Genomic DNA, 72089 nt, shown 5'->3' with positions numbered 1-72089 from the left:
CTTGCTTAGGACCGTGCAAATCTTTCGCTCGTTTTTTAACCCACTTCCCGTGATCCAATCGAGCTGACATTTTCCACACAGACTCGTTGTGTGTGACAATTAATTTTCGTGAAAAAAAATCAAAAATGTTACACTGTTTAAGGAAAACAAATTAAATATTTAATTACCAATTGCTTAATGGTGGCAGACAATCATCTGACCCATAAGTGCCAGCCATCTCAAGCCAGAGGACGAGAGGACTCTAGCCGCCACGCATATAAAGGATTTATAGTGAAAAACTTTGTTTTTACGGGTTTACTTGTTCAAGCACTTGAGCCGATAATCGTTCTAGCGTCGATTACGGAAGCGATCAACCTTGTGGAGACTTTAAAAGTAATAAGCAATTTCTTCTTGCATACATCGGTCTCTTCACATTCAAACAAATCACGTGTTTACGCAACCCAGAGGCCACGCGGCCTATGGGTTGCATTGCGGGTTGTTCTGCATGAATGTCAGACGTTTTGCTGCACGTGCAGGGAGCTTTTTCAGGAACTGGGCTACCCACACGGGTTTTTTTTTATCTTTCAATTATATAATAAATAGGCCATTATTAATCCACAGCCAGCATCTTGTTGACTACGTCCCCACGAAGCAATGTCACGTATGCACAGGCACCTCGGGCCTGCCTGCTGCCTGTCTCAATGTCATTTCGCCGGCAGACAGTTGCTGCAGCTCACACTAAGGACGTCAACGTCGTTTTTCTTCTAACTGTAAACTGTAGGGTAAGCTTAATGTCACTTGGCGCGTATTGTTGTCCTTTGAAAAGAAAACCGATAGCGGGGAGAGTTTGCATTGCACACCGAACTAAAAAAACAACGGAACGTTCTCAAGACAACTTCAAACGGGTTCTGAATATGCGGCCAGTTTCTCATTTCGGCTACGGGAGTCGAGGAAACGTGGCCACATCTCAAATTGGGGTTTTCTCGCCATTTACAGATTTAGACTGAGAGAAGTCCTGGCAGTGGGACACGAGCAAAATTGATACACACAAGATTACTACATACACAAAACTACTCAACATGTTTCAATAAAACTGACTTCAAATAATAATAATATATACAGTACAGTACCCCCTAAAACGGTGACATTTCGGGAGATTGCCGTTCTTTACAGAACGCGATGGCCCATTGCCTAAAACGTAACGTACTTTATATATGTCAAGGCCACGGTGTTATTGACCAATCTGTCGAGTCTTCTTTGCGTTTAAAGACGACAAACAGAGCGGGGTTCAAAAGCGCCAACAGGAGACAAACCTGGCTATTGTTTTTTTTGTTGAATGTGGGAGCCACCCCAAGCACGCCTTCCGCAGAGGAGCGTCAGTTACGTGTGTGGCGTGGTGTGTGTGGTGGTGTGTGTGTGGTGTGTGTGGTGGTAGTGGCAACATCCTGTTGCGCCGCATTCCAGATACCATCACCGGGAGGTTCGGGCAGGGTCTGAGACGACCAACTCGGGAGGGAGGCCGGGCCCAGAGCCAATCGACTCGGGGGGGAGGCGTTCAACACCTTTCGGCAGCATTACCTTCATCTCACCCACACTGCTGCTGCCAGATCCGTCATTCGATAGTCATGATCGTTGTTTATTGGGGTTTTTGTTGTTGTTGCACAACGCCTTTGTGCATTGCGGCATTGCGCAATATACGAAGGCGGTGGGCTCACGCGAGGTACGGATTGGAGGTAGCTGTTATGTCACAGCAAATTAAATGTTGACGTGCCCTTTGTCAAATACACTGATGGATGAAGGCCTCCTTCATATGCTGCAACATTTTTTCTTTTTGGGGGGGGGGGGGGGTGGGGGTTGTTTGACCATACTTCACCACGTTGGTCACTGAGGGGGGGAATCGCGGATATCACTCATCACTGCTGTAAACCGTAGCCGTGAGTCGAACTCGGGTTAACTGGGTTTAGAGTGCAGTGAGTGGCCAACCGTGCAGCCGCTCCACCTTGCAGGTAGCACAACCCTCTCCCATATGGGGTTAGAAAGTCAATACCAAGAGATTCCCGTCTGGAATGGTTGGCTCATTTTGTGCGTTCATAATAAAACTGAAGTGGCAGGAGAAATTCAATGAACTTAGAATGTAATTTATTCATCCAGGTGTAATATCGTTGAAGACTCTTGGACGCCGGGGTTGAGGCACACGTATTTATTCCGCAACAGTTGTCACAACCGCGGACATACAACACTGGAGGGGGTATCGGCCCCCTCACCCGGCTAGCTGGGAACACACTTGCTAGCTATCTCTGACCTACCTCCTAGTCCTCCACTAACGGGCTAGGGGAGGCTGTCTGGCCCGACACTGGTAAGTCGGGCTACGGTACCCGGAGTCCCAGAACACTATCTCTGGTTCTCGGGACCACGCCGCTGGCTAGGTCCTGCGCGGCTCTGATAAGGGCGGCGACCCAGGGGAGTCCAGGGCTCTAGCTAGACGATCTTCGGTCTTCACTGGTTTAGCTTTAACATTGTTTCCCGAGCTCTCCGGCTCATCCCATTTTATACCAAAACCCCCCGCTTAGGGGTGGGGCCCCGGGGGATCACGACTCCGGGTCAGCCCTCTAGGCTGCCCGGTGCGGACGTCGTTGAGAGCACCTCCCCGTGCACTCACGAAGCCCCGCCCACTGTGTTTGTTTCCCGTGTGATCCTATGTATACAGCCCCTCCGTAACACCCCTACATCACCCCCCCTGTACAGCTCGCAGCCGTCCCGGCTGCAACAAACGACAATAAAAGTTTATTTACCCCTCGACCCCGCGTGTGCCTCACAATTTTTTTCAACCATAACGAGAACGAGAACAACAACAAGAACCAGAAAAGCAAGAAGCGAAAATAACCCGACGCACCCCCCCCCCCCCCGAATAAATACGAATTCCGTAAAACCAACGTATATACAATTTGCAGGGAACCCCAGCACACACACACCACACAGTGAACACAACATACGTACAATCCAATGTGCCAGGAACACACCACCCACGCAGCACACAGTGAACATAACATGTGAAAAAACATTTTTCTTTTTGGGCATCACAAGAGTCTGCGCATTCTTGCGCGCGTCCTTGCAGCAGGCCCGTCACACGGGGCAACCCCGGATGGCGGGCCGTCAGGTGGCAACTGTCCATTTCCGAGTGAGTCTCTTCTCGATGTCACGAGACCCTCGGCATCCCCCGTAGGGGTTGTCGGGCGTGAGCTCGTCATTCCTGGTGCACCTGGGGGCGGGACAGCCGGCAACACGTCAGTCAAGAGCAGCGGAGACGGACCCTTTGAGTCGGTCGACCCCCCACATGTTTGGCCACGCGTGTGTGGAGTGGGACTTCGTACCGCAACGAAGGGTTTCAATCTGGAGGGGTGCACAAACCACCGGCGCTTCCCCCATTTGATGCGTACGCACTGAGGCCGCAAAACCTCAACCACCTCGACAGGGCCCCGCCACGGCCGCACCAGTTTAGAGGAGGTCGCGAGTGGTACCTGTGGACAGTGCAGCCATGCCTTGTCCCCCGGCTTCCACTGCAGCACGTGCGCGCGACCCAGTCTGAGCCGCTCATTATCTTTCTGACGGAGGTCGGAATTTTGCATGGCAGCATCCCGTGCCTCTGTTAATTTAGCAAGGATAAATTTAACATGGTCGGCCAATTTAGTTTTACCCTGCGGCGCGGGGATCTGCAGCTGGGCCCGAACAGGTGGGTCAGGTTCGCGGCCATACATGAGGAAGAAGGGAGAAAATCCCGTTACCGCATGGGGGGCCAATCTGTATGCTGCCAGGACCCCTTGAATTTGCAGGTCCCAATCGGTCTGTGAGTCTGAAACCTGCTGTGACAACATGGACGTGATGGTTCGGTGCAGACGCTCGACCATCCCGTCAGTTTGCGGGTGATAGGGAGAGGTACGAATTTTTTTCGTGCCCAGGAGCTCACAGACTTGTTGGAGCAGTTTGCCAGAAAAATGTTTGCCCTGGTCGGTCAGCAGCCGCTCCGGAGCACCTTTGTCCAGGACGTATCCCTGGACAAAGGCCTCCACGATGGCTGCTGCCGACTGGTTGGCCAGGGGCCAGGCCATAGGCCAGCGCGTAAAGTACTCCACCCCGGTCAACAAATATCTATTGCCCATGGGGGTGGCGGGGAATGGGCCCAGAATATCCAGCGCGACAAGTTTGTTGACTCTGGAGACTTTGATAGACTGCAAAGGCGGGTTAGACTCCCGTGCTGGTGGTTTCCGTTGCGCACACCGAGGGCATGACCCCAACAGATTTGCGACATCCCTTGTCATGCCCGGCCAAAAAAAATCAAGCTGGAGCAAGGCGAGGGTCTTTTGGGTCCCCAGGTGGAGGAGGCGCTCATGAGCGGCCCACACCACCTTACCCCGTAACCCAGAAGGGACCACCAGCCGGTGTCGATGGGATTTCCCGTCCCAATGCATCAGCAGACCCGTGACCATTTCCCATGCGTTGGCATCACCCCTCCCCCGCCCAGCATTCCTGACGCGACGACGCAACGCGAGGAGGGAGGATTCCTCCATCTGTAGGCGCCCCCATTCAGTGACAGGCAACCCCAACAGGGAATCTGATCCCTGTTGTGCGATCGAATTCGTCATTGACGCTGCGTCGTCGGCGGCCGCCAAGACCGGAACAGATATTTCACCCGGATGCCTGCAACGACCCGACCCCAGGAGGCATGCGCATTCGGGGGTGGTTGGCATGCACGACAGAGCGTCCGCATTGGTGTGGCGAACGCCCTTACGGTACGTGGTTTCAAAATCAAAGTCCTGGAGAACCTCCAACCATCGAGACAATTGTCCCGATGGTTGTTGAACTCGCAGGGCGTACTGTAGTGCCGCATGAACTGTACGGACGGTGAAACGCTGACCGTACAGATATGGGCAGTACTGTTGGATGAAATAGACAATTGCCAACAGTTCCCGACGGGTGACACAATATCTTTGCTCCGCTGGAGACAACACCCGACTACCGTACGCGAATACCCGTTCTACGCCGTCAACCACCTGGGAAAGCACGCCCCCAATACCCGTGTTGCTCGCATCGGTGTCGAGCACAAAGGGTTTAGAAAAATCGGGGTAAACCAAGGGAGGAGCTTTAACCAGAGCGTCCCGAAGGGATCGGAAAGCAGCCTCCTCCTCCTGTCCCCAATGAAAGCGGACCCCCTTTGACGTCAAAGCGTGTAGGGGCTTCGCAATTGTCGCAAAATCCGCGACAAAGCGTCGGTAATACGACGCGAATCCAATGAAACTCCTGACCTCTCCCACAGAGGTGGGAGTCGGCCAGGAGCTGACGCACTGCGTTTTGGCGTGATCGGTAGCAATACCTGAGCGTCCAACGATGTGTCCCAAATAACGCACAGATTCGCGTAACAGATGACATTTTTGGGGTTTAAATTTCAAATTAGCAGCCCGCATTTTGAGGAAAACTGCCCGCAACCTCTGGAGATGTTCGTCAAATGTTCTGCTAAAGACGATAACGTCATCCAAATAAATTAAGCACGAGTCCCATTCGCTGGAAAGTCGCCGGCGCCGAGTGGAGTCCCATCGGCAACCGGTTGAATTGGAAGAGGCCGTGCAGTGTACGGAATGCAGTTTTAGGCTTTGAATCATCGTCCAGAGGAAGCTGCCAGAATCCCGAAAGCAAATCCAATGTGGAGAAGAATCGCGCTCCCGCCAAGGCGTCCAGCGATTCGTCAATCCGTGGGAGCGGGTATGCGTCGGCAACAGAAATTTTGTTGAGGCGGCGAAAATCGACGCAAAACCGCAACGAGCCATCCTGTTTCTTAACCAGGACGATCGGCGCTCCCCACGGGCTGGTAGAGGGAGAAATGATGTCGGCGGTAAACATGTCATCAACAGCCGATTTGACATGGTCCTTTTCGGCGGGACTTAACCGAAAAGGATTTTGGCGTATTGGCGCGCTGTCACCTGTATCAATATGGTGACGCAGCAGATGGGTACAGCCCAAATCGAATTTGTTCTGACTGAAAACGTCGGAAAATTCACGCAGCAGTGTCCTAAGCTTTTGACGCTCTAAATCCGACAGGTCCGTCGATCCCGCACAAAGCGCCTCGAGCCACCCTTCATCGGTGTCCGAATGTGGTTGCGGCAGAGGGACAGTGCCTACGTGATTCGCGACAGGTTCCTCACAGGGCACCGGCGTTGCGTGAGCAAGCACGGTCCCTTGAGGAACCACCACCGTCTGCGACCCCACATTGAGGACCGCGATAAAAGGGTCCCCGTCCCCTTTGACGATGGTCTGGGCCGGAATTAAATGAGGTCCGCTAACCCCGGCCCTAGATGGCCCCAGCAGAATTCCCTGGTCCCCAATGCCTTTAGCGAAGGGCTGACGAAGTTTGAGAGGCACCAACATTTGTGCCCCCGGTGGTATGCGATCCGTTTTAACGACGAACGCCGGTACCGTCGCGAACGCCGTCCGACCCGCAGTGGGGGACGGCAGAAACGCCATGCGTCAACCCGACGGGAGCTCAATGCAGCCCTGGTCTATTAAAATACGAATCGGCATTTTGCCCAAGAAGTCCGTCCCCAGCAGGCACGGAACCGCCAGCGAGGAGGAAACAAAAATCGGGCCGGACAATTTGATATCACCGATACAAATTTGTGCTCGAATCTGTCCAATGATGCCAAGTGAGCCCCCGTTAGCGGCATAGAATGGGACGTTAACCGGCAGTAAAGGACGGCTCTGGACAGGGAGAATATTGTAAATTAGTTCCGAAATGATGGTCGCCGATGCTCCTGTATCGACCAGGATGCGCACCTCAACCCCGTCAATGTGCCCCACCACGGCTGACGACCCCGACGATGCAGCCACAACGCGATGGGCCAACACGGACCACTGCCTGGGTTCGATCTGAGTTCCCATAGTGGTGTGTGTTGGCGCGGCCGTGCGCAATGTCGGCCCTCCGTTCGTTGCGGTGTGCGAGTGTGTGACGGGTGTGTGCGTGGGCCAAACATGAGGGGTGCCGCGACTCGCCGGGTTATGTTGATGGAGCTTGGGAGGAGGGCCGGCGTCCTGTCGAGGCGTCGTCCCGCGCTGCCGAGGAGAGCGGCACCCCGAGGCGACATGGCCCCGGATGCCGCAGTTGTAACAGCGCGGGAGCGCAGGCAGCGATGACGGATGGTCGGAGCGGCTCGATCCATCCCGGCCCGCCCGTACTCCCGCCCTCTGCTGCAGTCGATGGTCGATGGTGAAAACTTCCTCCGCCGGGAGGGTGGCTGCAGCCACCGTACGCCCGGCCGCTGCCCTGCTGGCCTTCCGTCGCTGCGACAGTAGGTTGGAGTGGAGGAGCCGCGCAGCCTGGAGGGAACCCATTTCTGTGTCATCCTGTGCAACGACGGCGATGTCCAGGTCGTCCGCCAGCAGGAGGATCTTTTCCGTTACCATCGCGTCCACGCCTTCGTCGTCCATTCGTTGGAAGTCCGTCTTCGCCAGCGCCAGGAGACTCGTACGGTACGCCAGGGGCGACTCCTTTGCACCCCGCTGGCGATCATAAAAGAGCTGCCTGCATTCCGACGATGGTCCGTAGACCGCAGCCAGCAACTGCAGCGCCATCTGTAGCGTGGAGCGTTTGTCCTTCGGCGCCAATGTAAGAGCGGCGAGGGCGTCGCTGTCGAGGAGCGCCGGCAGCGCGCAGAGAGCCTCGGCATCTGTCCACTGCGCCATTTGCTGGTGTGCGAGGAAGCGCCGCTGGAAGCTGCCCCAGTTGCCCTCCTCGCCCACATACTCCTTGAGTGGAGGTAGCCGTTGGTGCAGCGCAGCGGCCGCCGTGGAAGCTCGCCCTCCGCTGTTCCCGTCACTCGGCTGGGCTTCGGCGCGAACGACGGATGGCATCGCCGGTCGCACCAGTGGTGACGCTCTGTCTGCTGGTGATGACGCGGCAGCCACTGTGCGGCCGATGTCGGACCCGAGGTTCAGGCCTGCCACGCCCTCAGCAGCTGCTGCGGCGATGGCGGGAGATTCGAAGTTGGGCTCCGTTGAAATGGCGGGAAGGCGCACCGGTCGTCGGCTGTCCTCGCCCCGTGGCGGTCCACCAGCCCCCAGCCGTGTGATGTATTCGAGCGTGGCAGCAGAAGCGTACAGCAGCTCCGCCAGTCTCGCGTGAGCCAGCCTCAGTCCTTCTGTTGACGGCTCCCCTTCATCCCGATGCTGCGGTAAGGATGCGTCCGGCCCCGGCTGCTCGATGCCTTCTTCAGCCGTCTCGGGCTCCACAATTTCAGCAGTGTCCTCCGCCTCCGGTACCCCGGCTCGAGCTGTCCGGCGCGTGTCCATGTTCGTGGTCGTTCACTTCTGTCACCAGATGTAATATCGTTGAAGACTCTTGGACGCCGGGGTTGAGGCACACGTATTTATTCCGCAACAGTTGTCACAACCGCGGACATACAACACTGGAGGGGGTATCGGCCCCCTCACCCGGCTAGCTGGGAACACACTTGCTAGCTATCTCTGACCTACCTCCTAGTCCTCCACTAACGGGCTAGGGGAGGCTGTCTGGCCCGACACTGGTAAGTCGGGCTACGGTACCCGGAGTCCCAGAGCACTAGCTCTGGTTCTCGGGACCACGCCGCTGGCTCGGTCCTGCGCGGCCCTGATAAGGGCGGCGACCCAGGGGAGTCCAGGGCTCTAGCTAGACGATCTTCGGTCTTCACTGGTTTAGCTTTAACATTGTTTCCCGAGCTCTCCGGCTCATCCCCTTTTATACCAAAACCCCCCGCTGAGGGGTGGGGCCCGGGGGATCACGACTCCGGGTCAGCCCCCCAGGCTGCCCGGTGCGGACGTCGTTGAGAGCACCTCCCCGTGCACTCACGAAGCCCCGCCCACTGTGTTTGTTTCCCGTGTGATCCTATGTATACAGCCCCTCCGTAACACCCCTACACAGGGAAGCCTCTCTGAGTCTCAACGCATATTGATGAGGATCCTTCCTTTGTACATTTGGCCCAATCAATTTTAAAGAAGTTAATCAACTTCATGTGCGCTGCTGTGGCGACAGTGGTGCGCAAGCACACACTTCTATATCTTTCTGGAAAACAGCCATATGGCTCAGTGGGCCTTACCTTGTAAAAATATAAACTAGTTTATTTTTTCGTGTTTAAAATTAACAACAAACCAAACTCAACGCTTTCCATGATGGACTATGAAGAAGGGCCATTGCTCAAAATGTCACCCCTCATGTATTTTTTTGTTCCGTTTAAGTCCACAGTGTTAGTTACACTTTTAAGAAGTGTTTTGCAATTTAATGTTGTCGTCACAGATCCACACACAGGCCAAGGACCCACTTCCTGCACTGACATCCACATCCACCACTCATATAGGTGCTGCTATAGAGTGGAATGGAAACTCATTAAACAAAAAAAACACAACGTGAATTTTTGTCGGTTATGAGCAAGGTCGCAGGATTATTTCGAATTCGCGAGAACCATATGCGGCACTTTCCCGTGTCAATTATCACCAACAGCTTTAACATGCTGTCTGCATTAGGGCGCAATAAACACATGGCATCGATCAACGCCACGGCTGAGTCATTGGACCAAGAGCGCTCGTGCTGCGTAAACTTTTCCAGGGCATTCAGTGCTGTGGTTTGACAGAAATTGCCAGCATTTACAGGAAATATCTATTTTGGTATACGGTATTTATAACTTGCATTGTGACCTTTCATATGAAGACGTTTCTTGCCAAAAGTGTTCCAATTGATGAATATTAAGAGTTATAGTTTTAGCTTTATGTGTGATATATTACACACTCTAATAATTCCCTTTGCCAAGAAGTTCTCACCGAGTCTCACGGCTCTTTCAGGAGGGTATCCAGATCCGGCAGGACGCTGCTGGCGAACGGAGCGGAACAAAGCAGCCGTCGCAGAATGAACGCCTCATTTGAGACCCAAACATCGCACCTCCTCCTGGCTTTCACATTCCTTCTCAAAGACGCCGGCGGGTGAACCGTCAACCGCGTCAGAACATCAACAGGGCGACGCGCGCCATCTCCTCCTTCACAAATGGAAAGTGGAAGACAAGCCACGGTCGTGCGATTGTGGTCACGCAATCCAAACTAGGCCTCGGCAAGGAAAGGTAATTTACCCTTTTTACCGGGTAAAAGGGTAAAGGTAAAAGTGTCGACATGCCAAGGGGTAAGGTAAAGGGTAGGGTAAAGGTAGCTCGGAAGAATTACCCGGTAGGGTAAAGGTAGCGCGAAGTATTACCCGGTAAATACGGTGCCTTTTTTACCGCTAAAAGCTCCGTGGCGCAGTCCGTGGCTTCCATTTAATAAGTAATATTTAAAACAACTTTTTTTAAACACGCTTTTATGAAATGTACTAGTAATGTCAAAACTCCACGACTCCAGAAATGGCCCCGAAGCTTGCCATAACGTAGTTGAGCGTGGACAATTAGACCCAACCTGAAACATAGCATGTAAAAAATAATGTTAAAAATATTTTTTTTTATGATAGAATATAGTGTTGTCATCAGTATGACATAAGTATACGAAGTTTGCAGTCGATACCACATTGGGAAGTGCGTTCAAATTTAGTTACAAGATTTTAGGATACAACAACGACAACAAGCGTGTAAAATTGGAATCATCGAGAGTATTCTATATGAATAAAGCGCTCTACCTAGCATGTACCGTTATAAACCTTGTTCATGTGGAGTAGTACCCCAGTAATTACCCTGTAATCGGGTAATTTGTATGGGGTCAGGGTAAAAGGTAGGGTAAAGGTAGGCTCGTTGTTTTTACCTTTTACCTTACCTTGCCGAAGCCTAATCCAAACTATTGACCGTACAATAAACCCACTGGAGTCTGAGCCCCTTCAATGGAGGAGGAACATCAAAACGACACCAACTTTCTCCTGAAGCCCTCTCGTGGTGGCGAGCTGCCCTCGACATGGGCACTTAGCTCCTGATGATCTTGCGCGCCGTTATGCAGAAGAATAGAACACCAGAGTATCCTCTACATTGGGATGTTTTGCAACTTCCATTAAATAATGCTCTCGTCATTACTTACGGTACTTATCTAATACTATAAACCCCCAACTTGATCTGTGATGAATATGATGAACGCTGCACTTTCCGTCGTTTTCATGCAGGGGGCGCTGCAAACCTACGCGCCCCGTGCTTGAACGACGGAGGCGCAGGGACAGACGTTCGATCACGTTGGAATCGATCAGCAGACGGCGGTCTTCTCGCACGGCCAGCAGCTCCGTGTCGCCTTATCTCGATCCCGTAATCACAAACAGGTGAAAGTCCGCATCGAACCGATCCCCCAGCAAGGACATCTACTTAACGACGAGAGAAAATTCACACGAAATGTCGTTTTAATTAAGTCTTTCAGATGTAAAATGATATTTGTATATAAACAACTATCTCTATCTGTCTGTGATGTTATGATGAACGCTTGAGAGAGAGAGAGAGAACGAGGCGATTCGGTGTTGATTCCCAGCATCTACTTGGCCCCCGACTTTGCCATTTGTTTTGCGACGACGACAATTTCCCATTCTTTCTAGATTTGAAGTTTTCGTGACTGCAAGGGTCCATACTCTTTGTTTTTTTCGGTAAAGTCACGTAGGTAAAAAATAAGATGCAAATAAGTTAAATCACGACGTGATTTAATTAATTTTTATTTTCTTTAATTTATTTTATTTTATTTTTGACCTACGTGACTTTACCGAAAAAACGAATTTCCCATTCTCCCCACATACGCTACAACAAGTCGCATGGACAGACGTTCCATTACGTTGGTAAGCGCACAACTTTATCTATCTTTCTATGATGAATACTAGGTTGTTGGGGGGCGCCAACAAGCTAGTATAGTAATAATAATAAAGATGACAATGTTCCAAAAAGCATCAGTGAGTCATAAGACTTCAACAAGGCCTGGAGGTCGCCCATCCAACCAGTAAGCAGGCTGAACTCTTTCATTCCCAGGTCTCACATTTTCAGGCACCTTCATGGTTTATTCGATCGCGGTCAGCACTCGCTGGAACAGACGTGGAAGCAAGCCCAATGCGGTATATATATGCACACGTTTTAATACTGAGTCGACTTTTCTTTTGAAAAGAGCTGTGGGCTTTACAACACACAAATGTGGCTTAATGCATGTGTAAGACTACGAAAATAGCGCGGAAAAAGCAACGTCACATTATAAAAATACATAATAAGCATTCATAGTGCATTTAAAATTCTTATCAGGCTAAGGATGCCAACAAAGGATTTTTTTTTCACGGGACAGTCACGAAGAAAATGCATTGACAATGGCAGTTTTTTTGTTGTTGATGTAAATGTTCAGCTCAGCTCGACGAACCCTTCCATCGCCCCCGTGTCCCCTTCTCCACTGGCGACTGGGGAAGCCCTCCTGTGTTTTGTGTTACGGGAAAGAGCAAGGAGGGGGGGGGGGCAGGGGGGGAGTGGGCCACGTGTGACGACGGTCGAGACTTGCGGAGCAGTCGTTTCACACGCGTGCACCGGCAGGTGATTGAAGAGGCACGTGTGTATGTTGAACTTCTTACGCACCGTACGTGGCTAACCGTGCCAATCAGAGACTCAGTAAGGGCTGTCCTTGGTAAACAAGCTTAATTACATATATATAAGTGATCATTAGCAGGCTGTTAACGGACATTGGTACGAACTCTGCAACCTCGAGAAAAACCCTAATATCTATAATTTCACAGACAAGTTTTTAGGCTGTGTGTTCCTCCAGGCCCGTCTGAGGGAGAGTTTGAAGCTGCGGTGTTGAGAAAAAAAGACTTTAAATGACTTTTGCGGAGTGCTCATTGCATTGCTCGTGATGTCTGGAATACCCTCCCACTCCCAATCCGACACATCAACTCCATCACAGTATTATTCAAATCTGAACTAAAGGCTTTTTTTATTCATCCAGGCATGCGCTGAAAAACTGGCAATCCATTTTTGGACATTGGAGCGATTGGTATAAACGAGCCGCAACTTTTTGGCCACTCGTGTGAATGTTTCCTGGCTTGGTTGGGAAGTTGGTACTGTAGCCGGGGATGTGTGGTGGTAGACCTCGTGGACTCGTTCATCTGCTGTGGTAACTTTATTGGTGTTGGCGCTTTTTGTTTTGGCGAAATTTATTCATTTGTTTATTTATTTTAGATTTTTGCTTCGTCGTAGGGGTTTCATTCGCTTGGTCGTGGCTGTCTATGGGATTTGGTCCTCATATCAAGAATGTACAGCGTTATAGGGATGCCATTGGCATGCATGACGCGACATAAAATTAAAGTGTTATTGCCGTCATTGTGGTCTGAGTCTTGCACTTTTGAAAACACCACAGCAGGTGTGTCAGTGGGGGATGATATTGCACTCCTGAAAGTAAAACTATTCAAAGTGAGTTTCATGTGAAGGAAGCTTCAAGCTCACAGAGACTCGCGTTACTTATTAACACTTACCCTGCCTCATTACACAAAAATAAATTTATCGGCTGACGTTTTGGGTAATGGCCCTGCTTTTAGAGCAAAGAGAGGTGAAGATTGATTTGCCGACTTCTAAATTGAAAAATAAAACTGGATTTTTTTAAAATGAAATTGACAAACCGTCTATAATCAACACATGGATAGTTTTCTACCAAACTATTCTAGATTGTTATTTGACCAGGTAAGGCCCACTGAGCTATATAGCTGTTTTGAGAAGCGACCAGGCCACAAATGATAGCGCAACGAAATAGCTTATCACATGGAAATCTATAGCAGCCACATACTCTGAAACGTAAGTTTCTAAATGCGGAAGGAAAAACCTGAGGATCCGGAGAAAAATCCACGTGACCACGGGGAGAACATGCAAACTCCAAATATACAGCAGGTGTCAGGGTCGAGATCGAACCCACGACCTCATGTATACCAGGCGAGGCGGTTAACATCTCCCTACTGTGGCACCTCCCGTAACACACGGCGTTGGTACCTGTGTTTTTGAGTCGGGTATTCCTTTCAGTTGAAATTTAGCGAGCGAAAAGTTTCTTCAAAAATAAATCTGAGGCCCATATGGGGGGGAGGGGGTGGAGGAGGGGAGTTCGTACTCCGTGGGACAGTTTCTTTTAGTGTGTATGTTGAACTTCTTTCGCACCATACCTAGCCAACCGTGCTAATCGGTCGTGGCCAAGAAGCTAAACAGAATGCATGAACAAGTTGGCAGGGATACACAAGCACAAATTAAAACTAACTCGCCACGTTTAGTCATCACAACTGCGTTACAATAGAAATTATACATATGAAGCTGATGCTTTGCACAATGACAATTTTCTTCAACTCTCCTTCACCGACTGACTGACCGACCGACGCGTTAGCCCATGAAATATTTGTTTCCGCGATAAGCAGTGTCGCTGACGAATGCTGCGGCAAGCCCTTGCGGTTTTGTGCGTCTCAACAGTTAATGTCACACGTCGCTTCAAAGTTCAAATGCGGTTCGCAAGCTGTAACCAAAGACAAATATCCCCCCTGAAGCCTAAACAGACTGTTGGGGCAAGTGCTGTTAGCGAGCCCCTATGAAGGCATGCACAGCACATGGAGGAGTTGGTGGCCGGCACAACACAACCGGCCTCCTTTGTCTCCCCAGTGGCGATGTTTACACACTGCACCAGCTACTCATTTGAGGCTGAGTCGACCTAGGGGAGGCCCAGGACCGGTTCAGATAATCGTAACTGGTGTTGACCGTGAGCGGGAATCGAACCCGGGTCGCCAGGTTCGTAGCGCAGTGCGCTAACCACTACACACACGCGCGCAAATGAAGGCACTTTCTAGGCAGCTAAAGCTACACAACAGAGCTCTCCTTCACTTGGGGAAGGTTTCTGGCTTAACTTAAAATGTACATTTGGATTTCGACACCAACATAATTGTTGCGGAGGGTCGCTTAAAGGCACCATCTGATGCTATGCCAAGGCATGTATCTCGACTCAGCATTTCTGTGTTTGTGACAGCGGACTGAGTCGGATCTGAAAACGGCCGGTTTATTGGTTTTAATATTGTTCACTTTGTAAGTTAAAACATATGGAACTTCATTGAATGGTTTTCATTTCACCATCTGCATTTGAATGCAGATATTTGCTTTACCAGGCAAGCAATTACGATAAAAATACATATATATATAAATGTAATTTTTGTGTTTTTTTTCTTTTTCCAGAAATAAAAATCCCCATCGATAAAATCTTAAAACAGTGCAGTAACTGTAAACCGCGTCTCTTTCAGAGTTATTTTTCTGAATTACTTTGGTGACAAAATTCCAGTCCAATTTCAACGAGGAATATCACAATTTGGGACCTGTGATTAATTAACTGTATCATATATTTACGGTTATGCTGAAATAACACCAACTTGCAGTGCTTATCTTGAAGTAGTCACTGTTAGTTAGGCCGAGCATGCCCCCCGATAAGTGAAAACAATAAGCCTCTTTGTCGTGAGTTTAGGGGGCCCATAGACGTGACAATGGTTGCGCCAAATGTGAGCTCTGTTGTGGAACAACAGTGGAATTTAAATCCAACACTCGATCACAGCCATCCACCTGTTTATGATGTGAAAATAATATCAATAACTGTCGGCTTTGGAAGGCATGCGTGTCACTGTGAGTCTGAGCTACAAGCCAATGAGACCACACGTGAATTTCACGACAGAAGACGTTCAAATTCGACCGTTTTTACGTAGATTTCTCCTGCGCAGCCCTGTGTTTGACGAGGGCACGGTTGTTCACAAGCGCGAGTCCACCTCTGAGGTAGGCCCCTGCCAGTGGCACAGCAGTGCGCTGGCACAAGCCTGCACGCTCGATAGCCGCGAGACTGCCTCCTCCTGCTGCTTCTGCTGCTCCTGCTGCTGCGGCCCAGCAAACCGCAGCCTCGCAAGAGTCGAAAAAAAAGAAACGGAACAAAACGGACCTTCACAGTTCGACGGTGAGCCACAATTGGGCACAGCTCCCACGATCACGTTCATTCGCCTGCGCTCACCGTTCCGCTCACCTCGCTCGCCCCACGATCTTTGGCGTAGTGCGTTTAGCATGAGTCCTGGGCTCCTGGCGCAAGCAATGAAATGGAGCCACCCCTGTTCAATTTCCACCCCTAATCCCTGCACCACCCCCCCCCCCCCCCCCGTCATAGCCCGGTCCCTGGGCCCCTCCTGACCATAGGTCTCGGTGCAATGGCACCAGCGGCACACTCAATCGCCACACCACTGCCCGCTGCACCCCACCGCACTTCCACCCGCCCTTGCAATTTACCGTCGACGGTGGCGAGCCTCGTGACTGTGCGCGCTCGCTCCGTGCGCCCATAAACGAGGCATCTGCTTGTTTTGCAGCACCTCTGTTACGCCACAGCGCGGGGTAAACAGTGTCAAAGATTATCTCTTCTGTGTTTCTACCACTTAGCACTTTTATCAAAACAGATAGGCTTTGTGTCGTATATGCAATGTGGATGTTCGTGGTTTTTCGCCAATTTTCGTATCTGGTTTTGCAAGGCCTGGGCCATTAATTGCGCATTGGCAGGGATTTACGAGTATTATATTTATGATGTAATGATGTCTGCTCAAAAACCTCTCGGGACTGCCACATGTAAGTGCATTATCGCTCAAAAAATAACTCAATAGCTGTCTGCCCTCCCAGTGGAGTCTGGTGAAGTCATCACCAAAGCTTGAACAAGGATTGTGATGCAGCCTCTCCTATCTCTACATATCACAGGACCAGCGGAAGACCTAAACAACACTTCTTATTTTCAGCCACCACTGACACGGGCAAAAGTCAAGAGCATGAGCATGGAGCCTCACTCATTTCCATTGGTGCAAAGTCCACATTCTTACCACGCAGAGCCGAGTGTTTCCAGAGGAAATCCACCACTGTTGAACTATCGGCAAAGTGATACTTCTTTTTCCCGACCGTAGAGGGATGATGGACTGGCATTCAACCCCCATGATCGGGATTCAAATTCACAACCTTCCGACTGCAGGCGGAGCTCAGGGAAAACCACTGGATCATGTGGCTGGATTCAAGTCGATATAAAGCGGATAAAATATAACATGCGTACACGTAGACTTGCGTTAATGTGAAGTCAAATGTCTCCTTTTCGGCCACATTGGTACTTCCACAAACCACATCAAGACAGAGAAGCTTTTCAACGAAGTCTCCGGCTCGTTGTGATGGAGCTCGCGTGCCGTCGCTCAGCTGTAGTGGCCCGTTCGCAGGATGTCGGGAAAGGAAGGCAGAACCTCTGGGCCCCCCAGGAAAGTCTCGTGGCCATGAGCGCCGCTCGGGTGGCAGGACGCAAGGTTGCTCCTCAGGTCGAAGGTCGTCGCCACCTGCAACTCGGTGGCAGAGAGCAAGGGAAGTCGGGGAGGTCAGCGATCAGTGGGTGGACCCAAGGACAGCTTCACGAGTCACCACGACCAGACCCGCTGTGATTGGCGGTTACAATGATAAAACATAACAAAGATTTGTTTTGGTTTAGATTGCGTAAGTATAATTGTGTCGTTAACCCGCCACCAATCGACACGGCCAATTCGTAAGGTTTGTCAAGTAAACAAACCATGCCCATGAGTTACTACTTCAGCCCACCGGTGTGTTGGAGAGTGAATCCACGACATTTACGACGTTTCTCCGGTGATTAAATCCAGCATCATCGGGCGATTTTTCCAGAATTGCCATTTCGTTTTTGTGACAAACCTTACTAATTGGCTGTGTCGGGTGGTGGTGCGTTAAGGACACGTTTATACTTACGCGATCTCACCCAAAAAAACATGAATAATATTGGTTGCGAAAGCCAAATTAAACAACGTTTTATGATTATAATTATGAAAAAACAATAGGCTTTATCCTTACCATCAGGAGCACAGGTGTTAAGATGTTCAAACTAAAAATAGACACCCATCACAAGGGATCAAGCCTCCTGCATTTACCACACATGTGTAATATCGTTGAGGACTCTTGGACGCCGGGGTTGAGGCACACGTATTTATTACGCAAAAGTTGTCACAACCGCGGACATACAACACTGGAGGGGGTATCGGCCTCCTCACCCGGATAGCAGGGAACACACTTGCTAGCTATCTCTGACCTACCTCCTAGTCCTCCACTAACGGGCTAGGGGAGGCTATCTGGCCCGACACTGGTAAGTCGGGCTACGGTACCCGAAGTCCCAGAGCACTAGCTCTGGTTCTCGGGACCACGCTGCTGGCTCGGTCCTGCGCGGCCCTGACAAGGGCGGCGACCAAGGGGAGTCCAGGGCTCTATCTAGACGATCTTCGGTCTTCACTGGTTTAGCTTTAACATTGTTCCCCGAGCTCTCCGGCTCATCCCCTTTTATACCAAAACCCCCCGCTGAGGGGTGGGGCCCCGGGGGATCACAACTCCGGGTCAGCCCCCCAGGCTGCCCGGTGCGGACGTCGTTGAGAGCACCTCCCCGTGCACTCACGAAGCCCCGCCCACTGTGTTTGTTTCCCGTGTGATCCTATGTATACAGCCCCTCCGTAACACCCCTACATCACCCCCCCTGTACAGCTCGCAGCCGTCCCGGCTGCAACAAATGACAATAAAAGTTTATTTACCCCTCGACCCCGCGTGTGCCTCACAATTTTATTCAACCATGACGCGAACGAGAACAACAACAAGAACCAGAAAAGCAACAAGGGAAAATAACCCGACGCACCCCCCCCGAATAAATACGAATTCCGTAAACCCACTTATATACAATTTGCAGGGAACCACAGCACACACATAGCGAACACCACATACGTACAATCCAATGAGCAAGGAACACACTACCCACACAACACACAGTGAACATAACATGTGAAAAATATTTTTTTTTCTTTTTGGGCATCACAAGAGTCTGCGCATTCTTGCGCTCGTCCTTGCAGCAGGCCCGTCACACGGGGCAACCCCGGATGGCGGGTCGTCAGGTGGCAACTGTCCATTTCCGAGTGAGTCTCTTCTCGATGTCGCGAGACCCTTGGCATCCCCCGTAGAGGTTGTCGGGCGTGAGCCCGTCATTCCTGGTGCACCTGGGGGCGGGACAGCCGGCAACACGTCAGGCGAGAGCAGCGGAGACGGACCCTTTGAGTCGGTCGACCCCCCACATGTTTGGCCACGCGTGTGTGGAGTGGGACTTCGTACCGCAACGAAGGGTTTCAATCTGGAGGGGTGCACAAACCACCGGCGCTTCCCCCATTTGATGCGTACGCACTGAGGCCGCAAAACCTCAACCACCTCGACAGGGCCCCGCCACGGCCGCACCAGTTTAGAGGAGGTCGCGAGTGGTACCTGTGGACAGTGCAGCCATGCCTTGTCCCCCGGCTTCCACTGTAGCACATGCGCGCGACCCAGTCTGAGCCGCTCATTAGCTTTCTGACGGAGGTCGGAATTTTGCATGGCAGCATCCCGTGCCTCTGTTAATTTAGCAAGGTTAAATTTAACATGGTCGGCCAATTTAGTTTTACCCTGCGGTGCAGGGATCTGCAGCTGGGCCCGAACAGGTGGGTCAGGTTCGCGGCCATACATGAGGAAGAAGGGGGAAAATCCCGTTGCCGCATGGGGGGCCAATCTGTATGCTGCCAGGACCCCTTGAATTTGCAGGTCCCAATCGGTCTGTGAGTCTGAAACCTGCTGTGACAACATGGACGTGATGGTTCGGTGCAGACGCTCGACCATCCCGTCAGTTTGCGGGTGATAAGGAGAGGTACGAATTTTTTTCGTGCCGAGGAGCTCACAGACTTGTTGGAGCAGTTTGCCGGAAAAAATTTTGCCCTGGTCGGTCAGCAGCCGCTCCGGAGCACCTTTGTCCAGGACGTATCCCTGGACAAAGGCCTCCACGATGGCTGCTGCCGACTGGTTGGCCAAGGGCCAGGCCATAGGCCAGCGCGTAAAGTACTCCACCCCGGTCAACAAATATCTATTGCCCCTGGGGGTTGCGGGGAATGGGCCCAGAATATCCAGCGCGACAAGTTCGTTGACTCAGGAGACTTTGATAGACTGCAAAGGCGGGTTAGACTCCCGTGCTGGTGGTTTCCATTGCGCACACCGAGGGCATGACCCCAACAGATCTGCGACATCCCTTGTCATGCCCGGCCAAAAAAAATCAAGCTGGAGCAAGGCGAGGGTCTTTTGGGTCCCCAGGTGGAGGAGGCGCTCATGAGCGGCCCACACCACCTTACCCCGTAACCCAGAAGGGACCACCAGCCGGTGTCGATGGGATTTCCCGTCCCAATGCATCAGCAGACCCGTGACCATTTCCCATGCGTTGGCATCACCCCTCCCCCGCCCAGCATCCCTGACGCGACGACGCAACGCGAGGAGGGAGGTATCCTCCATCTGTAGGCGCCCCCATTCAGTGACAGGCAACCCCAACAGGGAATCTGATCCCTGTTGTGCGATCGAATTCGTCATTGACGCTGCGTCGTCGGCGGCCGCCAAGACCGGAACAGATATTTCACCCGGATGCCTGCAACGACCCGACCCCAGGAGGCATGCGCATTCGGGGGTGGTTGGCATGCGCGACAGAGCGTCCGCATTGGTGTGGCGAACGCCCTTACGGTACTTGGTTTCAAAATCAAAGTCCTGGAGAACCTCCAACCATCGAGACAATTGTCCCGATGGTTGTTGAACTCGCAGGGCGTCTTGTAGTGCCGCATGATCTGTACGGACGGTGAAACGCTGACCGTACAGATATGGGCGGTACTGTTGGATGAAATAGACAATTGCCAACAGTTCCTTGACGGGTGACACAATATCTTTGCTCCGCTGGAGACAACACCCGACTACCGTACGCGACTACCCGTTCCACGCCGTCAACCACCTGGGAAAGCACGCCCCCAATACCCGTGTTGCTCGCATCGGTGTCGAGCACAAAGGGTTTAGAAAAATCGGGGTAAACCGAGGGAGGAGCTTTAACCAGAGCGTCCCGAAGGGAGCGGAAAGCAGCCTCCTCCTCCTGTCCCCAATGAAAGCGGACCCCCTTTGACGTCAAAGCGTGTAGGGGCTTCGCAATTGTCGCAAAATCCGCGACAAAGCGTCGGTAATATGACGCGAATCCAATGAAACTCCTGACCTCCCCCACAGAGGTGGGAGTCGGCCAGGAGCTGACGCACTGCGTTTTGGCGGGATCGGTAGCAATACCTGAGCGTCCAACGATGTGTCCCAAATAACGCACAGATTCGCGCAACAGATGACATTTTTGGGGTTTAAATTTCAAATAAGCAGCTCGCATTTTGAGGAAAACCGCCCGCAACCTCTGGAGATGCTCTTCAAATGTTCTGCTAAAGACGATAACGTCATCCAAATAAATTAAGCACGAGTCCCATTGCAATCCAGCCAAAACCAATTCCACCAATCGCTGGAAAGTCGCCGGCGCCGAGTGGAGTCCCATCGGCAACCGGTTGAATTGGAAGAGGCCGTGCGGTGTACGGAATGCAGTTTTAGGCTTTGAATCATCGTCCAGAGGAAGCTGCCAGAATCCCGAAAGCAAATCCAATGTGGAGAAGAATCGCGCTCCCGCCAAGGCGTCCAGCGATTCGTCAATCCGTGGGAGCGGGTATGCGTCGGCAACAGAAATTTTGTTGAGGCGGCGAAAATCGACGCAAAACCGCAACGAGCCATCCTGTTTCTTAACCAGGACGATCGGCGCTCCCCACGGGCTGGTAGAGGGAGAAATGATGTCGGCGGCTAACATGTCATCAACAGCCGATTTGACATGGTCCTTTTCGGCGGGACTTAACCGAAAAGGATTTTGGCGTATTGGCGCGCTGTCACCTGTATCAATATGGTGACGCAGCAGATGGGTACAGCCCAAATCGAATTTGTTCTGACTGAAAATGTCGGAAAATTCACGCAGCAGTGTCCTAAGCTTTTGACGCTCTAAATCCGACAGGTCCGACGATCCCGCACAAAGCGCCTCGAGCCACCCTTCATCGGTGTCCGAATGTGGTTGCGGCAGAGGGACAGTGCCTACGTGATTCGCGACAGGTTCCTCACAGGGCACCGGTGTTGCGTGAGCAAGCACGGTCCCTTGAGGAACCACCACCGTCTGCGACCCCACATTGAGGACCGCGATGAAAGGGTCCCTGTCCCCTTTGACGATGGTCTGGGCCGGAATTAAATGAGGTCCGCTAACCCCGGCCCTAGATGGCCCCAGCAGAATTCCCTGGTCCCCAATGCCTTTAGCGAAGGGCTGACGAAGTTTGAGAGGCACCAACATTTGTGCCCCCGGTGGTACGCGAACCGTTTTAACGACGAACGCCGGTACCGTCGCGAACGCCGTCCGACTAGCAGTGGGGGACGGCAGAAACGCCATGCGTCGGCCCGACGGGAGCTCAATGCTGCCCTGGTCTATTAAAATACGAATCGGCATTTTGCCCAAGAAGTCCGTCCCCAGCAGGCACAGAACCGCCAGCGAGGAGGAAACAAAAATCGGGCCGGACAATTTGATATCAACGATACAAATATGTGCTCGAATCTGTCCAATGATGCCAAGTGAGCCCCCGTTAGCAGCATAGAATGGGACGTTAACCGGCAGTAAAGGACGGCTCTGGACAGGGAGAATATTGTAAATTAGTTCCGAAATGATGGTCGCCGATGCTCCTGTATCGACCAGGATGCGCACCTCAACCCCGTCAATGTGCCCCACCACGGCTGACGACCCCGACGATGCAGTCACAACGCGATGGGCCAACACGGACCACTGCCTGGGTTCGACCCGTTCGTTGCGGTGTGCGAGTGTGTGACGGGTGTGTGCGTGGGCCAAACATGAGAGGTGCCGCGACTCGCCGGGTTATGTTGATGGAGCTTGGGAGGAGGGCCGGCGTCCTGTCGAGGCGTCGTCCCGCGCTGCCGAGGAGAGCGGCACCCCGAGGCGACATGGCCACGGATGCCGCAGTTGTAACAGCGCGGGAGCGCAGGCGGCGATGACGGATGGTCGGAGCGGCTCGATCCGTCCCGGCCCGCCTGTACACCCGCCCTCTGCTGCAGTCGATGGCGCAAACTTCCTCCGCCGGGAGGGTGGCTGCAGCCACAGTACGCCCGGCCGCTGCCCTGCTGGCCTTCCGTCGCTGCGACAGTAGGTTGGCGTGGAGGAGCCACGCAGCCTGGAGGGAACCCATTTCTGTGTCATCCTGTGCAACGACGGCGATGTCCAGGTCGTCCGCCAGCAGGATCTTTTCCGTTACCATCGCGTCCACGCCTTCGTCGTCCATTCGTGGGAAGGCCGTCTTCGCCAGCGCCAGGAGACTCGTACGGTACGCCAGGGGCGACTCCTTTGCACCCTGCTGGCGATCATAAAAGAGCTGCCTGCATTCCGACGATGGTCCGCATACCGCAGCCAGCAACTGCAGCGCCATCTGTAGCGTGGAGCGTTTGTCCTTCGGCGCCGATGTAAGAGCGGCGAGGGCGTCGCTGTCGAGGAGCGCCGGCAGCACGCAGAGAGCCTCGGCATCTGTCCACTGCGCCATTTCCTGGTGTGCGAGGAAGCGCCGCTGGAAGCCGCCCCAGTCGCCCTCCTCGCCCACAAACTCCTTGAGTGGAGGTAGCTGTTGGTGCAGCGCAGCGGCCGCCGTGGAAGCTCGCACTCCGCTGTCCCCGTCACTCGGCTGGGCTTCGGCGCAAACGACGGATGGCATCGCCGGTCGCACCAGTGGTGACGCTCTGTCCGCTGGTGATGACGCGGCAGCCACTGTGCGGTCGATGTTGGACCCGAGGTTCAGGCCGGCCACGCCCTCAGCAGCTGCTGCGGCGATGGCGGGAGATTCGAAGTTGGGTGCCGTTGAAATGGCGGGAAGGCGCACCGGTCGTCGGCTGTCCTCGCCCCGTGGCGGTCCACCAGCCCCCAGCCGTGTGATCTGTTCGAGCGTGGCGGCAGCAGCGTACAGCAGCTCCGCCAGTCTTGCGTGAGCCAGCCTCAGTCCTTCTGTTGACGGCTCCCCTTCATCCCGATGCTGCGGTAAGGATGCTTCCGGCCCCGGCTGCTCGATGCCTTCTTCAGCCGTCTCGGGCTCCACAATTGCAGCGGTGTCCTCCGCCTCCGGTACCCCGGCTCGAGCTGTCCGGCGCGTGTCCATGTTCGTGATCGTTCACTTCTGTCACCAGATGTAATATCGTTGAGGACTCTTGGACGCCGGGGTTGAGGCACACGTATTTATTCCGCAACAGTTGTCACAACCGCGGACATACAACACTGGAGGGGGTATCGGCCCCCTCACCCGGATAGCAGGGAACACACTTGCTAGCTATCTCTGACCTACCTCCTAGTCCTCCACTAACGGGCTAGGGGAGGCTATCTGGCCCGACACTGGTAAGTCGGGCTACGGTACCCGGAGTCCCAGAGCACTGGCTCTGGTTCTCGGGACCACGCTGCTGGCTCAGTCCTGCGCGGCCCTGATAAGGGCGGCGACCCAGGGGAGTCCAGGGCTCTATCTAGACGATCTTCGGTCTTCACTGGTTTAGCTTTAACATTGTTCCCCGAGCTCTCCGGCTCATCCCCTTTTATACCAAAACCCCCCGCTGAGGGGTGGGGCCCCGGGGGATCACAACTCCGGGTCAGCCCCCCAGGCTGCCCGGTGCAGACGTCGTTGAGAGCACCTCCCCGTGCACTCACGAAGCCCCGCCCACTGTGTTTGTTTCCCGTGTGATCCTATGTATACAGCCCCTCCGTAACACCCCTACACATGCTTGTGGTAAAACGAACAAACAGCCTTTGAAAATGTATGCATTGTCCTTGCAACTGATTGGCCTACACAGGAGACAGCCTCATTAGCCGATCAGCGTGGTTGGCTACGTATGGTGTGAAATAAATTCAACGTACATTATGGCCTTGTCTCAACAGTGTGAGACCAAAGAACGTCAAAAGGCGAACAGCACAAACACAATGCAAATATTACAGCATGACATTCCTGGGTCCAGCAGTTTCATCTATTGGATACTTTTGCCATTATAAAGATGATGAAAAAACGAATAAGCTTTAACCTGTCTGGCAAGAATACCGTACAATGTGTTAAGATGTTCAAACATCAAATTGACACCCATCACAAGGCTGTATTAACCACACATGCTTTGTGGTCAAACGTGCAAAGAAATGTACGTTGGTAATCTATGTCATAGCTGTTGATTTGGTGTTTGAACATCTTAACACCTCTTGCCGTTAAAATGATAAAGCCTCTTAATCCTTTCATCATCTCGATACTGGAAAAAAGGGCCCCATAAAATAATAATAATAATGATGATGATGATGCTTGCACGGTGGTTACTGAGACGTATCGGGCTCAGTCTCAAGGCTATTTCACAGGAGGCTCCTTCATTGGGATGTTCCTGTGCAACTGTGAGGTGCTATGAACATTTTTTTATTTTACCATGTAGCTATGTAGCTCATTTGAGAAGCGACCTGGCCAAAAATGATAGCTCAACGAAGTAGCTTATTGCGTGGAAATGTATAGCAGCCAAGCGCATGTTTCTAAACGTGGAGGGGAAAATCCACACCACCACGGGAAGAGAGACATGCACATTCCAAATCGACAGCAGGTGTCAGTGTCGGGATCGAACCCACGACCTCCTGTATACCAGGCGAGGTAGTTAACGTCACTCATGATCCAATCCCATCACCCGTGAGCGCGGGGGGCTATCTCACGAGTTTTTCCATCGGATGCGGAAAGTCCGAGAATTGCTGCGTCACAATCGCTTCCATCATCTCAGCCGCCGGCACACGACAGGCTTTGCCCGTGGCTCATCCGCGGGGGCCCTGGGACCGCCGGCGCCAGGCGACCACAGAACAACTTTCAACATCCACTCCCCCCAACCCCTGCAGTGCCTTCTGCAAGCTGAAGAGCCGTGACAATCCGTCCATTTTAAGGGTCTGGCTAAACCTGCCCGACAGGTTACGCTGTCTAAATAAAAAAACACGAAATCCCCAACGGAGACAAAACAAGCGAAGCAAACAAGACTTTGGAGCGTCAAACTCGTTCCCTAATGAAACAAGCGCGCCGCCGCGGGCCATCGTGTGCCGAGGAGACACGGGATAACGAGCCGTGTGTGTGTGTGGCTATTCACTGGCGAGTCGCAGGTCAGGTTTGCATGGCTGATACGGCGGCAGTTGACATGGGTTGCATGCAGAGGGGTCAATTCTATCAAGGGGGTTAGAGTTAGAAACAATCCCCAATTGTGAGTGTTCCTGCCACGTGTTTCCTGCACCAGAGTGTGGACAACACAATCGCACGCACGCACACAATCACAGATGCGCGCACACACATGTGCACATAGAACCACGTGCACATGGACGCACGCACGTGTATTCAAACGCACACACACAAATATGCAAATATGCCCATAAAGATCCCCCGTATCACCTTAACAGACTGTTGGGAAAAGTGCTGTTAGCGAACACCTTTGAAGGCCGGTACGGCACATGAGGGGGTCGGTGGCCAGGCTAACCGCTACACTACAGATCCCCTAAGCCTATGCACACACACGCACATGCACAAATGCACACAACAGCCGCCATTTGCCACTTAGTGGAGGTGATGTCACCACAGCGCTTGTGCCAGGCTAGGTGTGCTCAGAGGCCATCACGTGAAGCGCGAAAGGCCCGCTGGCAGGAGGTCACGGTGCAGACCCGGGTGCTATGGGTTGACTGACGGGGATGACTGACAGATGCACCAGCTGTGCTCCCCAGAGTGCTGACTCACTCATCATGCACACAACGCACGCACACACGAACTCGCATGCGGGATCGCTTTCTGCCCAGCGGTGTACGCGAGAGCGAGCAAAGCCTGGCGGGATCTGCTGAGCGGGCGGTGAAGGTTGCTGCCAGCGCATTTACATCCAATAGCCGAGAGATTCCCCATGCAGAGCTCATGAAACCCCCTGGTCGCGATTGCCTCACGAACCCACAGAAACCGGACTGGCTCCGCTCCTCAGCCACGATTGGCCGCGAAGATTTAAAGTCAGGGCCGCCACAACGAGAGAGCCGCTAGACCGGTACAAAAAGAACCCCTCTCAATGTTCGATTACCGGTTTTTAGAAAGTCGTCAACGGGGAAATATTTCCTGGCAGAATTTTTTAAATGCACCAATTGGCACGCGCCGACACACGCACGCGGCACGACGGCTAAAGTCACCGCGCGGTTACATTTGGCCTCATTTCTCAGTTTTCGTTGTCGTCGTTCCGCTCATTCACCCGGGAAAGCCAACGTTTTTGTTTTTCGAGAAGCGCTTCCAGCAGGGTCCCACCAGGTTTTCGTCCCAGAAGGCAATGATGTTGCTCCGTGCGTTCCCAGCCGAGTATTGTGCAAGTCACTTTCAGCGTTAGAATGTTTGGCCAATCAATGCCAGTTACGTTTTCCTTTATTGTATTCAAAAGGCACAGGTGCAGCGCTGCAGTTGCTTGCTCACGGAAATGGCCTCCACTGGAGGAATCTCCAGAGGGTATTTGGCCTACTCTTCCACGCTGAGCAGACTTCTCGAAAGAGGTTGGCGTACCCACACTCTATCCCACCATCACACCGATTGGCGCGGTTGGCTTACGTACGGCGCTACGTACAGTGTGAAAGAAGTTCAACGTCCAAAGGTGGCAACCAACCGCCTTTTGTCTCTCGCTTGAGAGGCAAGCAGCCCGTACATTTAGTCTATTCACGCGGCAAAAACGCGAACCGGGGTTACCCCAGTGACGCAAACAAAAACGATTTCATGAACCCTCCGCTCAAATCGAGCGCGTTGCAATTGAGGTCAGCGTGAGAGCTGCGCATGTCACAGGCGACGGATGAGAATCCCTCCCGTTAGTGCGCCGGGCCTCTGGAGCTCCACTTTCAGTATTTCGAGCTATCCCATGCGCCTGCCCCGTCAGCTGCGGACGCACCTTTGCCCCAACACTCTCATCCAGCTGTGTCAACTGCGTATGCATGCGTGTACGTTGAAATTCTTGCGCACCCTATGTAGCCAATCACGCTAAGGAAGGACCACAAACTACTGTTTACTACGACTATGTTTGTTATGCTACCAGGTAAGGCCCACTGAGCTACGCAGCCACAAGTGATCGCTGCTCTACGTAGTGGCTTGTCATCGTCCTATAGAAATGTACAGCAGGAGCCAAACTCTAAGGGGCCGTCCATAAATGACGTCACGCGATTTTGGACGATTTTTGACCCCCCCCCTCGTCACAAAAAGTTAGACCCCCCTCAAATATGACGTCACAAAGCTCTGCCCCCCCCCCCCCCAAAAAAAATATCAAACATGCTTCAAATCGCTTTAAACTATTGTCATTGTAGTGTGAATATCATGTGGCGCTGCACTCTGATGTTGCAAGAGAAAACATTTATTAAAAAGTCTATTTAACTAAGTAGAACGTGTTGTCTATACTTATTTAAAGTTGCGTATTTTGATGTGACGTCACATTTCTCAACCCCCCCCCCTCGTCACACATCGTCACAAATGTCTGACCCCCCCCCTCCCCCAGGTGCGTGACGTCATTTATAGACGGCCCCTAAACGCATGATGTTGATTCTAACCGTGGAGGGAAAAACCCGGAGAAAAATCCACACGACCACGGGGAGAGAGACGCGCAAACGCCAAATATACAGGGGTCGAATTCACGACCTCCTGCATACCAGGCGAGGTAGTAAACATCTCGTAGCCACCGCAACTCTTGCCAGTGGCTGAGGACAACTGCCGAGCGGCAGCCAACGGAGAGAACGTTCGCCCCCAAGACGGCGTCGCTCACGGGGGAAGAGCGATGCGATCAGCTCGTGGTGCTGGGAGGATTGTTGCATCCCAGGACGGTGAGGAATGGCGATGGCTTAGGGGGAGGCCTTGATCCAGCAGTAGATTAATTATGGATGATAATGATTCTTGATTATCACCCGACCACTCATGCAATGGGCCTTAGTATGTGTGTGTCGGTGCCGATGTGTGAACCGGTCTTGGGCCTCCCCTAAGTCGACTCAGCCTTAAGTGAGTACCTGGTAAAAATCAGCATTGGCGAGACAAAGACGACCACATGTGGTGCTGGCCACTCACCCCCTCGTGTGCCATGCCTGCCTTAATAGGTGCTGCTAACAGAACACAAACGTTGGCTGCCACTCAGCAGTTCTTCTCATGGACCGTGCCAACCTTGATGGGTATTTGATTACAGGACTTGCCCCAACATTCTGTATGGATAAATCTGAGACTTTTATCTTTGTGTGTGTGTGTGCATGTGCGTGAGTGGGGAGTGGTTGTGTAGCGGTTAGCACGCTGCGCTACGAACCCGGCCACCCAAGTTCGATTCCCGCTCATGGCCAACATCGGTAACAATTATCTGAACTGATCCTGGGCCTCCCCTAGGTCGACTCAGCCTCAAACGAGTACCTGGTGCGGTGTGTAAACATCGCCACTGAGTAGACAAAGGCAGTGGGATGTGGCGCTGCCCACCCGCCCCCATGCGTACCATTCCGGAAATTCATAGGTGCTCGCGAAACAGCACTTGCCCCAACAGTCTGTTATAACGGGGGATCTTTGTTTTTTTGCGCGTGAGTGGACGGGCTTGCTAACGTGTGAACGCGTGCGTGCGAGCGTGCTTGCTTGCCTGTGTGCGCGTGTGTGAGTTTCGTAAACCTGCTTCGAGTTACACTTGCGGCTCGCTGAGGGTGCCCCGGCCCGGTCGCCCATGCTGAATGCATGAGCTCCCGCGAGGTAGCCCAAGCTGGCGCTGCAGCTGTGTCGAATTCGAGTTGTTGCGAGGCATCAAAGCGCCCGCCGGCAGAACGCGAGCGGCACAATCGTCCCATGCGTCGCCCTTTCTGCCAGACGCGCACTTTGAATACGAATCTTCTCTGTCATGGGGCGACTTTTTATTCATGTTGTTTTATTTTTCGACCCCAAAATAAAATATGAATTAACGGACAAGATATGTTGAATGCGATGTTTGTGTTCTGGACAAATAAAGACTTTCTCTGTCGTCGGATCGGTCCTCCCAGCCGTGAAGTGTGGAACGTTGCTGCTCACGCGGAGATGGTCGCTGTGCGTGCCAATTCACATCCGTCTCTATAACTGGGTTTTAATGGCAGTCAATAAATATGAACGATAATAATCCACACTTTTATCTCAATGGACAAAGCTCCTTTAACATTTCCCTAAAATAGCTGAAAAGGGAGTTAACGCGTTAAAACATTTTTTTACTTCGCGTTAATCTTAAATGATGGGCAAAGGCAAAATTGTGTCATGTTCTGCACTTCTGCCCTCTATCAAAGTAACTCTGATTCGTGTTGACGTAAGTTTCCCCGCGGAAGCCGGGGCTACAGTCACCCAAGACGAATGGCAGCCGCAAACTTCACAAGTAAGACGCGCGCACACACACACACAAACATACGCGCGACAAAAAAATAACTTTCTCACGTTGAGCTTCCAGCACGACCGGAACTATTTTTGCCCGTTCTTTGCTCGGCCAACCAATTGAACGGCAAAGTAAATATCTGTTTGTTTAAACTGAGGAATTGTCGACAGTGACAGGCAAAGTGCCTCCCCGCGTCGCGGCCCCAACGCTGCGGTCCGAAGCTCGAGGCGCTGCCCGACAAGCTGCCTTCACGTCGGCAGACGTGGGTCCCACTCACTCCGTTGCCATTTTGTGAATGTACTGCGTTGACCTATTGACCCGCCCACGCTCACGACGGGTCTCCCACGTCAATCACCTCGCACACATCTCCAGAAGGTTTACGAAGTGAGAAGTGCTGTAAAATTACCCGAACACTGGATTCGCATAAATGCCTTCTTTCTTTCACTATTTAAAAAGCCTTGCTGCCCCCTGACAAAGTATTTACTACAGCTGCAAAGCATCAAGGGAGGGAGTAGAGGGGGATGGGTGGGGGTTCATTTTTGAGCTAAATTAAATAAACCTGCTCTCCCTCATGGGAAACTGACCTTTACAATAAGCTATTAACATTTTCTGGGCCACTCAGTCCAATATTGATCGTAATAAAAGTTACTTACAAGGCTATGATTTATGCTTTCATTGTCACTTACCTAACGATTGTGTTGGGGCAAATACGGCAGTTTTTAATCTTCGTTCGAAAAAGAGAAAAGTCGAGAAGGAATTTATAAATATTTTTTTTATCAACCACAATGCCCTCCTGTGAGCTGTGTCGCTCTATTCTGGATGGGCCATCGGTCAGTTAGTTTAAAATGGTGGGAGAGCGGCATCTGAACCAACCCAAACGCCAGACGTGCATCGGCAGTGGCCAATCGCCCAGTGGGATACGTGTCGCATTGGCTGAGATGTGCGCACGAGAATGGACACGCGCACTAAAGGCGGGTTGAGGAGAGGCAGTGGCGTGGCGTGCTTGGCAAGGGCTTGGGTGCGAGGAATTAAATGGGGAACTCCGTCCAATTTTCCCCTTTCGTCTGAGCCCAGGACCTGAGACTGTACGGTCCGTGGACTGAGAAGAAGAGGGTGCGACCAAACTTCTGCTTCAGTAAAACAATACAGGCAATTCACGGTCGTGCTCTTAGGCCATGTCAAATGATTTTGCTCTGCTGCTGCTGCTGCTGCTGCTGCGAGTGCTCACCGGCTGTGTAAGCGCCGGCTGCTGGTGGAAGTGGGCGGCGAGGTCCGGGTGGAGGCCGGCCACGCCACTGCCCACGGGCGCCAAGTGCATCTGAGAGACGCAGGCCGAGTACTGCGGGGGGTTCATGCCTTCCACCTCCATCGGTGTGTACGGTGGCACCGGCGCCGCGTTCCACGGGTCCTCGTTCCCCGCCGAAGCCAAGCACGTGCCGATGCCGGCGCCCGTGACCGTCGCGTGCTGCCGCACGTGAGCGGCGGCGGCGGGCCAGCCGCGGTCAGAGCGGCCGTTCTGCATCAATCCGGCAGACACCGGCCCCTGGCAAGAGGGCTGAAAAGACGCCACAGGGTCGGCACCAAAGTCCGGGACCCCTCCCACGTAGCCGTGGCCCGGCAAACCAGCGAAAGGGCCCTGACACGCGCCGCCATCCATCGTGCCGTGGCCGTGAGCGCTGTTCACGAGGGCCGGCCCGGTGACCCCGCACTGTCCCGCAACGCCAGGCATTTGCATCTGGTCTTGCGTGACGTTCGCGCAGTCCCAACCCGGTTGCATCGTCGGGCTCCAGTTTTGCAATTTGCTTCCGAGCGCCAGCTGACCATCCACGTACCCCGAGCGGGCGTGTGCCATGCCATGGGCCGACACAACATTCGCGTTCCACTGTCCGACACCGCCGCGAGGCGTGCCCTGCTTGGGCAGGCCAAGTGCTGGGACGTTTGACGTGCCCTGTGAAACTACGACGGCCCCGCCATTTGCCCCGTCGAAGAAGTTCTGCGCCAAGAAGCCGTTGTGAACGTCGCTGCCCTCCAACATCACTGCCTGCTTTGGCCTCGACAATGGCGCTTTCTGCATGCAGTTCTGCGCCGTCTCGCGGCCGCTATAGAATTCAAAGCCGTGTGCGAAAGGCGGGCTCGGGAAACCGAGCTGCGCTCCGGACGGCTCTGGACCCATGGCGCCGGCGTTCGGGTTGGGCAGCTGCGACGTTGCGCGATCGGGACCTGGCACGACGCAGCAGTCGGGCTTCTTGAGCAGGTCCTCCACAAAGGAGATGATTTCGTCATTGGAGAGGATGTTGCCCAGGTGCGACGACATCTCCATGTCACCCATGATCAGCTGCCGCTCCTCCTCCACCAGCTCGATGTCGTTGACGTTCACTCCGAGCGTGTCCAGGATGTCGGTCAGCTCGTCCCTGGTGCTCGCGCCGAAGTACGGCGTCAACGGCGCCCCCGCCCTGCCGCCGTCGTGCTCCTCCAGCTTGATCTGGCCCAGGCTCCGGTTGAAGTCGTCGTCGCCACCGCGGCGGCACACCGAGCCGCCGGCGGCGACGCTGCTCGGCGCGAGCCACGAGGCGTCGTTGAACGTGTACGACGGGAGGCGGTCCTCGCTGGAGGCCGCCGTGCGCACGTACACCGACTGGTTCTGCAACATCAGCGCGGCCATCAGAGAGCTGGGGTCCATGGGCCACGACTTCCCGTCGCCCCTGCCTCCACCCGCTTGACTCTCCCCCCCCGCCGCCGTCGCCGCGGCCGCCGCTGCTGTCTGTTCCATTCCTCCGTAACCATCGCTGCTGCTGCCACCGTCGCCACCGCTGAGGCTGGGGTCCCGCATCGGCGGCTGGAAGGCGTCCGTGTTGTAGAGCAGGGCCTCGCCCGTGGTGAACGTGAACGGGAACTGCGTGGCGCGCTTGCGCAAGTGCTCCTCTCCCTCCTCGTTGCTGCGATTGGCGGACGCGGCAAGGGGTGGGAGGTGAAGGGGGAAGCGGTGGGGGGGGGGGGGGGTGCGGAGCGGGGGACGGAGGGCGGACAGCGGTTACGTTACAAAGTAACGGCAAGAGCCGAACGACGGTGGGGCTGTTCTGCCTGCCGACTTTCGTCCGCGCGCAACCGTCGAGTTTGTCGGCGCGTGATCTGCGGGTCCCCCCCACCTGAGCGGCCTTTGCGTGGCGATGATGTAGTCGGGGCGGTTGCCCTTGTAGACGAGACGGGCGTTGGCTTGCACCCAGGCCCAGCCGTTGTCTTTCGTCAGCAGCCGGAAGATGGTGAACCCACTCTCACCGGTCTTCATCACTGGGCCGAGAGGAAATGTGAGAAACGTAAAAATGCAGTCGGGATGTAAACATCTCTTTAGAACTGCTTCTTGTTGTGTTTAGTTGCTTAACTCTTCCCCCCCCCCCCCTCCGCACCTCCAATTAGCACGGTTGGGTCCATACGGTGTGAAAGCATGGTTAAACATACATGCAAGAGGCCATCGTGGATAATAATCTTATTATTACACTGAGTGGCATAACTCCTTTTCAGGAGGGTCCTGCTTTGTGTTTTATTTTATTTTAAGATTTCTTCAGCTAATTTATGTTGTTGTTTATACAACTTGGAGGAAAGCGAGTACCCAGAGAAAATCCACGTGCGTGAAGGGGCAACAGATGGAAACAGATGGCGATTAGTCCACTTGCTGTACTGCCTTCGCCTGGCGAGCCAGGGTGTGGTACTTAAACGGCCGACGGGAAGGGAGCTTCATAACATTCGTGCGATCCACCAACCCTCACTGCCTCCACAGTGCTGGATTACAGGCCACATGCATAGCCAACATTGCTCGGCAAAACCGACGATGCTTCTAAAAGCTCGCGAGTGCGCGCGTAGAGCCCTCACTTCGGACGTGGTTGTCAGCACAGTAGAGCATGTCCCCGGCGTGGATGAACTGGTAGCCCGTGCCGCGCATGCACAGCTCCATCTCGCTGTAGCCCAGCACTATCCGGCCCCTGACGGCACAACATGACACGGACGAGGGACGCCGGCGATTAGTTGCATAGACGGCGAGCGCCCGCTGGTGCCGCTGGCACCGCTGGCACCGTTAGCAAAGCGCCTGGCGGGACAACTCTTGCACACAGAAAAACTGGAGGTGCAATGATTCACTTGCCCGCAGGCATTCGATGAATCGTTGCAATTTGGGGTAGCGATTCACTTCAAAAAGCATTATTTTCTTTAATAATACTCCAGATGTGAACTTTAGAAATCAAGGACGACAGAGTTCACGCACAAGAAGCGTCGTATTTCGGAAGACGTACGTCCTGGCAAAAAGAGGCGTTTGGAAAAACGGCGTAGATCATGCCAACGGTTTAATGAGTCAAGAAGAGTTCAAATAGTGCTGAGGGAGACCCATCTGAAATATACACCATCCGTACTCATTATCCGTGTGGCAATCCTAATTGTGGTGAACTTAACAGCTGCTTGCGGCTGCCGGAAGTCTTGTGAACCCATCTGATAATGGCTGCTCATCGAAAAACAGATTCTATCAGGAGCTTAATCATAAATAATAATTGACAAATCGATGCATCGATGCTAAGCCTCTATCACTGTCACGCAAAACACGGCTACCGTTCTCTTTGTGCCGCTTCACAGCAATCGGCGTTCACGAGCCAGTGACACGACGCTACATAACTCTGAATGGCACGAGAAAAACAAGCACTGCCCCCAGATGTTTCGCGCAACAACAACAAAAACACGAGACGAAACTTTGCAGTTGCGTCTCACCTGGTCGAGCTAAGGACACTGACCGAAAGAGATTCACGAATAATTCACATCACCGGCGCCGAAAATTAACGACCAAAAATGTCCCATGCTCTGAGGAACAACGCGACGAGACCGTGCGAGTGAATGGACGGCGCAACCGCTCCACCGTCGCGCGAGCGCGTGCACGAACTTGGCGTCGCAGCCCGTCGGCGTGAAGTCGAGCTTGTGCTTGGTGCGGAATATGATGTTGCGTGTGCGGATCTCCAGGATGGACGGCGGCTGCAGCGGCGTCGCCACGCCGAACAGTGCCAGCTGCGGCGGAGTCGGCGAGCCGTCGAGCCCCCGCTGGTTCTGCCCGTGCAGCAGCTTGAGCCGGCCCTGGATCAGCAGCGCCTGCAGCCAACCCCGGGGGCAACGTGGCCAGGATGCGTTAGGGGCTGGGCGCGTTAGAGGCAGCGCGCGTTAGGGGCAGTGTGCGCTGTCCGAACTCCACTTCCCGTGATGCGTTTTTTGCGGTCACGATCGACGGCTGATGTGACTCCTGTGTTCGACGTGTAGACAGCTACAGCCGCATTTGTTAATCGTCATCATAATAACGATTTATGACACGTGCATATTTCACGAATTAGACGCAATGCTTCCATTGGGAACTCATAAGCACGGAGCTAGAGCTCAAAGTTCCTCGTAAGCCACCTTGAACGGGTGAGGGGATCCTGAACGGCTGAGAGCCTGAATGAGTGAGAGCCTTCAGCTGTTGCTTGATGCAGGTCATGGTGGTGGTTAATTTAAATGTGTTCACACGTCAACTTAAATGATCCCTCAGGGATCCACGGTAGTGCCGAATGCAGTTGAATCAAAGTGGCCCGAGTTAAATTAACTGTTAAATAAAATTTACTAATTATGGGAGTTTTATTTAGCACTCGTCGATGACCAGGCTGAGCCCATCAACTCACTACACTTGAGAATTACGGAAGGCTACAACTTAAATTCAAACTCTGGATTCTCATCATCAATGTCTTCTCCCGCACTGCGAACTTTATACGTTCGCGGTTGGCGAGTGAGCCAGCGGACGGCTTCGGAAGCATCCTGGTGAATATCAGACTTTGTTTCAGTCACCGATGCTGTAAATTTAAAACGAGTCCACTTATAGACCTACGATGAGATTTATCACAGTCGTCAATCCTTCGCGACTGAGTAAACGGCAATAAATCCGAGTCTAGAGGTGCAAATTACAAGCAGCTGCCGCTCTCATCGGGGCTGGGCCCGGCGGGCGTGTGGGTGAGGAGGGGTCGGGCCCAGGCAAGGCGTGTGGGTGAGCAGGGGTCAAACCTTGACCCGGCCGGGCGTGTGGGTGGCGCGTGGTGGGGGGGGGGGGGGACAGCGGGAGGAGAGGGGGGCAAGTGTTCACCAGAAAGCCGGACGAGTTGTCCAGCAGGCAGCGGAAGCGACACATGAACTGGCGCTCCAGGAAGGAGGAGTTCTCGGGCGGGAGCTGCTGTGGGTGGAACGTGGTGACCGTGCCCGGCCCTTGCTCCACGGCCGCTCGCCCGTCTGCGGCGATCAGAGACAAACGCCCACTCGTCCGCCATTCCTTCATTTGTTCGTTTGTTCATTCGTCGACTTTATTCGGGACCAGGTGAGAGCTCATTCAGACTACGAGTCTCTTTTGCAAGGCAGAGCTGAATCATCAAGTTATTTTTGACAATCCACTGCTGGACGGAGGGGGAGGGGGGGTGGAGTTTGACCACACCTCGCCACGTTGGCCAGTGTGGGCCGGTGAGGGGAGCACCCACCCACGGACCAGTTCAGATGTCGCTCGCCACCGATGTGAGAGGCCGCACGGTGCCTGGACCACCGCACCGCAGCTCCACCCCTTCAATTGCTTTCGCTGAATATTGCAGCAGTGCAGCACAATCCACTTCTGGGCTGTACTATGCTAATGCTCCCACACATCTGAGCTGGTCTTGGACACGCCCCCCCCACCCCCTACTTTCCCATCCCACCCACACTGACAGGCACGGTGAAGTATAGCCAAACAACGCCCGTGACCCCGCATGGCATGGGGAGACCTCCACCCAGCAGTGATTTCCCAAACCGGCCGCGCGCACAAAAGCACACACACACACAAGCACACACAAGCACACACACGCGCACCTTCTCGGTAACATTTCATCCCCCGTGTGCGTACGCCGCAGTTTTTGATCTTTCACACACGTGTTCCGTGTTGTTCCTCGTTACCCAGGTCCTCCCCTTGAAAGGAGAGAACATCGCTCTCAGTGGGGCACCCCCCCCCACCACCCCCACCACCCCCGCCACTGTCGCCCGCGCTAAATCAACGACGCCGTCGACCCGCTCGTTTTTCTCGCCTGAGGGCAGCCCCCCGGAGACCGCCGGCCGCTTCTCACCTCCTTGGCTGCCGTCGCCGCCACCGCCGCCACCGCCGCGGGCGCCCTGCATAGACGCAGGGTTGAGCGCCCAGTGCAGCTGGCGGCGGAACTCGCCGCGGTCCTCCGTGTGGACGAGCTCGTACACGCTCTGGTGGACCACGTCGCACTGCGGCGGCGGCGGCAAGAGGGAGGAGGTTCAGAGTGACGCGAGAGCGGGCGCAGCGGTTGCACACCGGCGCGATACGAGTTCCCCGAGAACGAGCGAATTGAATGGGTGGACCAAAGCCATTTGCCGTCGCAGCGCCAAGGTTCAGTTTAGTGCTGGACACAACCACATTTGCCAATGTGATTTGTAACTTTAATCCTTGCCCATGTATTGATAGTTCAATTGTAATGTTATTGAGGGACTGTGTGTTGTCTAGGTGTGGACGGGGACTGTTCATCTTGTTGTTTTGCTGCCTTGCCCAAGCTTGAAAGTTGGTGTACTTATGCAATTTGAATGTACATACTTAATATATTTATTTTATTTATTTTTAGTGATCTGCTTACCTTTCCTACACTTTTGCACTCCTATCGTTTTGTTTTGTTTGTTGTAACTTTTCTCACCCGCCCCTACTGAACGCTTCATAGCTCATCGGATTTCTCCAGGATAAATACAGATTCTGATTCTGTCTCCCATCTGCTCGGTTTTTGCTAAACGGCCGCTCGCTTCGTCTGCCGTCATCCATAGCCCATCGGCAATGGTCGCCGTACCCGGGGGGATTTCATTTTCTCGCTGAATATGATTTCGAGTCGCCCGTGGACTGGCACGCGTACGTGACTGGTAGCTGCGTTCATAAACGAGAGGTACGCTTGGATGTGGTGTGTGCGGGAATGGAAACCGAGATGTCATCTCCCATGCCTGGTATGCAGGAGGTCGTGGATTCGAGCCTGACCCTGATGCCTGTTGTATATTTGAAGTTTGCATGTCTCTCTCCCCATGGTCGCGTTTTTCCCTCCACATTTAGAAAGATGTGCTTCGAGTATTTGCCTGCTATAAATTTGCACGTGATAAGCCACTTCGCTGTGCTATCATTTTGTGGCCAGGTCGCTTCTGAAAAAGAGCTACACAGCTCAGTGGGCCTTACCTGGTAGAATAAAAAATTGTTTAGTAGTTTTTTATGAAGCTCCTGGTCGTTACTCGCCTACCTGTAGGGCCCCACGACGCTCAAGCATGGACACATCAATCTCTGCGCTGAAAAGGTCACCTACGTGAAACCCTGCATGACTCTCCTGTCCCCCCGGCATCATGGAAACTTGGCGAAGGGATTGACGGATTCGCTCCGACGCGAACGAGCGATATGACCTCCTCGACGGGAGGTCAGGAAACGGCGCCGGAGGCGGCGGCGGCGAAACCAGCGGAAACTCGGCGAAGAGAAGAAGAAGAAGGCGGGAGCGCAGCCCACCTGGTGGAAGCCGAGGTACTCCTGGATGGTATGGGACGTGTAGAAGACAAGCCCCTCTGCGGTCACCACCAACGCAAAGCCGTGCAGCGCCTGCACACGCACGCGACACAACAAGGCGACGAATCTCAAAGCGCCGCAGGGGTGTGCGCGTCACAACACACGAAGACAAAGATCGCCCGTATAGCCTTAATAGAGTGTTGGGGCAAGTGCTGCTAGCGAGCACCTATGAAGGCCGCCACGGCACGCGAGGGGGTGGGTGGCTAACCCCACGCTGTTTGTCTCCCCAGTGTCGATGTCTACACACTGCACCAGGTACTCATTTGAGGCTGAATCGACCTAGGGGAGGACCAGGCCCGGTTCAGATAATCGTGAGCGGGAATCGAACTTGGATCCGTGGCGCACCGCTCTCCCCTGCACTCACACACGCGCACAGTGCAGCTGTGTGCGTGTGAGTGCGGCTGTCATTTTATATAGACATTGACGTCCGCCTACGCGTCACACCCCAGAGTGGAGTCGGAGAGGTGTTGGCCGCAGCGCTCGCGCGCCAACCGCTACACCGCCGCGACGCAGCGAGGCGACAATCTGAAAGCGCCGCGGGGGCTGTGCGTGGCAAGAAATGGGCACCAACACCGTGCACGCGACGGTGCTCACGTACTCCGCGGAACGCGCACGCAAGGGGGGCGGTGGCTCCGCTGTTCAGGGCGTGCAATCCGGCGACCCGAGCTCGTTTCTTGGCCGCGGGTAACATCGGCGGTGAGCGATGACCGAAACGGTCCCAGCCGGCGTGGCAAAGTACGATCAACCAGTTGCCTAAAGCCTCACGCAGCACGGGGAGGCCTCCTCACCCAGCGATGGGTTGACAAAGGTACACGTGAATCATCGTGAGTTGACGCTGTGATTTTGGGCTCGCTTTGATCCCCAGAGGCACTGGAGGTGGCTGCGCAGTGCACTAACTACAGCGCCACCGTTTCACCCTGCAATACCATACGTTGTAAACATCCGAATCTCCCAAATTAATAATAGCAAAAGAAAACTCGTAAAAAATACATGACCTTTATAACCTGATATTAGTATATCCTTCAAAAGCATTAATTGGCCTAACTTTCTTAATGCTCTCAGGATGTTTATTTCCCCATAATTGACTCTGCTGTAATGTCGTTGCTGTTGTGGTCTTAATTTTACTGTCACGCTACAAGAGGATATTTATTTATTACGGTCACATTTCTGAGAAAGGCCCGAACCTTGCCAGAAATGGATTCTCCTGCCGTAATTGATTTGCATTCGAGAGTTTGGGTAGCAGCCCTGTAAACGTGGCCTTGTTTAAAGGGGGGGAGGCGTTCTTCAGTTCCCCCCCCCCCCCGCCTCCAGACGTTTGGTGGTGAGGGCAATCACCGGACAGTCCCACCGAGCCGTCCTCGGACCCGGCGGTAGCCACCGCCAGGTCCGAGTGGGTGGCTGTCCCTCCCCGCCCCCCCAGGGCCGGATGTGACATAAAGAACGAAGCACGCCCCTTTGATCACCGCTTCAGAGAACATTCTGCCGCGCTCGCCGTCCTGAGGCCATGCCATTTTGCTCGTTCGTTATTTAAAATCGTCCCTCCCTTTGAGCGTACGGACGAGCCAGACACGGCGCCACTGTACGCGTCGTTCACGCGGAATGTTGCAAACTTCACCCTCGAGGGAACGGCTTCTGGGGTGTTCCCAACGTCGGGAAAAACTCTACACGGTGCAAACGGCTCCGATCGTAATGATGACAAATACCAGAGTGCGCCTGGTGGGACAGGCAATATATATTGTTTTCAGTGCCACAAATGTATTCCTCGAGGCTGCTCAGAAGGTTATTGATGAGTACGTGGCTGACGTGTGTGCAGGCGTAGCGACTGCACCGAGGCCCAGGTGGCTACACGGAGGTTGGGCACAATTGCAGAGGGGGTGGGTGGGGTGGGTGAGGTGCCCCATATAATTAACTCGCTCGACTATTATTACTATCTCTATCACCCGGCTTCGCCCGGGACTTGGATTCTTGTCTTGGATTAATACACGGCCTACGCGGAGGGTTGGGGGGGGTGCGTGACGTCAGCAGGCACACTGCGTGACGCTGCCGGGTGACATCACAGATGTGACGTCACCACTCACTTGCCGAGCAAAATATCTCCATTATTGCGCCCCCCCCCCCCAAAAAATAGAAAAGTTAATTTTTATACTTTTTGCATTGTGTACAGTCTGGACTCTGGAAGCTACCCACATGCCAAATTTAAAGTTTGTTGCATGTTGGGAAGTATGCTAAACATTTCGAACAGACACACATTCACAAATTTCCCTGTTATATATATGTTACTCATGGGGCTCTGCCAACCACACTGTGCCGCTCATGAGCATGGCTGCTGCTGCTGCTGCTGATGAAGACGATACATGGGTAAGGTCCTGAGAGGTGGCGGCAATATGGAAATGATAATGATGATGATACACCTGGCCCTCAAACCTCAGGGCGGATGGTATGCGCACACGGGGGTTGATCAGCGCTTGAGCCTGCGATGCCAAAGTGCCAAAGCAGGCAGCCTTCCCTTGCTGCAACCCTCCCCCTCGCCACCCCCGCCGAGCCTGGACAGGCCATTCGTCTCCGAGGCTTAGTCGTCCCACAAGCAGTTTATTGTGCGAGTGCGGCCATAGCCAGGACGGCGGGAGAGCACAAACTGACGCCTGGCAGTGGCAGGGAGCTGCAGGTCGCAGGGGCACGAACTCCAAACTCTAAGCACAACGCTCCCGGCAGCCTGAATCATCATCAACATCATTGCCATATCGGCAGCAGCAGCCATCCCTCGTGCATGCTGCAATGTAAAAATCCACGGAGCTCGTGCCCACGAGCCAATAGCATCGCTCCACTTCCTCGGATGCTTCAACACAGGACAGAACCCCCCCACTGCCAAACCACTGGGCTCAAAGGTCAACAGTTCAGTTGTTCTTTGCGCTGTATTCTAAGAAACAACTCGTCATAGTCATCATCGGCAGCCATGATCTATCCACTGCTGGATGTAGGCCTACCAAAGCCATCGCTGTCTCTCACGGGATCGCGATGCAACATTCCATTATACTCCCGCGCACGCTGCTGTCGACGCTCCATTTCCACGGTGGGCGCCCCCCCCCCCTCTCGGGCGCACTCTCTCCTTTGGCTGCCGTTCGTCTCGGCCAACGAGAGAAAGTTTGTTAGGCCGCTCTGGACCCACAGACGGCGTTTGTACGCTGTCTGCGCATGTGGGCAACCACAGCGTTAATCCTGCCAACGTGTGTGTACGGCATTCAGGGATTAAACACTCGTAGGTACGGTGTGATCAATGCACCCGATGCCTCGACACAAACCAAGAGGATCAATGGGCACGACAAGTAAGTTGGCTGCGAGGGCTTCTACGAAGCGGTGGTCTTGTACGCCTCAACAATGATATCGGTCGCCGCCCCAACGTCCGACCCGGTTCACGGACACCGGCAAGTCAACTCTGCGCCACAGCTCCGGTGCTAGGGGGGGATACTGGGTCAGGCCGCGCACCACAAAATCTATCTCTTTGGCCGACCCAAGTTCCCTCTCCTCAGCGCGGTTTATCACTGCTACGGTGCCCCCCACCCCCCACACACAACTGCTATGCTACTCCCCCCCCCCCCAATCCAAGAGGAGCTCGAGCCGGGCCTGGCTTGCACCGACATAACTCAACATTCCAGTACGCCCCCCACCCACCTCTGTCCATGCACTCTCACGGGGGCAAAGCAAGGACTGCCAAACAAGCACTGCAAAAATGCCTCGCAGTGACAAATTTTAAAAAATTTAGGGGGGGTGGGAAGACTCGCAAAGCGGCAAACGGGTGCAGCGTCGCGCAGGTCCGCGCCGTTGCGTCCTGTCGTTGAGACGCGACGCACGGCCGGAGCGCTGGCGAGGCGGCGCGTTGGCCTGCATGAGGCTCCGAGGCAGAGTCACGCATTCTTGCATGTGGTTTCTATAATTGTGGCTCCGTGTGCCAAGGCGCTATTTGCACGCTATACCCATCCCGCCCTCCCGCCCGTTTGTTCGCTCGCCGCGAGGGGTAAGGTGGAGAGAGAAGCAAGCGTGGGTACGGCACAACGTCGCCTCTCCAACTCCTCTCTGGACACTGACGCGTAGGCGGACGTCAATATCGAGAGAAAATGACAGCCGCAACCATGTACACGTGCTGCAATTGTGCGTGTGTGTGCGCGTGTAAGCACCTCGGTGCTTGCTAACAGCACTTGCCCCTACAGTCTGTTAAGGCTATACGAGGGATCTTTGTCTTTATCTTTGTGTGCGCGTGTGCGTGTGTGCGTGTGTGTGTGTGCGTGTGTGCGTGTGCGTGTCAGTGTGTGTGTCAGTGTGTGTGTGCGTGTGTGTGTGCGTGTGTGCAGTTAATTGGGGAGAGCGGCAGTGGAAGCAGCTAGCGCGCTGCGCTACGAAACCCGGTGAGCCGAGTTCGATTCCTGCTCACGTCCAACAACAGCGACGATTATCTGAACAGGTCCTGGGCCTCCCCTAGGTCGACTCAGCCTAAACTGAATACGCGGCCGGGCTTGGTGCTGGCCACCCACCCCCTCGTGTGCCGCGAACGGCCTTCATAGGTGCTCGCGAAGAGCACTTGGCGCCAAAAAAAGTCCGTTATGGCTATACGGGGGGATTCTTTGTTTTTCTCTGGTGCGGTCAATTGGTCAGGTCGGATATGTGACGGTGCCCTGAGAGTAGAAGAGAACGCAGACAGGTGAACAGATACACAAATACCTGGCATCGCCCATGGGGGCGAATCGGAGCGATGAGCTCACGCTCGGAAATCTGACGGGCAGCCAAAGCAAGCGTTGGCTGCGCGGCTATTTCGTCTGGCATTCCAGATAAACCGAGCGAACTTTCCACTGACAAGGAAAGAATTACCCTCCGCAAAGCTTTCATCTGCAATCTATAAACGAAGTAATCTCTATTTGAACAAAACGTTATTTTTTTTATAATTACGTAATATGTAAATTGCTGTAGGGCTCGCGGCTCACGATTGGAAGCTTCTGAGTTCAAATCCTAGTTGGGCGGGGGGGGGGTTGACACAGCCCATCATCCCTCCGGGGTCGATAAAGTGAGTTATCCTTTGGATAAACTCCCACCCACCTGAGGAATGTGGAATTTCCACCACTGACTCAAGGCTGCACAGATGAGATGAGCATTTCCCCTTCAATGCCCATATGAGTGGGATATCCCTTGTTAAACTTTTATATTTTATTTCCCAGAGGGCACCGGTAATCACACAAGGGTCTTAACTTCACTGCCATATCCCACTACGTTTGTCTGCACCTCTGACGCGTTCTGTTCCGACTTTTGCCGTTCCTCCGCACGGATCACTCCGCCGTTGTTGCTGTCCTTGTTCTGTGCTGATGGCACCACGGACCTCCCTTCGCAAAACCTCGCCGGGCAACCGACTACTCGGGACTTTCCCCGTACGAAATAAACCCCAATCGATGCTCCACCTTTGTCACGTTCACGGCGGCAGCGTTACCGATGGCTTCCAAGATTGCGTGTCCTTCGTGGAATAACCCGCCACAACAAAAAATACCCAGGGGCCCGAGCGAGCGATCGAGCGACTGAATCGCTGGGCGACAGCCAATGCGACGGTGACCTCACGCGGTGCAGAGTGGAGAGTCGGGGGGGGGAGGCGGCTGCTCTAATGCCCACCGCCGGCGCCGGCTGGGCGGGTGTGCGGGCGGGAGCGTTGCCCAGGCACGCTCGCGTCTTACCTGCAGCAGCATCTCCCCCTCGGGGAACGCCGCGGGCACGTCCACGCGGCTGCTCGGGACCCCGTAGACGGCAATCCCGTTGCTTAGGTGGCGCTTGTGGTTCACGGCTGTGGCGGGCGGGGGAGGGAGAGCAGGGGAGGAGGAGGAGGTGGTGGTGGTGATGCGAGGGAGGAGGGAGGAGATGGGGACAAGGTGACATCAGCCACAGCGAGCCAAGGTGGCAGCTCGCAATGACAAGTGACGCTGCGTTTGACAAGGGTTTGGCTTCCCCCCCGACGCCCCCTCCCTGTCCCCCCCAACGCTCTTATGAGAGCCGAGATGCCGCTGAGGATTTGTGCTCTGCGCTCAAGGGTCTCGATACACAGATGCAAAACCAAACTCGTGTTATTATTCTCAGCGTCAATGTTTGTCTCTGAGCAGTAACGCCACCTCCTCCGTGCGGCGCTGGTAGGGTCTGTAAACGTCAACGCACCATCGTTATCTCCCTCGCCTGCTCTACAGGAGGTCTGGGTTCGATCCCGGATCCTAATTGGCTGCGTCAGGTGGTGGCGGGTTTCACGACGCATTTTTATTTACGCGATCTACTAACCCAAAAAAAACCTCTATTATGGACACCTGTATATTTGGAATGTGCATGTTCTCTCTCCCCGTGGTGGCGTGGATTTATCTCCGGGTCCTTCGGTTTGCCCTCAACACAAGTGCGTTTAAATCATTGGGCTATTACTATGAATTCCCACGTGTGATGAATGAATAAGTCACTTTGATGAGCGATGATTCGTGCCCAGGTCGCCTCTGAAACCAAGTCGATAGCTCACTGGGCATTACCTAATAAAATAAAATAAAATTCACCTTGTAGGTGGGGAACCTACGGCCCCATGGGGCCAGATACGCACGGCCCACGGCTTCGTTTCGTACGGTACCTCGGCAAACATGAGGTTCCAACCACTTCGGAACGGCCCGCAAAACGATCACTTATCCGTCACTGCGAAGCATCTTAGCCACGCCAATCGGGTACCAGAGGGGACCATTGTGGACCTGGCAACAACACTGCGCATCAACTCGCAGCGAGTTCAGTCTTCGTGTAGCTCCGAGCACACGGCCAGAGCATAGCAGAGCGCCGGCCGTGTAGCGCGACCCGCTGTTCAAGTGTCAACCGACATGCGCGTGCCCGCACGGGGAGATATTAAAGTGGTTATTCGGCCCTCGGTACGTAAGAGGGTTTCCCCACCCCTGGCTGGCTTCCTTACTCCGCTTTGTTTGCCGCTTTGCCCACGAGGGTTCGGCGGAGCGGAATGGGGAACGGCAAAACGGCCCTGCCATAGGCGACGCGCGTCGATAAATTAGCGAGTGAAACGCAGAAGAAATACACAACGCACGTAAACACACACACACAGTAAAATTAACAATGTGTGAGCAAAACAACATGAGGAAGGAGAAGTGGAATAAAGAAATACTGTAGTCATTAGCGAAAACACGGGCACGGGCCCGAAGTTAAATATTAATAGTACGCTGGGAAAACACATCACGTGACTGCGCGTTGACGCTTCGGGTCAGAGCCAATATTTCGCATCTGCTCATGGGAGACTCTCACCCAGGACGTGGCCATAAACGGCGCTCTACAGCTCGCCAAAGTGAGAGCGGCGTGTGTCAGAGTCCAGGACGAGGGGGGGGGGGTACAGCACGGTACCCGCGCGTGTCTCCGCTGGCCACACGAGGCCAGAGCGGCGATGGGGATCGCGCCGCGTGCGGCCGGCCCACAGCCGCCCGCGTGAACCGGAGTTGCTACCTGTCCCCATTTGTTGTGGTCGCTGTGTCCTGGGGAAATCTGTAAGTCGCTGTCCCGAGACATTGAACGTGCCAGTTTTTTTTTTGTCGGTTGCATGATAACAGAGCACTCGAGATAATGCGTTTACAAGTGCAGTGACGTTAATGGAGCCACTATGGCGTATAGCGTCAGCTGCTGTTACAAGAGTGTAACGGTGCGTCTCGAGCCTCTCTCTGGCACCGGAGTAGCTATGGCGTGGAAGCGGGACCTAGAGGGCATGGTTCGGATGACGGTCAGAGAGAGGGCATGTGAGGACGTGACAGTCTGGGCGACCCCGAGAGGGCACGTGACCGGCACAGGGTAGCGAGGGGGCCCAAAGGGTGGCTTGAGGGACACGTGATGCTCGGTCAAGAACCTTCTGGTGAGATCCAGAAGGGGGCGTGGCCGAAGGCGGAGCGAGACCACGCGCTCGGGAGAATAAAAGGGAAGTGACGAGAGCAATCGCGGCTGTCTGGCTTCTGGAATCAACCCGCCGTGCTACGATCTTCAGTCTTCGGTCGTCACGTTCGGCATCGTGGGTCAGGCAGTACGTTACTGACCTGACACGGTTATGTAGCTACCCTGTCGGGATCTAGTTAACTGTTGTACGTTATGTAGTTACCCTGTAGGGGTTGTCGAATAAACGTGTTGCCTCCAAGTTCAAGTGTGTGTCCCCGTGAAATACACTACACATGCAGCTCTCTCCCCTCCTCTGCTGCTGTTGTGATAAACTCTGCTTCCCGTGATAAGAATGTCCCAATTAAATGCACTGCCCGGCAGACTCAGAGGCTATGCCACGGTGTGGCTATGACACTGGGTGCCACCCACGATCACAAGGCAATGTGGTGGTGTGGTGCACGCCACGCGCCGCTCTTATCGCGTGCCGCAAACCTCCCCCTCCCCCCAGCCTGTCCCCGTGGGTGTTTGTGCGAGAAACCTGAAAGCTGAGCACGCGGGGAGCGGCCGGCTCCACTGGCAGAGGGAAACGCAACGTACAGGAGCAACTTGCCCTGGAGCAGAAGTCGGCAGAGGGCAAACGCTGGCAACGCCGTTCGCCACGTTATGTTTTAAACGAATTCCGAGTCGAGATTACGAGATTTGAGCATTCTTCACCTTCAGTCGATCTACTGCCCAAACCACTGCAGCAAAAACATGTTTTTTTGTCACTGGAGCTTTTAAGTTGTCAAGCTGCTGGCCGGACGGTTCAGGGCTCATTACTGCTGAGCTGCAACCTGAGATGCAGGGTACAAATCCGGGCAGACACCTGCGATTAAACTGGTTCTCAGGTGCAATGATTTGACGGTAGAATCCTGGTCACCAATGACACACACACACTAAAAAAAATTCTAAATTGAGCTTATCGCTTGATCTGGCTAAATTATAGCTCTCCGACTACATTTCAGTTCGGTTGACGTATGACAAACGGCAATTTTTCAGGACGTTATAAAAGCGGGGAGGGGGAGTGAAAGAGGCCCCTTGAATGCAATCTCCGCTCGTTTTTTAGCGACGTCATCTTTTCCGCGGCCACTTCTGAGGCGGGAGGGGGGGCGGGGGGTGATGCAATAATGGTCATAGCTGCAGACGGTGTTTCTGTTCGTGCATTGCCACGAAGCCGGCGGCACACATTTGGAACGTGCTCGCGGCGGCGGCAAAGAAAAAAAGAAAAATGGGGTGAACATGTACTCTTTGCTTGGGGATTGTCATTCCGGTTTCTTGTTGTCGAACCGGACGGGGAATGCACGGCGGAGAGCGCGGGCCGGTGTCGAAACGTGTGCGAGCGCAGAAACTGCTGCTCCCCCTTCGTGAGCGGGCGGAGGCCTGATGCAGGCGGCTCGGCTCGGCGAGCATCGATCACCAAACGGTAAACGGAGCAACTCCCGATCTCCGTGCCAATCTCGCATCTTTTTACCGTTGAAAACAAAACAACAAGAGCAAAAAAGTGATGAAATCATCGCAACGTGTCTCGGTTGTCAGAGTTGGCCCACGCTGAACCTCTAGAGCATCTCCACCCCAGGTTTCATCACTTTCATCAGCACCACGTGTGTCCGTATCACGTCGGTAACTGAACGTTTCGGCCAAATTCGGCTCCTTGACATTAACATGTCAATGGCATGGTGGGGGCGGGTGGTGGGGTTGGGGTTAACTCAATAGACTTTCAGCAGCCAACAGGGAAGTTGGCGGTGGCATGATTCAGTTTATCAGGCTCAGTTGTCTTTGTTTAACCACGTGAGCACCCTATGAGATTGCAAGTTCCTTTTGAAAGTGTGACCCGGGTCAGCCAAGAGGGATTTGTTTTCAACCTGGTACCAGTCTTTCATGTAAAACAACATCTCACGGCTCTCCATAAATCCACTGCTGGATGATGGCCTCTCCCATGGGGCGTTGTTCAACCGTACTTCACAATGATGGTCATTGAGAGTCGGTGAAGTGGCGAGATCAGGGACCACTGCAGATATCGCTCTCACCGCTGGCGTTTGCCTCGGCTGGGAACCGAACTTGATTCTCTGGGTTCGCGGTACGAGCCGTTAACGATGGCGCCACCGCTGCTGCTTCAACGCTCTCCACAAGCGGCTCTGAAATACGAGGTCGTTTGGCTCCGCTCTGCGAAATCATCGCAGCCCTGGCCGTCGCGAATGATGTACACACACACGCGCGTGCGCGCACACGCGTGGCCGTAATTCACGTTAAACAGAGCGAGCGCTTTGTCAGGACGAACATAGCGGCTGCTCGATTCCGCCGATGGCGTGGAGGCCTCGTGATGCCGCCCCGCTGGGGGCAAGGGGCGAGCGGAGGGCAGGTGGCGTGGGTGACGCGGGTGAACATATCAGAGGCAGTCTCCGGTCTACGGCGGTCCGATTTGACGGCGATCCACACCGACGACGTTTACGTGGATCGATTTACGACGCAGAAACCCCGATTTACGACGCATCTTCCAACATGACTCGCATTTGAACAGTCGGTCTCGTTGGCGCTTTCGTCGTTGGGAAGTGTTTTTTGTGGATGCTTACCTATTAAACTCGGTTAAATATGGCCGATAAATGTAAAAAGGCATCGGCAAGTGATGTTTTTTCTGTTTTTCCTGTCTATGGGAAAACGACGTCGGAGTTGCCAGTGGGGACTGCCTGTATTTGTGGCGGGCCGAATTAGAAATATTTAATGGATGATGAACAAAAAAAAACATCTGAAAAATAATTTCGGGGGAAAGAAAATTACTTCCAAAAGCGAGAGGGCGCAAGGTTTTCCTGCTCACAGCGCACATGGTAGACCCGGGGGGCAGCTGTTACCGCTGGTTCGTCGTCGCTAGGTCAGAATCCCAGAACTCGCTCTTGAACAGCAGTGTGGGTAGGGGGAGTGGGGAGCACCGTCACCACACGGGCTGCAGCGAGTTCAAGGAGAGGAGAAGGTTTTAGCAGCACCAGCAGCCAACAGCAACAGCACCACCATCACCTCCTCGGCGCAACTTGGGACGGGGCGGTAAATGTTGGTTGCGGCGTACCCGTGACGCCAACGTGCCGAAAGGAAAAACAAACTGACGGCGTTCAGGGGCGTACCAGTTCACCGGACCGCATCAGCCTGTCGCGTGCTCTGCTCGTGGTGACCTCGCTGCCGCTCTGTCGCCAAGTCCAGCGCTCAGAAGTTAGAAACTATCACTCGTGGCTCACGTGCGTGTGTGCGCATGCCAAGTCGATAATTCTCTGACACGGGCCGATTCAGTGCCAGCATTCCGAATGTAACTTCTGAATGGAAATTTATTCATCTCTTGATATGAAACCGATAGCCAAGCTGGCATAGAATGCTGGGGGGGGGGGGAGGTGGTTGGAGTGAAGGAAAGTAGGAGGTCGTGGGTTCGATCCCGACCCTGATGCATGCTGTATATGTGTAGTTCGTGTGTCTCTCTCTCTCTCCCCGTGGTCACGTGAATTTTTTTCCGGGTCCTCTAAACATGCGTTGAGATTATTTGTCTCCTATGATTTTCCACATAAGCCACTTCGCTGAGCGATCATTTGTGGCCAGGTCGCTTCTGAAAAATACAACCCCTACATGACACACCTCAAACTTAAAGAAGTTAAACACGAAGTTGAGATTGTACTCAATGTCCCACGCAGCTCTGTCTGCTGCGTCCCTTCTTCCAATGGTCCCCCCCTTCCCCGGGCTCCTCCGGCCCCGTGGGCACCAGCGCAGTTGCACCGCCTGCACGCTCGCGAGCCACGCCGCCGTAGTTCCCCATAAATTACAAACGCGAGCAACGTCCGCGAGACGGTGACACGCCGAACGCGTCTGCAACGAAGGTCGTCTCTCTTCCCAGATTTGCTCTTCCCCCTTTTTTTTACTGGTGTAGCCCGACTGTACTTCCGGCTTATTTAATTCTCAGTTTGATTCTCTGTTGAAATGTGGGGCACAAAGAGGCCGCAGTGGGTTTTGAGCGAGACATGCCCCCAGCGGCTCTGAGAATGGCCGCATTGAGAGAGGGTGGTGGGTCGTCAATGCTGCCCTGTCTGCCCGCTGCCTTGTGATGCGGCAGGGATGGAATCCTCGCGGGTGCACGGGAGATGGCGCGGACCGGCGCCCAGTGACCAGAACAGCTGATTTGTAAAATAAATAAATATGTCATTGTGTTACCAGCAGCCTGTGCTGCTGGTGCGACAATCTACAAGCATTGTTTTAGCCTCCTCCAAAAGACGAGTTCACAAAAGTCACGAGCGTTCGAGAAATCAGGTCATCACGGCAAAATGTCGTCAGTGTTACCGCAATTTCAATCTCACCACCGTTTCCTTCTGCTAAAGCTCTCGAGTAAGAACGGGTTGTGCTTCCTTCATCGGTAACTGCTGCTCTCGTTATGTGTTGTCACCGAATGTTTGATAACGTTTTAATTTTTACGCACCTCATCGATGACACCACATCTCATTTTCACAAATCGCTTATGTGCTTTCGCCCAGCCTCAAACTTAAAAGTGTGGAAATTGCTGCCGTAATATTTAATAATAACATTTATAAACTCGATTTGAAGCTTTCGTGACTGCAGGAATTACTCTTTGATTCTTTCGGTAAAGTCACGTAGAAAGAAAATAAATTAAACAATAGAATACGACGTTTCGATTGCAACACAAGCGGTCGTCATCATGTAGAACTAAATTATTTGTGGCCAGGCTGCTTCTGTGTGTCTATGTTGTGTGTCTCTCTCTGCGTGGCTCTGTGTTGTATCTCTCTGCTTGTGTGTCTGTCTGTGTGTCTCCGTGTCTGTGTTTTGTCTCTCTTTCAAATTTAGTTCTACCTGTTGCAATCAAAACGTCATATTCTATTATTATTTCATGTATTTTCTTTCTACGTGACTTTACCGAAAGAACCAAAGAGTAATAACATTAATCTTTTTTTTTCATCGAATGTAAAGCTTTTATATATTTGGTTAATGCCACCACATCCCAATCTTACCATCATCACCACTTCCTTCTACAACAGCTCTCGACGAGTGCGCTGTATCTAAAACTAAACTAAACATTTTTTTATTTTACCAGATAAGGCCCACTGAGTTACACAGCTCTTTTTCAGAAGCAGCCTGGCCACAAATAATAGCTCAAATAAGTGGCTTATCACGTGGAAATTGAATGCAGTTGCCAAATACTATTGTAATGGGTTCAACTGCATCGCAGACGTAGACTTGGAGGCAACACATGTATTCAGTTCCAACACACGGGGTAACTTCCCCGTAACAGAATAACAATCTATGGTGGTGACCACCAGGCTAACGACACTAGTTACAACGTAACTGCTACTACGGACCGGGACCAACAGCTTCGGCCCGGGTCCACGTGTTGGAGACTCGTTGAACGGAGAACGTAAATGAAGGGTTTCTTCCAAGATGAACAACAACAACCCTGGTTCCTCTCGGGACCTGGCTTAGATTATCTGTGGTGTGGCCGGCTCCGCCCTTGGCCACGACCACCTTCCAGAATCCTCGGGAAGGATCTGGGTCCCAACCACGTGACCACCCCTAGCCCCCTCTTGGGGCCCCTTTGTAGACTTACCTGGTCACGTGACCTCCCGGGTCAACCAGAGTACCATGGCCTCGAGAAATCTCATCCTTCGGCCGGCACTCACACACCCTATCCTGTAGGGCTGTCGCTGCACGCAAAGCGTGGTGCCATCCAGCGCTGTCATTCAGCGCTCACCGGGCCCCTCTAGGGCCGGTACTACACCCACACCACTGTGGTATCCGCGATGTCGCTACAAGGCACGCCGTGCCCCTCTAGGGCCGGCACTGCACCCAACATGTTGACATCCCGCGATGTCACTACGCTATAAACGCATGTTGATTCTAAATGTGGAGGGGAAAACCAGAGGATTCAAAGGAAAATTCACGTGATCACGGGAAGAACATGCAAAGGCAAAATATACAGGCGACAGACAGGGTCGGGATCGAACCCACGACCTCCTCCATACCAGGTGAGGTAGTTAACATCTCACCACCATGTATCGATGGGGCCGCCCCACAAATGGCACTTTGCATTGGCTCCGTCTTCACCCAAAACAAATTGCGTAACCGTGAACGCTTTTTCATCGAGCACGATTGCGCGGATGGCTTTTCATTCCGTGATTTTTCCGCCCAAATGCCCTACTCTTTCACTCTCTCGGTCGTCGGTCATTAATGTGCACGAAAACATTTGAACAATTGCGCGACATTGCACACGTTGCGCAACGGGCGTAAAAATGAGAATCATTCAAAACGAGGCACCTCTCATGCGGGCCTCAAAATCCCGCACTGCCGCTCGCGGCGCTGCTCCCTTCCTGCGACACGCTCGGCTGCTCCCAGCCCAACAATGTCCCATTGTACCGCCAGCGCCGCGGGCAGGGAGGGGGAAGGCGAGGTTGGTTGCGGCGGAGTGGGGGGGGTCAGCGTGCGGTTGCCGATTACACGCTGTCGCACCTCGGCGGGGATCGTCATGGCGAGGGTTCAGTCACTGTGTTTGTAATTTGTCATGCAGTTTGTTTTTATTGATGATGTCTGTTGAGCTTCACCGTAGGTAGCCAGCCGAGCTAATCGGAGGTGGCGATGGTGATGGTCGAGGATGAGAGCGGCAATGGGCAGCCAAGGAATGGGGCGAGTCCGAGAGGACGTCTATCGGGGAGATGGAGCAGTGACGGCCGTTCGAGTGCAGCAGGATCGTGAGCGGTGGCGACGACTTGAGGGAGGCCTTCATCCAGCAGTAGATTGACCAAGGCGTATGATGATGATGAGTTTTATTTCTGTAATTTTTAAGATTGTTCAAAGAGTTTGCCATCGGCTGCTTATCGATATGCCTGGCAAGTCTTATTGCCTGCGTGCTCTGAGCACACTTGACGATTTTTGTTAATGAAAACGACAACGCCACGATACCAATCGTTGTGAAACTCCCAACATCTCCCCGATAACAACACTCAGATGTGTACCATTTGATGGGTGGGGGGGGGGCGAGATTGCCAATTAGATACTTTCAATTAAGCGCTTTAGGAGTTATCTCGCCCTAGCACATGTGCCCGTTTTTGACGTGTGCTCGCATTTCTCCGGGCAGTCTAATCCCCGAACAGAGCGGAGGCTCCCTCAGTGGGCTGAGTTGCCAGCGTGTGTGATTCCTCACTGCGAGAACATTTCTTTCTCCCTGATGATCGTTGCTTCCACTGTCCTGTTCCCCGTGACATGGCGGCACGCAACGGGCTGCTAAGTCTACTCCTGCAAATGATGCAACGGCTTGGATGTACAATATGCCTGTAACACACAAACACACAAATACACAAAGCGAAAGATTCCGCTCAGCCTACAAAGGCTGTTGGGGCAAGTGCTGTCAGCGAGCACCTACGAAGGATGGCACCGCGCACAAGGAGGTGGTGTGGCCAGCAACATGCCTGGCCACCTTTGTCTCCCCTGGCTACACACTGCACCGGGTACTCATTTCAGGCTGAGTTGATCTAGTTGACCTCTCAGCACTGGCAAGTCGCCGGGTTCGTAGCGCAGTGCACCAACCACTACGCGACCGCCCTCCACACAACAACAGCAGTGACAACAGTTCAGCACAGCGCTGGTGCCAGTCTAGGTGCACTTCGAGGCCACGAGAGCTGTGGAAGACTCGCTGGCAGGAGGTCATGGCACAGAGCCAGGTGCCATGGGTTAACGCATGTTGAACTTCTTTCGCACCGTACGTAGCCAACCGTTCTAATCGGATGCACCATCTGTGCTCTCCCACTGTGTCAACTCGCCCCGGACACGCGTGCGTGCGCGTGTGTTGCGATTACTGCGCTGCGCTACGAACCCGGTGACCCGAGTTTGATTCCCCGAGGTCGGTTCAGCCTCAAATGAGTTCCTTATGCAGTGTGTAAAAAACATCGCCACTGGGGAAACAAAGGCGGTCGGGCGTGGTGCTGGTCACCAAACCCCCTTCGTGTGCCGTGTCGGCCTTCACAGGTGCACGCTCGCAGCACTTGCCCCAATCGTCTGTTGAAGGCTACACGGGGGAGTTTTGTCTTTGTCCCAGCACCAGAGGCGAAGGTGCCCGGGGGGGCAAAACCTGGCACGGGTAAGAGGCTCCCGTGGCCCACAGAGGGGGGGCACCACTCGACAGAGACGTCTGGCCCATGAATCGAGTCGCATAACAGGAGAGGGAAAACCCGAAACCATTCATCAGAGCCTCCGCAAAGCTCCCCCGCGACAGAGGCGCTAGGTGGGGTCTCGGCTCGCTGCGTGCAGGTTGCGGCTTCAGGCGGTTACGCAACGTGGAGAGAATGGCACGGGGGACGCGAGTCGCGGGAGCTGATTCACTTGGACCCGTGGACGGAGCAAAGCGCCTCTCCGTTGGTTCGGTGGCGGCGGTGGTGTAGGTGGGTGGCGCGTGGGGCGAAATATACCGAAATAAACTTTCATCGCTCTCGACGAGTATTTCCCAGGAAGTGATCGAACAGATACACAAATGAAGGGCACAGTCAACGTCCCCGTGGATTAATGGGTGCAGCTTTGTTGGAAGTCAACAGTTGTTATTTTATGTGGAGAATGACCCCTGTCAGAGAAATGTGGGGGATTTCCACCACTTGCTCAGCAGCCACGAGCTGACTCATCGAGCAAAGGAGGAGTGCTTTACGTGGCTCACCTCCTGACTTCCTAAGGTGTCCTCGCATGTACAAAACACTTCTTACAACGGAACTGGCCAGCCACTCTTGAAAAAACATATATATACACAGATGACTTCCATTTTCTGACCCCTCCTCTTATTAGTCCACTGCTGGAGGCTTGCCTCCCAATGCTGCCCGTCGTTGTCTGGCCATGCTTCACCACGCTGCTCAACGCGAGTTGGCGGACACAGTGATCGCCAAGGGCCAGTCCAAAGACAGCCACTCTCCAACAGACATCAACCGTGACCGGGAAATCCAACTGGGTTCACTCGACACTATTTATATATATTTTTAAAAATGCATAACGAAACGACGTTGCAGTTTTGAAGCTCCCTTTGCGAACGAACGAGATCCGCCGTGGCGAGGGCGACGCTCGCAAGCAGCAGCCAGAGCAGGGTCTGAGGCTTTGCTCTTTTTTATTGTATTTCTCTCTTTCCTGTGAGAATGGCGCGCTTGTGACGGAGGCCGCCACCGGTGACTCACGGCCCAGAGGGCCCGGCTGGCTCCTCGCCGCTCCCTCCCGGCGGCCGCCGCGTGGCCCCCACCACCACCAGCACCACCACCGCCGACGCGCCGTTTGACGGCCGCTTAACGCTCACCGAGAGGGGGGGGGGTAGTTTTTGTCGTCGCTTTTGAGTATTTGGCTGCTGCAACAAGTTTCTGCGTGACAAAGCAATTTGGGTGATAAGCAGGTGCCTTCTGAAAAAGAGCTACATTGCTCAGGGGGCCTTACACCTGGTAACATAATTAAAAATGTTCTAGTTTAGTCATCCTGCGCTGCAAATGAACGGTTACAATGATGCACAAATCAGCAGGGCATTGAATACCAAAACCAAATCAAATGACAAGAGCATTGAAACTGCCCAAGTACTTAAAATGATCAAAATACCAGTCATTGCGGGAGTAACTGATAAACTAGCCAGATGTTTGGAAAAACAAATTAATATCTGGTACAAAAGATGTATTACCGAAGCTATCAACAGAAGGTGTGTACCGGATTAACTGCACTTGCGGTAAATGTTCTTTTGGGCAAACAGGACGAATGATCAGCACGAGACTAAAGGAACATCAGATAAATACTCCCAAATGCAACTGTCAGCAGTAGCAAAACACGCGTGCCAACAAGGACACTCAATTGATTTTGATAATGTTGAAGTTTTTTGCAAAACTAGCTACTACTGGCCAAGACAAATTAGAGAATCTATCGAAATTGAAAGAAATCAGAATAACTTTAACCGTTCGGATAGCTACCGTCTTAGTGCTGTGTGGAAGCGAATCATCAAATAATACATTATTTAAATGCATGCCTACAAAGGGCAGCGTACTTCAATAGGGATTACCGTTGGTAGGGCTATTTTATTTAACACAATAGACAGGAAGGACAAGTTCAAAGGGCTCGCATAATGCACATGCATAATGTACGTTGCCTCAGTAATCCCCCCCCCCATCATTGTGCAAGAACACATCTACGCCTCTATGTAAGGAACGAAACAATAAGACTTCTCCACAAATCTGGCTGTCGCCTGATGAAGCTAGTTGTAATTACTGGCGAAATGTCGTACTCAGATTCTAAATGTTGTGGCTTGGCTCTCCAATACACCGGCGTGCTGTCCTAGTGACGAATTGGCCACGTTCTGTTTACGTGACAACCCTTACTAGTTGGCTGTGTTGGGTGGTGGCGGGTTTTAACGACACATTTATATATTTATGCGATCTAACCCAAAAACCTCTATTATGGATGATATTGGTCGCGAAAGCCTACTACGTGTTAAACGGTGTTGAGATGGTCAAACACCAATAAGATACCTTTTGCAAGGCATCAAGTCTGCATTAACCACACGTACCTGTGCCAAAACACGCAAACACAAACATTCTCTGAAAATAGATGGCATTGTCTTTTAAACTAATTAGCCTACAACCTTCTTAATGACCTCGCCTCACCAGTGGCAGATCAGAGAACGCCAGAAGGCGAACAATCCAAAGACAATGTACGTATCAGAGCATGTATAGCTCGGGCTGAGCAGTTATATGATGGCACCTCTTTTTGGCAGTATCAAAGTAGGAAAACGAAGGTGCCATGATCGAGCTGCTTAACCCGAGCAGCTACGTCATGCATGCCGAGCCCATAAACTCACTTCACTTGAGAACCCAACTTTATTACATCTCAGTGTATGTGGGTCTATGGGTCTCTTTTTAAGTATATGGGTCTCTATGTGAGTATATGGGTTTATATGGGTCTCTGTGGGAATCTACGGGTATCTATATTAGTCTGTGGGTCTATTTGTGAGACTAAGGGTCTCCATGTGAGTCTATTGGTCTCGATGTAAACCACCAGTGACAGGCCTGGGACCATCAGCTCACGATAGTTGGGAACGCAGTCTAATCACAGACGGCTGAGACCTGGATTGGAGCCCGGGATCTGAGCAGTGGGCATCACGTGTCCCACGGGGTCGAGCGCTGCACTCGAGGGTTACGATTATGCAATCGTGAGGATAAATAATTATATATATTACTCATCATCATCATCATCCGAGCCAACTGAATCGACTGCTTTAATCTCGCTTCTCAAATCGGCACAATGAAACCTATTGCATCAGTATGATCAAAACATTGTTTGCGATCAGCAAAATATTCACCGTGCGCTCGGTTTAAAACAATTTACTATTGCGTTCGTGAATAATTCAGAATGTTTTCTAATTTATAAATGAATTATAGATGCTGCGAGCGAATGCAGGGTTGACTGTGGCACGTTCATTGCCTCACCGCGGTATTGAGAGAGAGAGCACCTCTGATGGAGGCCATTGCCCCAAAACGTTCATCGTCATCAGCCATGACCAATGCACTGCTGGATGAGGGCCTTCCCAATTCGCCACCGCATCCCTCGAAGCCACGCAATGCCGTCACGGTGGACGTGCCCTCGGACGCGTTCCCTCTGTGGGCTGCCACTCCATCCTTGGTCTTGACCATCGGCCATCGCCCCCCTCTACCGACGTGTCCCACCCGGGCCGCCTCTTTCGAGCTCGCTCAATCTCATCGGCGCACCGTTCGCTCAACTGCGCATGCGCGAACGAGTGGGTTGGGAGGGCCGGCGGTGGGGGGTGACGGCCGCCTGCTGCCGTACGTGTATGCACGACCAATGGGAAGGGTTCAATTTCCAACTATGAGTAAAACTTCTCTGGACTCTAGCTCTCTGCCCTGAAGAAGGGCGAATGCCCGAAACATCCCCGTCCTACATGTTGTTTTCCTTTACAGGGCAAAGCCAATGACGTGTTCCTCTGCTAAGCGTTGCTAATTTATCTTACAAATTCTCTGGCTTAGTGCGTTGGGCCCTTCCTCTCAAATCCCCTCGCTCCCTCCCTATCCCCTCTGTGGGGAAAATGGAAAATGACTTTGTTCATCCGAGTAGGATGGGCTTCGAGGATGCTGCGTTATTAATCCGTCAACTACGCGGACGCCCGTTGCGTCTTCAGCGCGCGCGGATCTTTATCAGCTGGGTCTGTCCGGCTGTGCGACTCGTAAACAAATCCCACACCCGGCACACCATATCCAGTATACCCTGTTACCGTGGATGTGGCTTTCAAACGACATGCCTTAATGCAGTCTGTCAGAAACCCGGAAAATATTTCCGCACCCGGCACACCACATCCATCCGGTCACATGCCACCTCCTCCAGTCTACCAGCGACCCAGAATGCATTTTCTCACACTTGGCCCACCACGAGCAGCATACCTCTCGCTTTGACCGCAGACGCTAAAATATGACTTGGTAAGGAATGTGAAACCCGCGTAGGTCCTCACTGACCGCCGAAGAAGCTCTTAGTCCGCAGGAAGCTGACGCTGAGCCTCAGGATGGAGAGCTTGTCGAGCTTGGAGATGACGTCCGGAGGGAAGGGCAACATCCCGGCCAGGCGCTCCATCTCCGCGTTGAGGCGGTCCCGGTGCCGCTTGGAAGGATTCGTCTTCTTGGGCACCACCACTTCCGCCTTAGGGCTGCGAGGTGCACACGAAGGGGGGGGGGGGGTGTTGTGCAGGGTTACACGCGTGAATGTGTGTGTGTGTATACGCTCGGTGCTCGCTAACAGCCCTTGCCCCAAAAGTCGCTTCAGGCTATCGGCTATAGGGGGATTTGTGTCTTTGTAAATACATTGTACGTTATACAACACAGCAGGTACACATTTGAGAAGTTTAGCGCGCTGCGCTACGAACCAGGCGACCCGGCGTTTGATTTACGCTCACGACCAACACCAGAGACGATTATCTCAACTGCTACTGGGGCTTCCTTAGGTCGACTCAGCCTCAAATGAGTACCTGGTGCAGGGGGTAAACATTGCCGTGCCACTTTTCCTAGGTGCTCGCGAACAGCACTTGCCCAAAAAGTCCGTAACGGTTAAATGGGGGATCTTGATCTTTGTGTGTTTGTGTAAAGCTGCACACACACACAGGCTCTCAATTGTATTTCATACTTGCAGGGTTACACAGACGTGTGCGCATGCATTGCTACGCACACGTATTTATACGTCGATATGCATGTATATGTAACCCTGCACACACAAGTGTGTAACTAAGCACGTGCATACATACACGTGTAACACTGCTTGCTATGTACATGTACACACTCAAACACACGCATGTAACTATGCATATTTACACAAATGGGTGGGTAATCATGCAGACGTGTGTAACTTCTGTTAGCGAGCACCTATGAAGGCCGGCACGGCACATGCTGCCTTTGTCTACCTAGTGGCGATGTTTACACACCGCACCAGGTACTCATTTGAGTCTGAGTCGACCTAGGAGAGGCCCAGGACCGTTTCAGATAATCGTCACTGGTGTTGGCCGTGAGCGGGAATCAAACTCGAGTTGCCAGGTTCGTAGTGCAGCGTGCTAACCGTTATACTACCACTCCCCGCACACACATGACCAGGGTTACATAGGCACACACACATTTGTGCATGCAAATCTTCACACACACACGCAGGGTGTTGATTTTCAAGTGACAGCAAAACGTGACACCGAAAATAACCACTCTGCACTATCTACGAACACGTGGAGACACAGACGAAGTGGCAGGTTGCACTCAACAACAACAGCAACATCTTAAAGCTCCCAACTTCACGTGACATGCGGAAAAGTTGAAGTGTATTCCAGCGACGCCCCGGTGTACGTGCGGGTGATGCGTTCCTGAAATGAATGTTCGACGAACGAACGTCGAAACGACGTCAATCAAAGCGGCTGTACAGGGTCAAATGGGTGGAGGCGACGGATACGAGAGAAAGGGCGGAAGATGCAGTCAGCGACGACGTGAGTGTGCGTGTGTGGGGTCGAGGCGACGCGAATTGGGTAGCGGTGTTGATAATAAAGTGACGACGTACTTGCAAAATGACGTAAAAGGGGGGAAGACGTAAATCGGTGCAAGACTGTAAATCATGAAAATCTAAGAATTGTTTTTTTTACCCTTTCTGTCAATAAATAGGTGTTAAGATGTAAAAACAAGTACAGCATTAACAAACACAGTACTTGGTGAACATGCAAACAAATTTGCTCTGATCATTATCTCAATGCCGTAATTATAATATATATTGGGGGGGGGGACACATACATATTCAAATATGCTCAAAATGTCCCCCCCCCCAAATATATTGCTGTAAAAAAGATTTATGTTTATATGATTGTGGTTATGGTTGTACTTTATTAATCCCTAATATTTGCCGTTACATACCATGAAACAAGAAAAGGTGAAAAAATAAAAAACAGAGCAATGCAATACAATACACTGTTAGACATTATTGTAAAAAATAAATCCATTCTACGTGTTAGTGATTTTTGAAAAATATTTTAGGCAGGAAATGAGTTTTAAAATTGAGATTTTTTTTTCTGGAAGATTTGGTCCCCCCCCAATGTTGACTCCAAGGCTACGGCCTTGCATTATCTGATGCATCGTCTTTGACTGATTGGCCTACACCAGAGACAACTGCCTTCTTTGTGGCCCAGTCTCACGACCAGTGTCAGGCCAGAGAACAACCCCAAAAGTCGAACAGCACAAACACAATGGAACAAATATATAATCGCATCAGAGCCGTGTTAGTTTGCATGTTCACCACAAGTAGTACTGCGTCTGGTTAATGTAGTAACTTGATTCCTCGCAAAAGGGTTTCTATTTGGCGTTTGAACATCTTATCACCTCCTACTTCATTGCCAGAAAGGGTAAAAAACCTATTTTTATTTTTGCATGCTTTGATGCTGGGGAGAAAGGGTCCCGTGATCGTGTAAATCACTCCCACGTAAGGTGGCAGGGCCTATCACGCGAGCTGCCGGGAGGAGAAGCCACACACTGCCATCGACGGCGGGGCGACCGAACATCAATCGTCGATCTTCCGCTCTCCAGAGCAACAGCAACAAAGAAAACGAACCACGTCTTTTATTTTATATATATATGTACAAGAAGCGACGACCACGGAGCTCCGTGAAATGAAATATGGACAAGCGTGACCGATTGATCGATCATATGCGGATACTGTTGCTGGTATTTTGTGGGGTTTCATTTTGTGTTTTGATCGCTAATGAACAATGCTCCTCTGGACGTGATGACAACGCTGCGGTAGATGTAAACTCGAATTGCGCTGCTGGGGTCGTGAGGTTGACAGCGGTTTTGAGCGTTGATGGCGCCTGATGAAGAACAGCTTTGTAACCAAACTGTGTAGCTCTGCAATGGCCGACTCACAACATCTCCTTCGTAAATAAAATAAACTAATTAAAAGACTCAAGCCGCAGTGTTACGCTTGTGGCCGTACAACCCAAACTATGGACCACACAGTAAAGCCATAGAGACACACAGATGTTGCTGTACATTCGGTACAGTTAATGCGATTGTGGCCATGCAACAAGTTTTTGTTGTTGCATTCGATACAAGTAATGCGATTGTGTCGTTAAAACCCACCACCACCCGACACAGCCAACTAGTAAGGGTTGTCACGTAAACAGAACGTGTCACTTCGTCACTAGTACAGCACTAACCGGTGTGTTGGAGAGCCAAACCACAAGATTTACAATCTGAGTACGACGTTTCGCCAGTAATTACAACCGGCTTCATCAGGCGACAGCCAGATTTGTGGAGAAGTCCACCTGCCTCGTTCCCTAGAGGCGTAGATGTGGTGACCACCCTTCTGCGCTCTTGAGTCAACAACGTACATGATGCATGCGCATTATGCGAGCTCATTGATCTTGTCCTTCCTGTCCATTGTGTGTAATAAAGTAGCCGTACCAACGGTAAACTACAGAGCGTAGAGTCGACCACGGCAAGTCTGCGCTCCCTCAACGGAGGAGGAACAGCAAAACCACACGGGCGCTCTTCTGAAGCCCTCTCGTCCGTGGCCAGCAGACCCCGACGCTCGCACGAAGCCCCTGAACATTCCTTGCTGCCAGCATACGCAAGCACAGAACTCCGCAACGCAGAAGCGGGATGATTTAACGCGTCTTTAATTGCCCATCGCATCAACACGAGTCGCACGGCACGACTGCATTCACGATTTCATTGTCATAACTCGTGTTGTTGTCTGGCGCGTAAAGCCAACGACTACGCTGCGATGACCGTTGTTGTTGTTGTGGCGTGGCCGCTGCCTCCGCTCGCATCGAATTTTGCTCCGAGATTGAGTGGTGCAAGAAACCAGCACCATCACCACCATGACCACCGCCACTCGTATCAAATTTCGCTCCGAGATTCAGTGGTGCAAGAAACCAGCACCATCACCACCATGACCACCGCCACTCGTATCGAATTTCGCTCCGAGATTCAGTGGTGCAAGAAACCAGCACCATCACCACCATGACCACCGCCACTCGCATCGAATTTCGCTCCGAGATTCAGTGGTGCAAGAAACCAGCACCATCACCACCATGACCACCGCCACTCGTATCAAATTTCGCTCCGAGATTTAGTGGTGCAGGAAACCAGCACCATCACCACCACCGCTCGCATCGAATTTCGCTCCGAGATTGAGTGACGCACGAAATCAGCACAATCAGCACCGTCACCACCCTTATTCGCATCAAATTTTGCTCCTGGATTGAGTGGTGCAGAAAACCACCACCAGCACCATCGCCACCGCTGGGATCGTAAAACTCCCGCATTGCGCGCAGACCATCACAGACACTGCGGCGCGCGCGATAAGATAACCTTCGACCACGGCATTCGTGTATTTGTCCCCTCCGCGGTGGAGGCGACGGAATTTAGAAGAATCGCGCACAGTTCAGCTCGGAGTGGATCAAGGAAAAGTCGGGGACATGATTGTGCATTTTGTTTTTCAACGATAAGCGAACAGGGAGGTGCGCACGCGTGGAGAGACGTGGAGAGATATACACGGGGGGAGAGAGAAGCTCGCGGAGACATCGGCAAGGGGAGAGATAAACAGATGGAGAAACAGAGACGGGGATAGAGATGCAAGGTGAGAGAGACACGGAGAGATGGAGCAACGGGAAGACACGACGGTACACGCGTGTGTATCTGGCGTGCTTAACACGTCGATGCAGCGTGCACGACATGCGACACGTGTGTGCGCGCCCGTGCACGTGTTGCGTTTCTTCACACAGCACGTGCCACGTACTGTACACGAGTGGAACCCCACAGCGATTGGCATATCTCTGAGCCTCACACGCATCGTCGTCATCCACTGTCTCTATCCGCTGTCGAATCAACGCCTCCTACCCACGCCATCGCCGCTCCTCACGGCCCTGCAATTCCACATTCCATCTCACTCTAGCACTTGAAACTAATCGCATCGCTCCATCTCCGCAGCGGCGTTCGTCCTCTCCACGACGTTCCCTCCTTTGCCTGCCATTACTCACCAACGTACCCGTCGCGTTTCGCCCATTCGATTCGCGTCTTATTCGTGTGCTTCGTTTCAACACGCCATGATCCGATACCAATGTTCTGTTCGCGTCCCCCCTGTGTTGCTCTGCACGCGTGGAGCGGTGACGCAAGTATCTTGAGCGACAAATCCGGCAGCCGATCCGAGTTACATTCCGTGCCACTGCCAGCATCGATATCTCTCCACCGGTCTTGCTCTTCACCACCAACGCCGCTTCACCAGTCGGCAACTGACCAATGTGACGGTGAAAGTGTGGTCGACCCCCCCACCGACGCACCCACCCGTGACTGACACGGCGTGGGGAGGGAGCCACTCATCCAGCAGTGGAGTCTCGTCGCGAGTGGATTGGCGATCCGAACCCAATTCCTCCTCCCCTTCATTTGCCCCACGAGACTGAGTGCGCGCTGCGTGCCTGCTGCCGGGGTGTGCGGGAGACAACTGCTAGGGCCCCCCCCTGACGCTGCGCTTAGGGTCTCACGGACTCGGGGAGCAGCTCTTAGTGTGTGTGTTGGTTTTAACCGCGGGTTTTTTTTTGTATTTTTGTGATTAAATTTAGTTCTGCTTTTTTTAGATCCGCACAGCAGCCTGCGACCTCCGGGTGAAAGGTGCTTACGAAGTTTAAATCATTATTAGTATTACATTTCATTATCAATATCAGCCGTTTTCGGTTCCCACGCTCATTTTGCATGCTCTCTATATACCGGAGGTGTGGAGCGGTGGCGCAGTGGTTAGCACGCTGCACTGATGCCAGCGAGCCTGAGTTCGCGATTTCTGCTCACGGCCAACACCGAGCATGAAGAGCACTTGAGAAGCACGTGGAGGAGAAATGAGTGGCGCAGCGCTGCTGCCATGGACCCTGATTGCGATGAATTCAAGATGAACCCCTTAACTAATTCACCCCCCACCCCCAACGGTCCATGAGCCGTCGATGCAGTTGCATCATCAGCGCACTGGGTCAGCGACAAATCTCTTCCCCCTTCACTAACCGGTCACTGGCATGCGTGGTGAAATATGGTCAAACATCCCCCCACCCCCACCTACTCGCCCTCCCCACCGCGACGGGCACTGCCTAATGAAGCCATTTCATCCAGCAGTGGATTTTCAAAGGGTTCTATGCAATATATATCTTGAGCGAATGGAAGCTGACGAATGGAATGTACGTCGCGGTGGTTGTTGTTGTCTGTTCCGAATGGTCCCCGTGTATTTCGTTTAAATCTATGCACGGCGCGTATTATACCGCAAAAAAAACCTCCTACGGAGTTTTGTTAAATGGACCCTCGAAACAGACACACACAATATGCAAAGGGTTTAGCTTCTCCGGTGGGCTACCGCAGGGCTCACAGGGCAGCGGGTGGGTGCGCTGAGCGAATAGTTTATAAAAGGGGCACAGATGTTTGGAATTACAATGATGATGATCATTATTATTATATCAGGGTCATTGTTTGATCATTGGGGGCAATAATTACCAGTGTTATCCATAATAAAGGTTTGTTTAGGGGGTTAGATCGCGTAAATATAAAGTGTGTCGTTAAACCCGCCACCACCCGACACAGCCAATTGGTATGGTTTTGTCACGTAAACAAAACGTGGCAATTATTTACGAGTACAGCCCCACCGGTTGTGTGTTGGAGAGTAAACCCACAACATTTACAATCTATATTTATTATATTTACGCGATCTGACCCAAACAACCCTCTTATGGATAATATTGATCGCAAAAGCCAACTTCGTGTTAAATTCCCAGTGTTGTTGAATAAAGGAAAGTCAGTTGCACGTGAACGCTTTCTCCTCTCTGATTCAGCGTCACACCCCACAGACTCCGTCTACTTTGCAGCGTGTATCACGAGTGGTTGAAGCAATTGAAAATTCGGACCGAACCTTTTAATTTTTTCAAGAGTGACTAACTTTTAAAGTTTTTAAAAATATATATTATTCGAGTTATAATGCCCGTGCCAACTTTTTGGAGCTCCATAAACATTCCGGCACAGAATTAGAATGTCCATCACTTACTCACTCAACGATCGTCTATTGATATCAAAAGATGTGTGGAATTGGGGTAAACCCTGACGAGAAAGACCATCTCTCGACTGCGGTAAACACCGACGGCGCAATGGCGTTAGGGTCGTCTGGCGCGTGCCTCCTCCTACTGCGAGGCATGGCACGGGGAGGACGGTGGGGGGCTGCTGTCCAATGCATTACTCTTCCACTTCAGTGGCCGGTCCTTGGGGCCCCCCCTCCGGCCCCGTAGGCACCGGTGCAGTTGCACCGCCTGCACACTCAATAGCTACGCCACTGGCCAAGAGAACTCCCGTGAAACCGACCCCCCCACGCCCCCCGCATCAATGTCTCGCGGTTACCTTCGTATCACGGGTTTCTTGCGCTTTTTGCCCGCGTACAGCCCCCCGGAGCCCCCCATGCTGGAGGCCGCGAGTTGGTGGGGGGACGCAGGGGGGCCCGAGGCCCAGGGCGCGAGCGGTGGCCCCGGGGAGAGAGGGCAGCCGTCTCTCGGCATCCTGGCGTGAGACGACGGGGGGAGGAATCCTTGCTCCATGCTAGCGTCTGCGGGGCTGAGCGCCAGCATGAACCCCTGCGCGGGGTCTGTGGCGTCACGGACCCCGCGGGTTCCCCGAGGCGGGTCCCTCGTTCCGCGACTCTCACGGCTCAGCAGCGAGGCGAGGCTCGGACGGCGGCGGAGGAGCTGACGGCTGAGAGAAAGGCAAACAGGCAGGTAGAGAGAGAGAGGATCGTAAGCTGATTCGGTTGTCTCAAGTTGTGACGCTGGCGGATTTAAAGGCGACGACGGCGGAGGCGAGGCCGCGATGGCGCACGCAGTGCACGGCGCGATGGGGCTTCGCCACGAAGGCGGCTCCGCGCAGACAGGCTAAGGACGGGGGGGGCTCTGGGAGGAGGAGGAGGAGAGACGGGGGAGGAGGAGGAGGCGGCCGCGGCGGCGGCTGCAGAGGGGGCGGAGGACGCGGAGGAGGAGGAGAGCCGACGCACCCCGGCAGCGCGGTCGCTCACGTGGGCGCGCGTGAACGTGACGCGGGATTCTCTTCCGCGAGTCTGAGCCGCGCCCCAGCGCGCTAACTCCGTCCAGGGATGGAATCGTGCACTTGGTGTGGCCGGCAGTGGGGTGCGGGTAGAACAGGGGTGGTGGACTCCCCGTTTTGAGAGAGAGGCCACCACCGCCACCAGAGTGGTGCTCGAGGTGTCAACCGGCCAGCAACGACGGCGTGGCGCGCCTTGCCTGGGGAGCGCGCCGCCAGCGATGGAAGAGAATCCCCAGCGTTCGTGCTGCTGCTGCTGCTCACTCCCTCGCGATGGCTCAGGCGTGACAGCAGCGTGAGCTGTAGCGAGAAGGGAACTTGTAGACTGCGTGTGCTGTCGTTAGTGTTAGTCGCAACAAGAACAACCACCAAATGCGGTTGGTAACTTCTGAACGGAGAGCCATGCGTTCTTTAAACTCGTTAGAGGTTATATGTGGTGGCGTTCGTACGCTTCATTGTAATCTGTGTTTAATGTCGCCGTTGATCGACAATGCGCATGTAAATATTGTTCAGATGGCATTATAATTATGTAAATAATGTTATCATCATTCATATAAATATATACATAATTCCCCGTGTTTGAGTGTGGTGTTGCGTAATCGGTGATGTGTGTATGGAAGCGTTCATTATTCCCAAATAGAGTCACAATGAACTCATTAATGATGCACCGCAGAGACGAAGCCTGCACGTGACCTTGTGTTCATGGGCAAGTGGAGTGTCCGTTGAGATCAGTAGTCCTTAATCTCTGACTACGGACGATAATGGATTTTCTATTAAATATAGAAAATAATCCGTGCAACACAGAGCACAGTTATAGTACCTAATATGCAATCGCAATATTACAATTTCGTAAAAAAATTGTTCCTAAGTAATGTCTTATTTTCTTGGCTCTTTCGGTAAAGTCACGTAGAATGGAAATAATAAAATAATAAAAATAAAACATAATAAAATAATTATTTCCATCCTACGTGACTTTACCGAAAGAACCAAGAAGATGACTCCCTGCAGTCACGAAAGCTTTAAATCTAAATTTAATGTCTTATTATTATACCCATTTAATGTACGTATCATGTTTTTGTACGTGCATATACATATAACGTCTAAATAAATGTATGACGGTTCATACGGAGTCCAGCGGGCTCGCACAGCACGTGTCAACCCGCTGACAATCACAAACCACCGCGTTCATCCACCACCCACATAATCGCGTTCACTGCCAACACCGTGGATGCGTAAAGAGTTGGTGGGGCGGTGGGGGTAGAAGCGACATGGACGGGGTCACCGGGCATTGATTCACGGGGGCATTGGGTGACGAGGTCACGGTGCCTCTCGCCGCTTGCCGCTGCGTGGTGAGAATTGCGCGGATGCTGAGGTCACGGCCAGTGACCCTGGGACACGTCGTGCCAAGGCGAGATCGGCTCTCTCCCTGCGCACCGCCTTCTGCGGCGTCTCACTCAGCAAAGCCGAGCAACGCAGGTCTGTGTGTGTCAGTGTGTGTGTGTGAGCGTGTTTACGTGTAGAGCGGGGTGCGGTAGTGTAGCGGTTAGCGCGCTGCGCTACGAATACGGTGGCCCGAGTTCGATTCGCGCTCACGGCCAACACCAGTGATGAATATCTGAACCGGTCCCGGGCCTTCCCTAGGTCGACTCAGCGTCAAATGAGTACCTGGTGCGGTGTGTACTAAACATCGCCACTGGGAAGACAAAGGCGCTCGGGCGTGGTGCTGGCCACCCACCTCGTGTGCCGTTCCAGCCTTCATAGATGGCTCGCTAATAGCACTTGCCCCGACAGTCTGCACAGGCTATACGGGGGATCTTTGTCCTTGGTATGTATATGGATGGCGACGGTTGAGCGGTTAGACTACGGCGCTACGAATCCGGTGATCTGAGTTCGAGTCCAGTCCCGTGACGAGTCATATCTGAACCCATTCTCCAGGATTTGTTTTACGTCGACTCAGCCTTAAACGAGCACACCCGGTCGCGACGAGTAACTTCAGCCCGAGGGAGACAAAGGTGGTCGTGCGTTGCTCTGGCCACACCCCTCTCTCTCTTCGTGCGGCGTGCCGGCCTTAATAGGTGCTCGCTGACACCACTTGCCGGCTACACAGGGGACGCTTTTTGTTCTGTTTTAGCTTATGTATATGTGTGTGTGTGTCTAGATATGTGTGTGTGGGTTTATGTATATATAGTTGTTTATGTATGTGTATGTATGTTCATGTATGTGTGTGTTTATGTATATGTGTGTTTATGTATATACGTATTTATGTATGCTTATGTATGTATGGTATGTACTATGTTTACGTGTGCATGTATGTTTATGTATGTATGTTATGTACTATGTTTATGCTTACGTGTGTTATGTGTGCTTGTGTGTGTTTATGTATATGTATGTTTGTGTATGTTTGTGTGTATGTTTATGTGTACGTGTGTTTGTGTATCTATGTGTATGTTTATGTATATGTGTGTTTGTGTATGTTTGTGTGTATGTTCATGTGTACGTGTGTTTGTGCATATATGTGTATGTATATGTATGTTTGTGTATGTTTGTGTGTATGTTTGTGTATATGTGTGTTTGTGTATCTATGTGTATGTTTATGTATATGTATGTTTGTGTATGTTTTTGTGTATGTTTATGTGTACGTGTGTTTGTGCATATATGTGTATGTTTATGTATATGTGTGTTTGTGTATATGTGTATGTTTGTGTATATGTGTGTTTGTGTATATGTGTGTTTGTGTATATGTGTGTTTGTGTATATGTGTATGTTTATGTATATGTGTATGTTTGTGTATATGTGTGTTTGTGCATATATGTGTATGTTTATGTATATGTGTGTTTGTGTATATGTGTGTTTGTGTATATGTGTGTTTGTGTATATGTATGTTTGTGTATATGTGTGTTTGTGTATATGTGTATGTTTGTGTATATGTGTGTTTGTGTATATGTGTATGTTTGTGTATATGTGTGTTTGTGTATATGTGTGTTTGTGTATATGGGTGTTTATGTATATGTGTGTTTGTGCATATGTGTATGTTTGTGTATATGTGTGTTTGTGTATATGTGTGTTTGTGTATATGTGTATGTTTGTGTATATGTGTGTTTGTGTATATGTGTATGTTTGTGTATATGTGTGTTTGTGTATATGTGTGTTTGTGTATATGTGTATGTTTATGTGTACGTGTGTTTGTGTATCTATGTGTATGTTTATGTATATGTGTGTTTGTGTATATGTGTATGTTTGTGTATATGTGTGTTTGTGTATATGTGTGTTTGTGTATATGTGTATGTTTGTGCATATATGTGTGTTTGTGTATATGTGTGTTTGTGTATATGTGTGTTTGTGTATATGTGTGTTTGTGTATATGTGTATGTTTATGTAAACGGGCGCGGCACGGGCTAGAGAAGAGATGGAGTGATGTGGTACAGGAGGACGTGGAGCTGAGTGGACTTGCCGATGACCGGTACCAGCGGTGTCAAGATCGGCCTCAGTGGTGGAGGCTCGTGAAGGACGCTACTGGGCAGTTGGAGGCAGTCGCCCTCCAACAACAACGGAGGGCGGAGGAGCGACGCTCACAACAACGAGCGGAGCGCCGGGTGGCTAAAGCACAGCAAGTTGGCACAGTAGGGGGCACAGGTGGTGCATCAGCCAGTCATCTCGGTCATCTCGGTCAGTCGACCCGTGGCACCTGCTGGGTCTGCCCCGTGACCTCCTGCCAGCGGGCGTTCGACACTTCACGTGGCCTCAGGGTGCACATGGCCTGGCACAAGCGTCGTGGTGACGTCACCGCCACTTAGTGGCGAATGGCGGTTGTTGTTGTTGTTGTTTGTGTATATGTGTGTTTGTGTATATGTGTGTTTGTGTACACATACAAACAAAAACATTCCAGACAAATGCGCCAACTTGTTCAGACAACCCCAACATCCATGCAGAACGCCTGACCCGTCAGAGTTGACACACGCGCCGTGGGATGTCCCGTCCGTATGCGACTCAGACTTGTAACTGAGTACCCGGTGCACTGATGAAACATCAGCACCGGTGAGACAAAGGCGGCGTTGGCCAGCCAAGCTCCCCTCGTGGCCTTGATAGGTGCTCGCTGTTGCCTCGACAAACTGTTCGAAGGCTCTAACGTGGGGGACATTTCGGCTGCCAGGGTATGCGTGTGTGCAGATATATGCTCCGATTAGCACGGTTGGCTACGTACGGTGCGAAAGAAGTTCAACATTATTTCTATGTTTGTGTGTATTTACGTGTGACTGTGGGTTTACGTCTTCGTGTATGTGGTGACATACACGTGTGTGTGTGTGTGCACGTGCATGTGTATGCGTGTACATATGCATGTCTTTGTGTAAGTGTACGCATGTATAAATGTACATTTGAGTGAATATCCCACTGCTGTACGAACCGGGCTGTATTAATTGTAGCAATCCCCCGTCACGACTAACATCAGTGGCGAGTAATAACTGAACCGATCCCTGAGCCTCGCCACTGGGGAGACAAAGGCGGCCGGACGTGGTGCTGGCCACCCACCCCCTAATTCGCTGTGCCGGCCTTCATAGGCGCTCGCTAACAGCATTTGCTCGTTCAGCCTGTGGGGGATCTTTGTATTTGCTGTGTATATGTAAG

The 72089-nt window shown here is 52.7% G+C and overlaps 1 protein-coding gene across 1 annotated transcript; it reads right to left on the bottom strand.

Moving 5' to 3' along the window:
- Positions 1–11915: 11915 nt before the first annotated feature.
- LOC144934426 (aryl hydrocarbon receptor-like) lies at positions 11916–67310 on the bottom strand. Its single transcript, XM_078860166.1, has 11 exons — positions 66777–67310; positions 59358–59545; positions 44619–44725; positions 38854–38943; positions 37427–37574; positions 36430–36572; positions 35212–35414; positions 34161–34270; positions 33440–33581; positions 31522–33229; positions 11916–17314 (listed from the first exon to the last, which is right to left on the bottom strand). Exons 1-11 carry the CDS (start codon positions 66998–67000, stop codon positions 17177–17179), a joined length of 3201 nt encoding a protein of 1066 aa, XP_078716292.1. The 5' UTR covers positions 67001–67310; the 3' UTR covers positions 11916–17176.
- Between the last annotated feature and the right edge of the window lie 4779 nt (positions 67311–72089).

This window comes from Lampetra fluviatilis, chromosome 10, assembly GCF_964198595.1.
Source record: "Lampetra fluviatilis chromosome 10, kcLamFluv1.1, whole genome shotgun sequence".
In the NCBI taxonomy this organism is placed as follows: domain Eukaryota; kingdom Metazoa; phylum Chordata; class Hyperoartia; order Petromyzontiformes; family Petromyzontidae; genus Lampetra; species Lampetra fluviatilis.
Note: the sequence above shows the minus strand (reverse complement) of the source record. Positions and strands in the feature narration are given on the sequence as shown.

Coding starts and splice junctions, on each gene's coding strand:
- LOC144934426 (XM_078860166.1), bottom strand. CDS start 67,000: ATGCTGGCGCTCAGCCCCGCAGACGCTAGCATGGAGCAAGGATTCCTC. Junction 33,582..34,160: donor TGCTGACAACCACGTCCGAA/GTGAGGGCTCTA, acceptor CTCTCGGCCCAG/TGATGAAGACCGGTGAGAGT. Junction 33,230..33,439: donor GCCACGCAAAGGCCGCTCAG/GTGGGGGGGACC, acceptor CGCCAATCGCAG/CAACGAGGAGGGAGAGGAGC.